Source organism: Notolepis coatsorum (genome assembly GCF_963971535.1).
Source record: "Notolepis coatsorum genome assembly, chromosome: 9".
Classification (NCBI taxonomy): Eukaryota; Metazoa; Chordata; class Actinopteri; order Aulopiformes; family Paralepididae; genus Notolepis; species Notolepis coatsorum.
Window position 1 is genome coordinate 15,733,008 of NC_140173.1, and position 72,089 is coordinate 15,805,096.

Genomic DNA, 72,089 nt, shown 5'->3' on the forward strand with positions numbered 1-72,089 from the left:
CAGAACCATACAACCTGAAGAACCAGAACTACAAACAGAAGAACCCAGACTCCTTCCAGAACCCTACGTCTACAACCTGAAGAACCAGAACAACAACCAGAAGAACCCAGACTCCTTCCAGAACCCTACGTCTACAACCTGAAGAACCAGAACTACAACCAGAACAACCCAGACTCCTTCCAGAACCCTACGTCTACAACCTGAAGAACCAGAACTACAACCAGAAGAACCCAGACTCCTTCCAGAACCCTACGTCTACAACCTGAAGAACCAGAACTACAACCAGACGAACCCAGACTCCTTCCAGAACCCTACGTCTACAACCTGAAGAACCTGAACTACAACCAGAAGAACCCAGACTCCTTCCAGAACCCTACGTCTACAACCTGAAGAACCAGAACTACAACCAGAAGAACCCCGACTCCTTCCAGAACCCTACGTCTACAACTTGAAGAACCTGAACTACAACCAGAAGAACCCAGACTCCTTCCAGAACCCTACGTCTACAACCTGAAGAACCAGAACTACAAGCAGAAGAACCCAGACTCCTTCCAGAACCCTACGTCTACAACCTGAAGAACCCAGACTCCTTCCAGAACCCTACGTCTACAACCTGAAGAACCAGAACTACAACCAGCAGAACCCAGACTCCTTCCAGAACCCTACGTCTACAACCTGAAGAACCAGAACTACAACCAGAAGAACCCAGACTCCTTCCAGAACCCTACGTCTACAACCTGAAGAACCAGAACTACAACCAGAAGAACCCCGACTCCTTCCAAAACCCTACGTCTACAACCTGAAGAACCCAGACTCCTTCCAGAACCCTACGTCTACAACCTGAAGAACCAGAACTACAACCAGAAGAACCCAGACTCCTTCCAGAACCCTACGTCTACAACCTGAAGAACCAGAACTACAACCAGAAGAACCCAGACTCCTTCCAGAACCCTACGTCTACAACCTGAAGAACCCAGACTCCTTCCAGAACCCTACGTCTACAACCTGAAGAACCAGAACTACAACCAGCAGAACCCAGACTCCTTCCAGAATCCTACGTCTACAACCTGAAGAACCAGAACTACAACCAGAAGAACCCAGACTCCTTCCAGAACCCTACGTCTACAACCTGAAGAACCAGAACTACAACCAGAAGAACCCAGACTCCTTCCAGAACCCTACGTCTACAACCTGAAGAACCAGAACTACAACCAGAAGAACCCAGACTCCTTCCAGAACCCTACATCTACAACCTGAAGAACCAGAACTACAACCAGAAGAACCCAGACTCCTTCCAGAACCCTACGTCTACAACCAGAAGAACCAGAACTACAACCAGAAGAACCCAGACTCCTTCCAGAACCCTACGTCTACAACCTGAAGAACCAGAACTACAACCAGAAGAACCCAGACTCCTTCCAGAACCATACAACCTGAAGAACCAGAACTACAAACAGAAGAACCCAGACTCCTTCCAGAACCCTACGTCTACAACCTGAAGAACCAGAACAACAACCAGAAGAACCCAGACTCCTTCCAGAACCCTACGTCTACAACCTGAAGAACCAGAACTACAACCAGAACAACCCAGACTCCTTCCAGAACCCTACGTCTACAACCTGAAGAACCAGAACTACAACCAGAAGAACCCAGACTCCTTCCAGAACCCTACGTCTACAACCTGAAGAACCAGAACTACAACCAGACGAACCCAGACTCCTTCCAGAACCCTACGTCTACAACCTGAAGAACCTGAACTACAACCAGAAGAACCCAGACTCCTTCCAGAACCCTATGTCTACAACCTGAAGAACCAGAACTACAACCAGAAGAACCCCGACTCCTTCCAGAACCCTACGTCTACAACTTGAAGAACCTGAACTACAACCAGAAGAACCCAGACTCCTTCCAGAACCCTACGTCTACAACCTGAAGAACCAGAACTACAACCAGAAGAACCCAGACTCCTTCCAGAACCCTACGTCTACAACCTGAAGAACCCAGAATCCTTCCAGAACCCTACGTCTACAACCTGAAGAACCAGAACTACAACCAGCAGAACCCAGACTCCTTCCAGAACCCTACGTCTACAACCTGAAGAACCAGAACTACAACCAGAAGAACCCAGACTCCTTCCAGAACCCTACGTCTACAACCTGAAGAACCAGAACTACAACCAGAAGAACCCAGACTCCTTCCAGAACCCTACGTCTACAACCTGAAGAACCAGAACTACAACCAGAAGAACACAGACTCCTTCCAGAACCCTAGGTCTACAACCTGAAGAACCAGAACTACAACCAGAAGAACCCAGACTCCTTCCAGAACCCTACGTCTACAACCTGAAGAACCAGAACTACAACCAGAAGAACCCAGACTCCTTCCAGAACCCTACGTCTACAACCTGAAGAACCAGAACTACAACCAGAAGAACCCCGACTCCTTCCAGAACCCTACGTCTACAACCTGAAGAACCAGAACTACAACCAGAAGAACCCAGACTCCTTCCAGAACCCTACGTCTACAACCTGAAGAACCAGAACTACAACCAGAAGAACCCAGACTCCTTCCAGAACCCTACGTCTACAACCTGAAGAACCAGAACTACAACCAGAAGAACCCTGACTCCTTCCAGAACCCTACGTCTACAACCTGAAGAACCAGAACTACAACCAGAAGAACCCAGACTCCTTCCAGAACCCTAGGTCTACAACCTGAAGAACCAGAACTACAACCAGAAGAACCCAGACTCCTTCCAGAACCCTACGTCTACAACCTGAAGAACCAGAACTACAACCAGAAGAACCCAGACTCCTTCCAGAACCCTACGTCTACAACCTGAAGAACCAGAACTACAACCAGAAGAACCCAGACTCCTTCCAGAACCCTACGTCTACAACCTGAAGAACCAGAACTACAACCAGAAGAACCCAGACTCCTTCCAGAACCCTACGTCTACAACCAGAAGAACCAGAACTACAACCAGAAGAACCCAGACTCCTTCCAGAACCCTACGTCTACAACCTGAAGAACCAGAACTACAACCAGAAGAACCCAGACTCCTTCCAGAACCCTACGTCTACAACCTGAAGAACCAAAACTACAACCAGTAGAACCCAGACTCCTTCCAGAACCCTACGTCTACAACCTGAAGAACCAGAACTACAACCAGAAGAACCCAGACTCCTTCCAGAACCATACAACCTGAAGAACCAGAACTACAAACAGAAGAACCCAGACTCCTTCCAGAACCCTACGTCTACAACCTGAAGAACCAGAACTACAACCAGAATAACCCAGACTCCTTCCAGAACCCTACGTCTACAACCTGAAGAACCAGAACTACAACCAGAAGAACCCAGACTCCTTCCAGAACCCTACGTCTACAACCTGAAGAACCAGAACTACAACCAGAAGAACCCAGACTCCTTCCAGAACCCTATGTCTACAACCTGAAGAACCAGAACTACAACCAGAAGAACCCAGACTCCTTCCAGAACCCTACGTCTACAACCTGAAGAACCTGAACTACAACCAGAAGAACCCAGACTCCTTCCAGAACCCTACGTCTACAACCTGAAGAACCAGAACTACAACCAGAAGAACCCTGACTCCTTCCAGAACCCTACGTCTACAACCTGAAGAACCTGAACTACAACCAGCAGAACCCAGACTCCTTCCAGAACCCTACGTCTACAACCTGATGAACCAGAACTACAACCAGAAGAACCCAGACTCCTTCCAGAACCCTACGTCTACAACCTGAAGAACCAGAACTACAACCAGAAGAACCCAGACTCCTTCCAGAACCCTACGTCTACAACCTGAAGAACCAGAACTACAACCAGAAGAACCCAGACTCCTTCCAGAACCCTACATCTACAACCATAAGAACCAGAACTACAACCAGAAGAATCCAGACTCCTTCCAGAACCCTACGTCTACAACCTGAAGAACCTGAACTACAACCAGAAGAACCCAGACTCCTTCCAGAACCCTACGTCTACAACCTGAAGAACCAGAACTACAACCAGAAGAACCCTGACTCCTTCCAGAACCCTACGTCTACAACCTGAAGAACCTGAACTACAACCAGCAGAACCCAGACTCCTTCCAGAACCCTACGTCTACAACCTGAAGAACCAGAACTACAACCAGAAGAACCCAGACTCCTTCCAGAACCCTACGTCTACAACCTGAAGAACCAGAACTACAACCAGAAGAACCCAGACTCCTTCCAGAACCCTACGTCTACAACCTGAAGAACCAGAACTACAACCAGAAGAACCCAGACTCCTTCCAGAACCCTACATCTACAACCATAAGAACCAGAACTACAACCAGAAGAATCCAGACTCCTTCCAGAACCCTACGTCTACAACCTGAAGAACCAGAACTACAACCAGAAGAACCCAGACTCCTTCCAGAACCCTACGTCTACAACCTGAAGAACCAGAACTACAACCAGTAGAACCCAGACTCCTTCCAGAACCCTACGTCTACAACCTGAAGAACCAGAACTACAACCAGAAGAACCCAGACTCCTTCCAGAACCATACAACCTGAAGAACCAGAACTACAACCAGAAGAACCCAGAGTCCTTCCAGAACCCTACGTCTACAACCTGAAGAACCAGAACTACAACCAGAAGAACCCAGACTCCTTCCAGAACCCTACGTCTACAACCTGAAGAACCAGAACTACAACCAGAAGAACCCAGACTCCTTCCAGAACCCTACGTCTACAACCTGAAGAACCAGAACTACAACCAGAAGAACCCAGACTCCTTTCAGAACCCTACGTCTACAACCTGAAGAACCAGAACTACAACCAGAAGAACCCAGACTCCTTCCAGAACCCTATGTCTACAACCTGAAGAACCAGAACTACAACCAGAAGAACCAGAACTACAACCAGAAGAACCAGAACTACAACCAAAAGAACCCAGACTCCTTCCAGAACCCTACGTCTACAACCTGAAGAACCAGAACTACAACCAGAAGAACCCAGACTCCTTCCAGAACCCTACGTCTACAACCTGAAGAACCAGAACTACAACCAGAAGAACCAGAACTACAACCAGAAGAACCCAGACTCCTTCCAGAACCCTACGTCTACAACCTGAAGAACCAGAACTACAACCAGAAGAACCCAGACTCCTTCCAGAACCCTACGTCTACAACCTGAAGAACCAGAACTACAACCAGAAGAACCCAGACTCCTTCCAGAACCCTACGTCTACAACCTGAAGAACCAGAACTACAACCAGAAGAACCCAGACTCCTTCCAGAACCCTACGTCTACAACCTGAAGAACCAGAACTACAACCAGAAGAACCCAGACTCCTTCCAGAACCCTACGTCTACAACCTGAAGAACCAGAACTACAACCAGAAGAACCCAGACTCCTTCCAGAACCCTACGTCTACAACCTGAAGAACCAGAACTACAACCAGAAGAACCCAGACTCCTTCCAGAACCCTACGTCTACAACCTGAAGAACCAGAACTACAACCAGAAGAACCCAGACTCCTACCAGAACCCTACGTCTACAACCTGAAGAACCAGAACTACAACCAGAAGAACCCAGACTCCTTCCAGAACCCTACGTCTACAACCTGAAGAACCAGAACTACAACCAGAAGAACCCAGACTCCTTCCAGAACCCTACGTCTACAACCTGAAGAACCAGAACTACAACCAGAAGAACCCAGACTCCTTCCAGAACCCTACGTCTACAACCTGAAGAACCAGAACTACAACCAGAAGAACCCAGACTCCTTCCAGAACCCTATGTCTACAACCTGAAGAACCAGAACTACAACCAGAAGAACCCAGACTCCTTCCAGAACCCTACGTCTACAACCTGAAGAACCAGAACTACAACCAGAAGAACCCAGACTCCTTCCAGAACCCTACGTCTACAACCTGAAGAACCAGAACTACAACCAGAAGAACCCAGACTCCTTCCAGAACCCTACGTCTACAACCTGAAGAACCAGAACTACAACCAGAAGAACCCAGACTCCTTCCAGAACCCTATGTCTACAACCTGAAGAACCAGAACTACAACCAGAAGAACCCTGACTCCTTCCAGAACCCTACGTCTACAACCTGAAGAACCAGAACTACAACCAGAAGAACCCAGACTCCTTCCAGAACCCTACGTCTACAACCTGAAGAACCAGAACTACAACCAGAAGAACCCAGACTCCTTCCAGAACCCTACGTCTACAACCTGAAGAACCAGAACTACAACCAGAAGAACCCAGACTCCTACCAGAACCCTACGTCTACAACCTGAAGAACCAGAACTACAACCAGAAGAACCCAGACTCCTTCCAGAACCCTACGTCTACAACCTGAAGAACCAGAACTACAACCAGAAGAACCCAGACTCCTTCCAGAACCCTACGTCTACAACCTGAAGAACCAGAACTACAACCAGAAGAACCCAGACTCCTTCCAGAACCCTACGTCTACAACCTGAAGAACCAGAACTACAACCAGAAGAACCCAGACTCCTTCCAGAACCCTATGTCTACAACCTGAAGAACCAGAACTACAACCAGAAGAACCCAGACTCCTTCCAGAACCCTACGTCTACAACCTGAAGAACCAGAACTACAACCAGAAGAACCCAGACTCCTTCCAGAACCCTACGTCTACAACCTGAAGAACCAGAACTACAACCAGAAGAACCCAGACTCCTTCCAGAACCCTACGTCTACAACCTGAAGAACCAGAACTACAACCAGAAGAACCCAGACTCCTTCCAGAACCCTATGTCTACAACCTGAAGAACCAGAACTACAACCAGAAGAACCCTGACTCCTTCCAGAACCCTACGTCTACAACCTGAAGAACCAGAACTACAACCAGAAGAACCCAGACTCCTTCCAGAACCCTACGTCTACAACCTGAAGAACCAGAACTACAACCAGATGAACCCAGACTCCTTCCAGAACCCTACGTCTACAACCTGAAAAACCAGAACTACAACCAGAAGAACCCTGACTCCTTCCAGAACCCTACGTCTACAACCTGAAGAACCAGAACTACAACCAGAAGAACCCAGACTCCTTCCAGAACCCTACGTCTACAACCTGAAGAACCAGAACTACAACCAGAAGAACCAAGACTCCTTCCAGAACCCTACGTCTACAACCTGAAGAACCAGAACTACAACCAGATGAACCCAGACTCCTTCCAGAACCCTAAGTCTACAACCTGAAGAACCAGAACTACAACCAGAAGAACCCTGACTCCTTCCAGAACCCTACGTCTACAACCTGAAGAACCAGAACTACAACCAGAAGAACCCAGACTCCTTCCAGAACCCTACGTCTACAACCTGAAGAACCAGAACTACAACCAGAAGAACCCAGACTCCTTTCAGAACCCTACGTCTACAACCTGAAGAACCAGAATTACAACCAGAAGAACCCAGACTCCTTCCAGAACCCTACGTCTACAACCTGAAGAACCAGAACTACAACCAGAGGAACCCTGACTCCTTCCAGAACCCTACGTCTATAACCCGAAGAACCAGAACTACAACCAGAAGAACCCAGACTTCTTCCAGAACCCTACGTCTACAACCTGAAGAACCAGAACTACAACCAGAAGAACCCAGACTCCTTCCAGAACCCTACGTCTACAACCTGAAGAACCAGAACTACAACCAGAAGAACCCAGACTCCTTCCAGAACCCTACGTCTACAACCTGAAGAACCAGAACTACAACCAGAAGAACCCAGACTCCTTCCAGAACCCTACGTCTACAACCTGAAGAACCAGAACTACAACCAGAAGAACCCTGACTCCTTCCAGAACCCTACGTCTACAACCTGAAGAACCAGAACTACAACCAGAAGAACCCAGACTCCTTCCAGAACCCTACGTCTACAACCTGAAGAACCAGAACTACAACCAGAAGAACCCAGACTCCTTCCAGAACCCTACGTCTACAACCTGAAGAACCAGAACTACAACCAGAAGAACCCAGACTCCTTCCAGAACCCTACGTCTACAACCTGAAAAACCAGAACTACAACCAGAAGAACCCAGACTCCTTCCAGAACCCTACGTCTACAACCTGAAGAACCAGAACTACAACCAGAAGAACCCAGACTCCTTCCAGAACCCTACGTCTACAACCTGAAGAACCAGAACTACAACCAGAAGAACCCCGACTCCTTCCAGAACCCTACGTCTACAACCTGAAGAACCAGAACTACAACCAGAAGAACCCAGACTCCTTCCAGAACCCTACGTCTACAACCTGAAGAACCAGAACTACAACCAGAAGAACCCAGACTCCTTCCAGAACCCTATGTCTACAACCTGAAGAACCAGAACTACAACCAGAAGAACCCAGACTCCTTCCAGAACCCTACGTCTACAACCTGAAGAACCAGAACTACAACCAGAAGAACCCAGACTCCTTCCAGAACCCTACGTCTACAACCTGAAGAACCAGAACTACAACCAGAAGAACCCAGACTCCTTCCAGAACCCTACGTCTACAACCTGAAGAACCAGAACTACAACCAGAAGAACCCAGACTCCTTCCAGAACCCTATGTCTACAACCTGAAGAACCAGAACTACAACCAGAAGAACCCTGACTCCTTCCAGAACCCTACGTCTACAACCTGAAGAACCAGAACTACAACCAGAAGAACCCAGACTCCTTCCAGAACCCTACGTCTACAACCTGAAGAACCAGAACTACAACCAGATGAACCCAGACTCCTTCCAGAACCCTACGTCTACAACCTGAAGAACCAGAACTACAACCAGAAGAACCCTGACTCCTTCCAGAACCCTACGTCTACAACCTGAAGAACCAGAACTACAACCAGAAGAACCCAGACTCCTTCCAGAACCCTACGTCTACAACCTGAAGAACCAGAACTACAACCAGAAGAACCAAGACTCCTTCCAGAACCCTACGTCTACAACCTGAAGAACCAGAACTACAACCAGATGAACCCAGACTCCTTCCAGAACCCTAAGTCTACAACCTGAAGAACCAGAACTACAACCAGAAGAACCCTGACTCCTTCCAGAACCCTACGTCTACAACCTGAAGAACCAGAACTACAACCAGAAGAACCCAGACTCCTTCCAGAACCCTACGTCTACAACCTGAAGAACCAGAACTACAACCAGAAGAACCCAGACTCCTTTCAGAACCCTACGTCTACAACCTGAAGAACCAGAATTACAACCAGAAGAACCCAGACTCCTTCCAGAACCCTACGTCTACAACCTGAAGAACCAGAACTACAACCAGAGGAACCCTGACTCCTTCCAGAACCCTACGTCTATAACCCGAAGAACCAGAACTACAACCAGAAGAACCCAGACTTCTTCCAGAACCCTACGTCTACAACCTGAAGAACCAGAACTACAACCAGAAGAACCCAGACTCCTTCCAGAACCCTACGTCTACAACCTGAAGAACCAGAACTACAACCAGAAGAACCCAGACTCCTTCCAGAACCCTACGTCTACAACCTGAAGAACCAGAACTACAACCAGAAGAACCCAGACTCCTTCCAGAACCCTACGTCTACAACCTGAAGAACCAGAACTACAACCAGAAGAACCCAGACTCCTTCCAGAACCCTACGTCTACAACCTGAAGAACCAGAACTACAACCAGAAGAACCCTGACTCCTTCCAGAACCCTACGTCTACAACCTGAAGAACCAGAACTACAACCAGAAGAACCCAGACTCCTTCCAGAACCCTACGTCTACAACCTGAAGAACCAGAACTACAACCAGAAGAACCCAGACTCCTTCCAGAACCCTACGTCTACAACCTGAAGAACCAGAACTACAACCAGAAGAACCCAGACTCCTTCCAGAACCCTACGTCTACAACCTGAAAAACCAGAACTACAACCAGAAGAACCCAGACTCCTTCCAGAACCCTACGTCTACAACCTGAAGAACCAGAACTACAACCAGAAGAACCCAGACTCCTTCCAGAACCCTACGTCTACAACCTGAAGAACCAGAACTACAACCAGAAGAACCCCGACTCCTTCCAGAACCCTACGTCTACAACCTGAAGAACCAGAACTACAACCAGAAGAACCCAGACTCCTTCCAGAACCCTACGTCTACAACCTGAAGAACCAGAACTACAACCAGAAGAACCCAGACTCCTTCCAGAACCCTACGTCTACAACCTGAAGAACCAGAACTACAACCAGAAGAACCCTGACTCCTTCCAGAACCCTACGTCTACAACCTGAAGAACCAGAACTACAACCAGAAGAACCCAGACTCCTTCCAGAACCCTAGGTCTACAACCTGAAGAACCAGAACTACAACCAGAAGAACCCAGACTCCTTCCAGAACCCTACGTCTACAACCTGAAGAACCAGAACTACAACCAGAAGAACCCAGACTCCTTCCAGAACCCTACGTCTACAACCTGAAGAACCAGAACTACAACCAGAAGAACCCAGACTCCTTCCAGAACCCTACGTCTACAACCTGAAGAACCAGAACTACAACCAGAAGAACCCAGACTCCTTCCAGAACCCTACGTCTACAACCTGAAGAACCAGAACTACAACCAGAAGAACCCAGACTCCTTCCAGAACCCTACGTCTACAACCAGAAGAACCAGAACTACAACCAGAAGAACCCAGACTCCTTCCAGAACCCTACGTCTACAACCTGAAGAACCAGAACTACAACCAGAAGAACCCAGACTCCTTCCAGAACCCTACGTCTACAACCTGAAGAACCAGAACTACAACCAGTAGAACCCAGACTCCTTCCAGAACCCTACGTCTACAACCTGAAGAACCAGAACTACAACCAGAAGAACCCAGACTCCTTCCAGAACCATACAACCTGAAGAACCAGAACTACAAACAGAAGAACCCAGACTCCTTCCAGAACCATACAACCTGAAGAACCAGAACTACAACCAGAAGAACCCAGACTCCTTCCAGAACCCTACGTCTACAACCTGAAGAACCAGAACTACAACCAGAAGAACCCCGACTCCTTCCAGAACCCTACGTCTACAACCTGAAGAACCAGAACTACAACCAGAAGAACCCAGACTCCTTCCAGAACCCTACGTCTACAACCTGAAGAACCAGAACTACAACCAGAAGAACCCAGACTCCTTCCAGAACCCTACGTCTACAACCTGAAGAACCAGAACTACAACCAGAAGAACCCTGACTCCTTCCAGAACCCTACGTCTACAACCTGAAGAACCAGAACTACAACCAGAAGAACCCAGACTCCTTCCAGAACCCTAGGTCTACAACCTGAAGAACCAGAACTACAACCAGAAGAACCCAGACTCCTTCCAGAACCCTACGTCTACAACCTGAAGAACCAGAACTACAACCAGAAGAACCCAGACTCCTTCCAGAACCCTACGTCTACAACCTGAAGAACCAGAACTACAACCAGAAGAACCCAGACTCCTTCCAGAACCCTACGTCTACAACCTGAAGAACCAGAACTACAACCAGAAGAACCCAGACTCCTTCCAGAACCCTACGTCTACAACCTGAAGAACCAGAACTACAACCAGAAGAACCCAGACTCCTTCCAGAACCCTACGTCTACAACCAGAAGAACCAGAACTACAACCAGAAGAACCCAGACTCCTTCCAGAACCCTACGTCTACAACCTGAAGAACCAGAACTACAACCAGAAGAACCCAGACTCCTTCCAGAACCCTACGTCTACAACCTGAAGAACCAGAACTACAACCAGTAGAACCCAGACTCCTTCCAGAACCCTACGTCTACAACCTGAAGAACCAGAACTACAACCAGAAGAACCCAGACTCCTTCCAGAACCATACAACCTGAAGAACCAGAACTACAAACAGAAGAACCCAGACTCCTTCCAGAACCCTACGTCTACAACCTGAAGAACCAGAACAACAACCAGAAGAACCCAGACTCCTTCCAGAACCCTACGTCTACAACCTGAAGAACCAGAACTACAACCAGAACAACCCAGACTCCTTCCAGAACCCTACGTCTACAACCTGAAGAACCAGAACTACAACCAGAAGAACCCAGACTCCTTCCAGAACCCTACGTCTACAACCTGTAGAACCTGAACTACAACCAGAAGAACCCAGACTCCTTCCAGAACCCTACGTCTACAACCTGAAGAACCAGAACTACAACCAGAAGAACCCAGACTCCTTCCAGAACCCTACGTCTACAACCTGAAGAACCAGAACTACAACCAGAAGAACCCCGACTCCTTCCAAAACCCTACGTCTACAACCTGAAGAACCCAGACTCCTTCCAGAACCCTACGTCTACAACCTGAAGAACCAGAACTACAACCAGAAGAACCCAGACTCCTTCCAGAACCCTACGTCTACAACCTGAAGAACCAGAACTACAACCAGAAGAACCCAGACTCCTTCCAGAACCCTACGTCTACAACCTGAAGAACCCAGACTCCTTCCAGAACCCTACGTCTACAACCTGAAGAACCAGAACTACAACCAGCAGAACCCAGACTCCTTCCAGAACCCTACGTCTACAACCTGAAGAACCAGAACTACAACCAGAAGAACCCAGACTCCTTCCAGAACCCTACGTCTACAACCTGAAGAACCAGAACTACAACCAGAAGAACCCAGACTCCTTCCAGAACCCTACGTCTACAACCTGAAGAACCAGAACTACAACCAGAAGAACCCAGACTCCTTCCAGAACCCTACGTCTACAACCTGAAGAACCAGAACTACAACCAGAAGAACCCAGACTCCTTCCAGAACCCTACGTCTACAACCAGAAGAACCAGAACTACAACCAGAAGAACCCAGACTCCTACCAGAACCCTACGTCTACAACCTGAAGAACCAGAACTACAACCAGAAGAACCCAGACTCCTTCCAGAACCATACAACCTGAAGAACCAGAACTACAAACAGAAGAACCCAGACTCCTTCCAGAACCCTACGTCTACAACCTGAAGAACCAGAACAACAACCAGAAGAACCCAGACTCCTTCCAGAACCCTACGTCTACAACCTGAAGAACCAGAACTACAACCAGAACAACCCAGACTCCTTCCAGAACCCTACGTCTACAACCTGAAGAACCAGAACTACAACCAGAAGAACCCAGACTCCTTCCAGAACCCTACGTCTACAACCTGAAGAACCAGAACTACAACCAGACGAACCCAGACTCCTTCCAGAACCCTACGTCTACAACCTGAAGAACCTGAACTACAACCAGAAGAACCCAGACTCCTTCCAGAACCCTACGTCTACAACCTGAAGAACCAGAACTACAACCAGAAGAACCCCGACTCCTTCCAGAACCCTACGTCTACAACTTGAAGAACCTGAACTACAACCAGAAGAACCCAGACTCCTTCCAGAACCCTACGTCTACAACCTGAAGAACCAGAACTACAACCAGAAGAACCCAGACTCCTTCCAGAACCCTACGTCTACAACCTGAAGAACCCAGACTCCTTCCAGAACCCTACGTCTACAACCTGAAGAACCAGAACTACAACCAGCAGAACCCAGACTCCTTCCAGAACCCTACGTCTACAACCTGAAGAACCAGAACTACAACCAGAAGAACCCAGACTCCTTCCAGAACCCTACGTCTACAACCTGAAGAACCAGAACTACAACCAGAAGAACCCCGACTCCTTCCAAAACCCTACGTCTACAACCTGAAGAACCCAGACTCCTTCCAGAACCCTACGTCTACAACCTGAAGAACCAGAACTACAACCAGAAGAACCCAGACTCCTTCCAGAACCCTACGTCTACAACCTGAAGAACCAGAACTACAACCAGAAGAACCCAGACTCCTTCCAGAACCCTACGTCTACAACCTGAAGAACCCAGACTCCTTCCAGAACCCTACGTCTACAACCTGAAGAACCAGAACTACAACCAGCAGAACCCAGACTCCTTCCAGAACCCTACGTCTATAACCTGAAGAACCAGAACTACAACCAGAAGAACCCAGACTCCTTCCAGAACCCTACGTCTACAACCTGAAGAACCAGAACTACAACCAGAAGAACCCAGACTCCTTCCAGAACCCTACGTCTACAACCTGAAGAACCAGAACTACAACCAGAAGAACCCAGACTCCTTCCAGAACCCTACGTCTACAACCTGAAGAACCAGAACTGCAACCAGAAGAACCCAGACTCCTTCCAGAACCCTACGTCTACAACCAGAAGAACCAGAACTACAACCAGAAGAACCCAGACTCCTTCCAGAACCCTACGTCTACAACCTGAAGAACCAGAACTACAACCAGAAGAACCCAGACTCCTTCCAGAACCATACAACCTGAAGAACCAGAACTACAAACAGAAGAACCCAGACTCCTTCCAGAACCCTACGTCTACAACCTGAAGAACCAGAACAACAACCAGAAGAACCCAGACTCCTTCCAGAACCCTACGTCTACAACCTGAAGAACCAGAACTACAACCAGAACAACCCAGACTCCTTCCAGAACCCTACGTCTACAACCTGAAGAACCAGAACTACAACCAGAAGAACCCAGACTCCTTCCAGAACCCTACGTCTACAACCTGAAGAACCAGAACTACAACCAGACGAACCCAGACTCCTTCCAGAACCCTACGTCTACAACCTGAAGAACCTGAACTACAACCAGAAGAACCCAGACTCCTTCCAGAACCCTACGTCTACAACCTGAAGAACCAGAACTACAACCAGAAGAACCCCGACTCCTTCCAGAACCCTACGTCTACAACTTGAAGAACCTGAACTACAACCAGAAGAACCCAGACTCCTTCCAGAACCCTACGTCTACAACCTGAAGAACCAGAACTACAACCAGAAGAACCCAGACTCCTTCCAGAACCCTACGTCTACAACCTGAAGAACCCAGACTCCTTCCAGAACCCTACGTCTACAACCTGAAGAACCAGAACTACAACCAGCAGAACCCAGACTCCTTCCAGAACCCTACGTCTACAACCTGAAGAACCAGAACTACAACCAGAAGAACCCAGACTCCTTCCAGAACCCTACGTCTACAACCTGAAGAACCAGAACTACAACCAGAAGAACCCAGACTCCTTCCAGAACCCTACGTCTACAACCTGAAGAACCAGAACTACAACCAGAAGAACCCAGACTCCTTCCAGAACCCTAGGTCTACAACCTGAAGAACCAGAACTACAACCAGAAGAACCCAGACTCCTTCCAGAACCCTACGTCTACAACCTGAAGAACCAGAACTACAACCAGAAGAACCCAGACTCCTTCCAGAACCCTACGTCTACAACCTGAAGAACCAGAACTACAACCAGAAGAACCCCGACTCCTTCCAGAACCCTACGTCTACAACCTGAAGAACCAGAACTACAACCAGAAGAACCCAGACTCCTTCCAGAACCCTACGTCTACAACCTGAAGAACCAGAACTACAACCAGAAGAACCCAGACTCCTTCCAGAACCCTAGGTCTACAACCTGAAGAACCAGAACTACAACCAGAAGAACCCAGACTCCTTCCAGAACCCTACGTCTACAACCTGAAGAACCAGAACTACAACCAGAAGAACCCAGACTCCTTCCAGAACCCTACGTCTACAACCTGAAGAACCAGAACTACAACCAGAAGAACCCAGACTCCTTCCAGAACCCTACGTCTACAACCTGAAGAACCAGAACTACAACCAGAAGAACCCAGACTCCTTCCAGAACCCTACGTCTACAACCAGAAGAACCAGAACTACAACCAGAAGAACCCAGACTCCTTCCAGAACCCTACGTCTACAACCTGAAGAACCAGAACTACAACCAGAAGAACCCAGACTCCTTCCAGAACCCTACGTCTACAACCTGAAGAACCAAAACTACAACCAGTAGAACCCAGACTCCTTCCAGAACCCTACGTCTACAACCTGAAGAACCAGAACTACAACCAGAAGAACCCAGACTCCTTCCAGAACCATACAACCTGAAGAACCAGAACTACAAACAGAAGAACCCAGACTCCTTCCAGAACCCTACGTCTACAACCTGAAGAACCAGAACTACAACCAGAATAACCCAGACTCCTTCCAGAACCCTACGTCTACAACCTGAAGAACCAGAACTACAACCAGAAGAACCCAGACTCCTTCCAGAACCCTACGTCTACAACCTGAAGAACCAGAACTACAACCAGAAGAACCCAGACTCCTTCCAGAACCCTATGTCTACAACCTGAAGAACCAGAACTACAACCAGAAGAACCCAGACTCCTTCCAGAACCCTACGTCTACAACCTGAAGAACCTGAACTACAACCAGAAGAACCCAGACTCCTTCCAGAACCCTACGTCTACAACCTGAAGAACCAGAACTACAACCAGAAGAACCCTGACTCCTTCCAGAACCCTACGTCTACAACCTGAAGAACCTGAACTACAACCAGCAGAACCCAGACTCCTTCCAGAACCCTACGTCTACAACCTGATGAACCAGAACTACAACCAGAAGAACCCAGACTCCTTCCAGAACCCTACGTCTACAACCTGAAGAACCAGAACTACAACCAGAAGAACCCAGACTCCTTCCAGAACCCTACGTCTACAACCTGAAGAACCAGAACTACAACCAGAAGAACCCAGACTCCTTCCAGAACCCTACGTCTACAACCTGAAGAACCAGAACTACAACCAGAAGAACCCAGACTCCTTCCAGAACCCTACGTCTACACCCTGAAGAACCAGAACTACAACCAGAAGAACCCAGACTCCTTCCAGAACCCTACATCTACAACCATAAGAACCAGAACTACAACCAGAAGAACCCAGACTCCTTCCAGAACCCTACGTCTACAACCTGAAGAACCAGAACTACAACCAGAAGAACCCAGACTCCTTCCAGAACCCTACGTCTACAACCTGAAGAACCAGAACTACAACCAGTAGAACCCAGACTCCTTCCAGAACCCTACGTCTACAACCTGAAGAACCAGAACTACAACCAGAAGAACCCAGACTCCTTCCAGAACCATACAACCTGAAGAACCAGAACTACAACCAGAAGAACCCAGAGTCCTTCCAGAACCCTACGTCTACAACCTGAAGAACCAGAACTACAACCAGAAGAACCCAGACTCCTTCCAGAACCCTACGTCTACAACCTGAAGAACCAGAACTACAACCAGAAGAACCCAGACTCCTTCCAGAACCCTACGTCTACAACCTGAAGAACCAGAACTACAACCAGAAGAACCCAGACTCCTTTCAGAACCCTACGTCTACAACCTGAAGAACCAGAACTACAACCAGAAGAACCCAGACTCCTTCCAGAACCCTACGTCTACAACCTGAAGAACCAGAACTACAACCAGAAGAACCAGAACTACAACCAGAAGAACCAGAACTACAACCAAAAGAACCCAGACTCCTTCCAGAACCCTACGTCTACAACCTGAAGAACCAGAACTACAACCAGAAGAACCCAGACTCCTTCCAGAACCCTACGTCTACAACCTGAAGAACCAGAACTACAACCAGAAGAACCAGAACTACAACCAGAAGAACCCAGACTCCTTCCAGAACCCTACGTCTACAACCTGAAGAACCAGAACTACAACCAGAAGAACCCAGACTCCTTCCAGAACCCTATGTCTACAACCTGACGAACCAGAACTACAACCAGAAGAACCCAGACTCCTTCCAGAACCCTACATCTACAACCTGAAGAACCAGAACTACAACCAGAAGAACCCAGACTCCTTCCAGAACCCTACGTCTACAACCTGAAGAACCTGAACTACAACCAGAAGAACCCAGACTCCTTCCAGAACCCTACGTCTACAACCTGAAGAACCAGAACTACAACCAGAAGAACCAGAACTACAACCAGAAGAACCAGAACTACAACCAGAAGAACCAGAACTACAACCAGAAGAACCCAGACTCCTTCCAGAACCCTACGTCTACAACCTGAAGAACCAGAACTACAACCAGAAGAACCCAGACTCCTTCCAGAACCCTACATCTACAACCTGAAGAACCAGAACTACAACCAGAAGAACCAGAACTACAACCAGAAGAACCCAGACTCCTTCCAGAACCCTACGTCTACAACCTGAAGAACCAGAACTACAACCAGAACAACCCCGACTCCTTCCAGAACCCTACGTCTACAACCTGAAGAACCTGAACTACAACCAGAAGAACCCAGACTCCTTCCAGAACCCTACGTCTACAACCTGAAGAACCAGAACTACAACCAGAAGAACCCAGACTCCTTCCAGAACCCTACGTCTACAACCTGAAGAACCAGAACTACAACCAGAAGAACCCAGACTCCTTCCAGAACCCTATGTCTACAACCTGAAGAACCAGAACTACAACCAGAAGAACCCAGACTCCTTCCAGAACCCTACGTCTACAACCTGAAGAACCAGAACTACAACCAGAAGAACCCAGACTCCTTCCAGAACCCTACGTCTACAACCTGAAGAACCAGAACTACAACCAGAAGAACCCAGACTCCTTCCAGAACCCTACGTCTACAACCTGAAGAACCAGAACTACAACCAGAAGAACCCAGACTCCTTCCAGAACCCTACGTCTACAACCTGAAGAACCAGAACTACAACCAGAAGAACCCAGACTCCTTCCAGAACCCTACATCTACAACCTGAAGAACCAGAACTACAACCAGAAGAACCCAGACTCCTTCCAGAACCCTACGTCTACAACCTGAAGAACCAGAACTACAACCAGAAGAACCCAGACTCCTTCCAGAACCCTACGTCTACAACCTGAAGAACCAGAACTACAACCAGAAGAACCCAGACTCCTTCCAGAACCCTACGTCTACAACCTGAAGAACCAGAACTACAACCAGAAGAACCCAGACTCCTTCCAGAACCCTACGTCTACAACCTGAAGAACCTGAACTACAACCAGAAGAACCCCGACTCCTTCCAGAACCCTACGTCTACAACCTGAAGAACCAGAACTACAACCAGAAGAACCCAGACTCCTTCCAGAACCCTACGTCTACAACCTGAAGAACCAGAACTACAACCAGAAGAACCCAGACTCCTTCCAGAACCCTACGTCTACAACCTGAAGAACCAGAACTACAACCAGAAGAACCCTGACTCCTTCCAGAACCCTACGTCTACAACCTGAAGAACCAGAACTACAACCAGAAGAACCCAGACTCCTTCCAGAACCCTACGTCTACAACCCGGAGCCACAATCTGCTTCAGAATCATCATTGGAACCAGTTCGAGAGCCGGCGCTGGTACCTATATCACCACCGATATCTATATCACCACCGATATCTATATTGTTACAAAGGATCAGATTAAACCGAATATATATATTTATTGATTGATATATATTGCATAATATTTGTATATCGTTTGATATCCCTTGTATACTCCTTGTACATATACACGGAATATCCCTTTAGCCTAGTACAGACCATAATATTTCATTCTCCTATTGGACAGCGGTCCACAGGCGCCAAGGCCATGCCTCCAAAGTCAGGTTCAAAGTCACCGCCGGGGACATGCCTGGACAAGAATGGTATTGCGCAAGGATATGAGACAGGAATAAAGCTGGTACTAGTTTATTCATCTAAGCGTATAAATACGGCGCAGGTGAATACAGAAGCACTTAGAGAAACTTAGTCAGAAGTCTTAGTAACAAAAGTTGAAGCCTCACCCACGATACGACGTGCGGTGAAGTATGGCCTGTTTGGCCCCAAATAGAGCATTGAGACCGCGTGCGAATTAATAACTGAAGTGTCATAGTTTAACGCTGTACCGTCGAGTGCGACCTATTCTATTAAGTCAGTAATAGTCTATTTGTGTATAGTGTATCGTGCGGCTAAAGTTCTACAGTGACCAGCATCACCAACGTTTTCCTCGTATCAGCTAGAGTGCTTATCCAGGCTGGGCTGCTTTCATGGCGCTTTCACCCGAGGGGCCCTAGACGAGGATCGTGTGGACATGTACACTGGATTATCTACCCGACGACTGCATAGCCCTTTTCGGCTGGATTATATTTGCTTTTGGTCCTGTAATTAATGGAGCGGAGAATCGCCGACACCCACACGTGTGTGGGATTTACCCTGTGAGGAGCCACGTCGAGTCTGCCCCTCAGAAGCCTGAGGCAGGCTAGCTTTCTTCCCTGTGGAGCTACAGGCTACGGAGAACAGCTGTATTCGTCTGTGGATCAAGATCTTATTGCACCGTCTCCCGTACTCGGAGTCTCCTTATCATCGTTGACCCAGACTCTACTACCGACAGATCCTCTACCCTTGCTGGCTTACAACCGGGGGGACCCTTCCAGTATCTCTCGCTATATTACTAGTGTACCATAGATATAATTCCCTAAGATTCAGGTTGTATAATTACCTCCTGCGTAATATGAGAATGGACATTCGTTATTGATTTGCCTACGCACATTCCTTTGCCTTATAAGCGCATTCAAAGTGAAGTAAAGAAAGTATATTATGTACCTTTTGCTGCAATAAATACTTAATTACAACTTTGTGTGGAACCGATTCATTGTGGGGAAGTGTTCATCATTATATATATCATGTACTGTATGGCCAGTAATTAAAGTACATAAGACGGTAGTGGTTTAATGATACCATACTTATCAATACAGTCAGGGAATTGTACCCCTCAGTTACAATTGGTCCTTCGAGCCGGAGGGTAACTAGTGTAATATTAATATAGTGGTATTAATATTGACATGGCCAATGATGAACACTCCACAAAACGGTTCTCCTAAAGTAGATCGCCCGCAGCGTAGACGGCAGACACCTCAGTACTTAGAGGATTACGTTGCCAATATACTACCTAGCTTTCTACAGACGGTAAACGCGGAAAAAGTAGATAGTAAAATTATGTCCGACCCTATCGACCAGGCTACCCCGCCAATAGAGGCCCTAGTGGGTTCTAACGTAACTGACCAAGCTCACGGTGGGGACCAGGAGGGACCTGACATGACTTTACCCCCCGCCAAGACCGAAGAAGTAGTCCCCGGAGAGCTCCAGGATAAAGACAGCCCTCCAGGGATGGAACTCGACCCGCTACAAGAAGAGGCGAGCACCCCGGAGATGGATCTCCAGGACTCGCCACAGGAGAACGGATCTCCAACGAGTACTGCCAGGAGCGGATCACCTCAACCAGCGTCTTCCCCCAGCGAGGCGGACAAGATGCTGGCACAGGCCTTCCTCGCCAGCCTAGCAGCCTCAACAGAGCGCGATCGACTCCAAGCACAGACGCTTAGTGAGCGCGAACATTCTTCCATGGAAAGAGAACGCCTTCAAGCGCAGCAACGGAGCGACGAAGATCGTATACGTCTAGAGATTAGACGCCTTCAGACGGAAGAGAATATGGGAAGGGACCGGGCCGAGGCCCAGCGCGCCGCCGCCGAAGCCCAGCGCGCCGCTGCCGGTGCCCAAAGAGAAGCAGAGCGCGAACTCGCTCTCACCAAGCGCGAAGCTGAGCGCGACCGATTACAAGCACAGATAATGGAGCAGCTGATTACCAGGGCAACACCCCCTCCCTCCGCACGGGGCTCCAGGGCCTCGTCAAGACAAGGGTCAAGGGCACCCTCCCCTACCCGATCAAGCGACCCTGAGCCCGACCACCAGAGAGAGCCTATACCCCTCTCCGAACCCCTTCCCCGACCGGTCCAAGTGAGACCCAGCTACAAGGAAGAAACGGTCTACACCGCGGAGAGGCTAAATAGACGACTACAGGATCTAGAGGACCTGCCAGAGGAAGAAGAAGAGGGAGAGGAGGAGAGTCAAGCCCAACAGCAGCACAGTACTCCACAGGACCAGGAGGTCCAGTACAGCCCAGGCTTTACCCCCGCGGCTCTGCGCTACAGACCCCCGACTCAATTCACGGGTGAGCTTGACGCACGACCAGCCCCGAGGAACAGCACCTGGATACGCGGGCCATGGTATCCAGCAGGTACCAGCCCACCAAGAGGCGTAAGAGGAGACTCGCCTAGGAGGCCTCTCCTCCAACGTTCACCGATGTGCCAGCCATCCATGGCATCGTACATTGGCACACCGACGTTTCCGGACTTCACACACGAGAACAGAGCACAGTACACAGAGCTACGAATGTGCTTAGAGACAATGATGTCCGATGTAGCTGATGAACCGTACAAATATGCTATCCTACTAAAGCACCTCAAGGTGCCCCGAGCGCACAATATAGCGCTGGCATATGCCACCTCTACTACCCCATACACCGCGGCTCTAGCAGCACTCGACCAAAGATATGGACGCATATGGGACTACGTAATACAAGAGATAAGGCATATTGACCGCCTACCCCCAGCCACAGACAATCGCTCACTAGATGACCTGTCTATCAAGGTACAATCCCTGGTAGGGATGCTGGGGGCGCAAAGAGAAAAGGGTATGCACGAACTGTACGCAAACTCTAATGTCGAGAGGATTTTAGAGAAGCTTCCGCCCGCCCGACAAGAGCGCTTCAGGCGGCAAAGAGACCACTGTGATCCTAACGGTCCCGAGCCATCCCTCCTAGACCTAGCCGACTTCCTGGCGAGAGAAGTCAACAGCCTACGGTTGGATACGTTCATGCGGAGCACACCAAGCTCCAGAGAGGGACCTAGGAGAGCAAACGATGGCCGCAGATTGGTGACCGTCATGCACCAATCAGAATCAGTACCGAGCAGCAAGAACCACAGTACCCCCTCGATGAAAGAGAAGTGGAAGATGGTGTGCCCGTACTGCGAAAAGGAACACTGGCTGTCACAATGTGACACGTTCAAGAAGATGACCGCCAACGAGGTGAGTCAATGGATAAAGTCCAACCGACGCTGTTACCGATGTGCGCGCAGTCACATGGCAGCCGATTGCCGCTTAAAGAAGAGGTGTAGTCGGTGTGACGGAGCCCACTTAGACGTCCTACACGACAGTAACAGAAGAAAGCCTGCACCCTCAAGCAGCACAAAGGCAAGTGTTATGTACATTGACCCCGCCAGCAGCGGGGGCGCCCGGGTGCTCTTAAAGGTGGTCCGCGTAACACTGAGTTACCAAGACAAGGTCATGGACACTTACGCCGTCCTTGACGACGGGTCAGAGAAGACCCTTCTCCTCGCGTCCGCCGCGGCCCAGCTGGGGCTGCGGGGGAGCGAAGACCAGATGACGATTCGGACAATAAGAAGAGATCTAAAGACGATAAAGGGCGAGAATGTCTCCTTCACTATCGCAGCAAGCGGGCAGCCAGAGAGACGGTATAGGATTACTAACGCTTTCACCAGCCAAGAAATAGGCCTGTCGCAGTACACCTACCCCATCGCCAAGCTGATGGATAAATATGTGCACCTGCGTCAACTACCTATACCGCTCATAGACGGTGCCACCCCGACCCTGCTGATAGGCTCCGACCATGCAGACCTCATCGTCCCGATTGACCGGGTCCACACAGGGCCCAGAGGCTGTCCTGCAGCAGTCGAGACCCGCCTAAGATGGACACTACAAGGCCCCCTCGCTAAGTCTCTTAACCGAACAGCAGCCACTAGCTGCCTCCACTCCAGAGTGACAGAAGAAGACACCACCCTACTACAGCATGTCGAGAGGCTATGGACACTAGAGACAATGCCCTTTAAGAACGAAAAGAAAGACATTCGTTCCAAGGAAGACATTTACGCTATAGCCCTCCTCGAGCAGGGGACAAAGAGAGTCAAAGTCAACGGAGTGATGAGATACGCAACTCCACTCCTGAGGCGAGAGGGTATGCCTACCTTCCACGCCCCAAAAGAAGCAACGGAGCGGTATCTATTGAACACAGAGCGGCGCCTAGCCAGAGACCCCGCTCAAGAGACTGTGTACCGCGCTGAGATTGACAAGCTAATCACAGCGGGACACATAAAGAAAATTGACATTAAAGAGGCCGATCAGACGACCGAATCATGGTACGTGCCGCACCACAAAGTCCACCACAACGGCAAGGATCGTATTGTGTTCAACTGCAGCTACCAGATCGGAGCACAAAATCTGAATAAAGAGCTCTTGCCCGGCCCAACACTCGGCCCCTCTCTACTAGGCGTGTTACTACGTTTCCGCCAAGACAAGGTGGCCATCAGCGGTGACATCAAAGGGATGTTCCTGCAGGTGAGACTAGTGGAGGAGGACAAGCCCCTGCTGCGGTTCCTATGGAGAGAGAGGATCGGGGACGAGCAACCAGCCATCTATCAATGGGAAGTCCTCCCTTTCGGAACCACATGCAGCCCATGCTGTGCTACGTTTGCACTGCAAAAACACGTCGCAGAGGACCCAGCAGCTGATGAAGAGGTCCGACAAAGTCTAGGAAATAGTTTCTACGTGGACAACTGTCTGCAAAGCGTCTCGACGCCAGAAGAAGTCGAGGCCCTTCTACTCAAGCTCCGCGCCTCCCTGATCAAAGGCGGCTTTGATCTCAGGCAGTGGGCCAGCAGCGACCCGCAAGTATTGCGCAGCCTCTCCCCCGATGACAAGGCCGCAAGCAGCGAGACCTGGATGGCGACCATCCCAGGAGAAGCCCAAGAAATGACATTAGGACTAGTCTGGCGCTTCAAAACAGACTCGCTCCATTATAAACACACACCCCTGACCAAGGAGCAGGGAAGGTCGACTGCACTACCGACCACCAGACGGAGTGTATACAGAACACTCGCCAGACAATATGACCCGTTGGGATGTATTCTACCTTACACCACCAGGGCAAAGATGATTGTAAGAGCGTTATGGGACAAGGACCAGGGCTGGGACGACCGCATACCCGAACACCTTGCATCCACATGGAGAGAGTGGGAGACAGAACTCAGCTCACTCCCAGGTGTCAACATACGCCGCAGCTACTTCCCACCCACAGTGAGGCCGGAGACGTGCCAGATGGACCTGCACATCTTCAGCGACGCCTCCGAAGTAGCCTACGGTTCAGTGGCCTACTTGCGTGCCCGAGAGGAGGGAGGAGAAATACATACTGCTTTCATCCTGGCTCGCTCAAGAATAGCCCCACGCAAGCAACAATCTATCCCGCGTCTAGAGCTCTGCGCAGCCCTAGCAGGAGCGCAACTCGCTACGTTAATCCAACGTGAACTCACCATCCCGGTGCAAAGAACAATCTTGTGGTCAGACTCCACGACAGTACTCACATGGATCCGGTCTGATTCGTGTAGATACAAGGTCTTCGTGGGAGTCAGAGTCACAGAGATTCAAGATTTAACAGAAGCAGCAAGCTGGAGGTATGTGGACACAAAACACAACCCAGCTGACGTCATCACCCGGGGAATGTCCCTGGATGACCTCACCCGTCACAATCTATACAGTGACGGGCCAGAGTTCCTCAAGCTCCCGGAAGAAGAGTGGCCTACACCCACCCCACGGGAAGCGAGTAAAGAGGAGGCCGAGAACAAGAAATCTATGTTCTGTGGATTGACCACACTCGTCTCCACAGACCCCGACATAGACGATTGCCTCACCCTTGAGAGTGCGCAGCTAAAGACATTCCTGTGGCACCACCCAGAGGTTCAGCTCACTACTGACATTACTGCAGCTGACTACGAAGAAGCAGAACTTCTTCTCCTACAACGAGCCCAGAGAGACTCGTTTCCCGATGAGCTAGACTGTCTACAGGGAGCCAAGCCCGTCCCGTCAGACAGCAGATTGCTCCACCTAGCCCCCGAGAGCGACGCCCATGGTCTCATCAGAGTGGGTGGTCATCTGCGGAGAGCTCCAGACTTACCGGATGACGTCAAGTACCCGATAGTCTTAAACAGCCGACACAAGGTCACAGAGCTGATCATAAAGAAATACGATGAGGATGTGCATCACGCCGGGGCAGAGAGAGTCTTCGCGGAGATCAGACGTCGTTATTGGATACTGCAAGGGAGAGAAGCAGTGCGGCGCTTCCAGCGAACCTGTCTAGACTGTCGTAAATGGCGAGCGCAGCCCAGTATACCCCGGATGGCTGACCTACCTCCCTGTCGCCTCCGACTCGGCGACAAGCCTTTTCACTCCACCGGTATGGACTGTTTCGGCCCGCTGTATGTAAAGAAAGGAAGAGGAACCGAGAAGCGGTGGGGTATTGTATTCAAATGCATGACCACCCGAGCGATGCATATAGAACTCCTTCCAACCATGAGCACAGACTCATTCCTTATGGCCTTCCGAAGATTCACATCGCGGAAAGGCAAACCGTCTATATTATTGTCTGATCACGGGACAAACTTCAAAGGCGGAGAAAGAGAGCTGAGAGAGAGCTTCCAAGCTATGGGCCCAGAACTTAAGACCCACCTCGCTCCATCCCAGATTGACTTCCAGTTTAATCCCCCGAATGCACCTCACTTCGGTGGAACTTGGGAACGAGAAGTACGTTCAATAAAGACAGCCCTGTACGCCGTGCTTGGGGCCCAGACCGTGGCGGAGGAAGTCCTAATGACAGTCCTCACGGAGATTGAGGGAGTATTGAACTCAAAGCCCCTCGGTTACGTCTCAAGTGATGTAGCAGATGTCGACCCAGTCACCCCCAACACACTCTTGATGGGGCGGCTGGACCCCGCGCTACCACAGACAGTGTACAGGCCTGAAGAAGCGAACGGCCGAAGAATGTGGAGGTACAGTCAAGTATTGGCTGACAAGTTTTGGAACAGCTTCCTACTCCACTATCTACCGTCTCTACAGACCCGCCAGAAATGGGTGAAAGAGAGAGACAATTTGACAGAAGGAACAGTCGTCATGATTATCGACCAGTCACTACCCCGAGCTATGTGGCCGGCTGGCCGCGTAAGCAAAGTGATCACCGGTGCCGACGGAAAGGTCCGAGCAGCCGAAGTGCTCGTCCAAGGGCGGATCTACACCCGACCCGTGGCGAGGCTAATAGAGTTGCCAAGGCTCCCCGATACTATTGATGACGACCATGACCCCATGACTTTGTGAACTGCCCTACCCCTCACAACAGACATTGAGTAGTGGACAGTGCGGTTAATCTGTCTCTGCTTAGCTAATTAGGTGGGACTAATTAGGAGGCGGCTGTTACAAAGGATCAGATTAAACCGAATATATATATTTATTGATTGATATATATTGCATAATATTTGTATATCGTTTGATATCCCTTGTATATTCCTTGTACATATACACGGAATATCCCTTTAGCCTAGTACAGACCATAATATTTCATTCTCCTATTGGACAGCGGTCCACAGGCGCCAAGGCCATGCCTCCAAAGTCAGGTTCAAAGTCACCGCCGGGGACATGCCTGGACAAGAATGGTATTGCGCAAGGATATGAGACAGGAATAAAGCTGGTACTAGTTTATTCATCTAAGCGTATAAATACGGCGCAGGTGAATACAGAAGCACTTAGAGAAACTTAGTCAGAAGTCTTAGTAACAAAAGTTGAAGCCTCACCCACGATACGACGTGCGGTGAAGTATGGCCTGTTTGGCCCCAAATAGAGCATTGAGACCGCGTGCGAATTAATAACTGAAGTGTCATAGTTTAACGCTGTACCGTCGAGTGCAACCTATTCTATTAAGTCAGTAATAGTCTATTTGTGTATAGTGTATCGTGCGGCTAAAGTTCTACAGTGACCAGCATCACCAACGTTTTCCTCGTATCAGCTAGAGTGCTTATCCAGGCTGGGCTGCTTTCATGGCGCTTTCACCCGAGGGGCCCTAGACGAGGATCGTGTGGACATGTACACTGGATTATCTACCCGACGACTGCATAGCCCTTTTCGGCTGGATTATATTTGCTTTTGGTCCTGTAATTAATGGAGCGGAGAATCGCCGACGCCCACACGTGTGTGGGATTTACCCTGTGAGGAGCCACGTCGAGTCTGCCCCTCAGAAGCCTGAGGCAGGCTAGCTTTCTTCCCTGTGGAGCTACAGGCTACGGAGAACAGCTGTATTCGTCTGTGGATCAAGATCTTATTGCACCGTCTCCCGTACTCGGAGTCTCCTTATCATCGTTGACCCAGACTCTACTACCGACAGATCCTCTACCCTTGCTGGCTTACAACCGGGGGGACCCTTCCAGTATCTCTCGCTATATTACTAGTGTACCATAGATATAATTCCCTAAGATTCAGGTTGTATAATTACCTCCTGCGTAATATGAGAATGGACATTCGTTATTGATTTGCCTACGCACATTCCTTTGCCTTATAAGCGCATTCAAAGTGAAGTAAAGAAAGTATATTATGTACCTTTTGCTGCAATAAATACTTAATTACAACTTTGTGTGGAACCGATTCATTGTGGGGAAGTGTTCATCATTATATATATCATGTACTGTATGGCCAGTAATTAAAGTACATAAGACGGTAGTGGTTTAATGATACCATACTTATCAATACAGTCAGGGAATTGTACCCCTCAGTTACATATATCATCACCGATATCTATATCACCACTGATATCTATATCACCACCGGTATCTATATCACCACTGATATCTATATCACCACTGATATCTATATCACCACTGATATCTATATCACCACTGATATCGCCACCGATATCTATATCTCCACTGATATCGCCACAGATATCTATATCACCACAGATATCTATATCACCACTGATATCTATATCACCACAGATATCTATATCACCACAGATATCTATATCACCACTGATATCGCCACCGGTATCTATATCTCCACTGATATCACCACTGATATCTATATCACCACAGATATCTATATCACCACTGATATCTATATCACCACAGATATCTATATCACCACTGATATCTATATCACCACTGATATCTATATCACCACTGATATCGCCACATATATCTATATTACCACTGATATCTATATCACCACAGATATCTATATCACCACTGATATCGCCACCGGTATCTATATCTCCACTGATATCACCACAGATATCTATATCACCACTGATATCTATATCACCACTGATATCTATATCACCACCGATATCTATATCACCACAGATATCTATATCACCACTGATATCTATATCTCCACCGATATCACCACAGATATCTATATCACCACAGATATCTATATCACCACTGATATCGCCACCGGTATCTATATCACCACTGATATCACCACCGATATCTATATCTCCACTGATATTGCCACCGGTATCTATATCACCACTGAAATCACCACAGATATCTATATCTCCACTGATATCGCCACAGATATCTATATCACCACTGATATCTATATCACCAAAGATATCTATATCACCACTGATATCTATATCACCACAGATATCTATATCACCACTGATATCTATATCACCACAGATATCTATATCACCACTGATATCACCACTGATATCTATATCACCACTGATATCTATATCACCACAGATAACGATATCATCACTGATATCTATATCACCACAGATATCTATATCACCACTGATATCACCACCGATATCTATATCACCACTGATATCTATATCACCACTGGTACCGATATCACCACAGATATCTATATCACCACTGATATCTATATCACCACTGATATCTATATCACCACTGGTACCGATATCACCACAGATATCTATATCACCACTGATATCTATATCACCACTGGTATCTATATCTCCACCGATATCTATATCTCCACTGATATCACCACCGATATCACCACTGGTATCTATATCTTCACCGGTACTAACACACGTTTTGTGAGATTGTGGTCTGGAACACAGCCCAATTGCTGAATACACAGGAGAGGAGATAGGAGCGTTTTCAAGGGTTTTAATGAAATGAGCAACACAGGAATTGGGGGGAATAGAACAGGGTTATGTTCTGTCTTGTGGCTGCCGTGGCAGCAGCGAGCAAGCAAGGGGTCCTTGTTCTTGTCTTGGGGGCTGCTGGGCTGCAGCGGGTGAGCAAGTGTTCCTCTTCGGGGACAGGAAACGTCCAGGCAGGGACGGCGGTCCTTGAGGCACAGGAGAGAACAGGTTAGAGCAAGGCAATACAAAGGGTAGATTCCAGCAGAGCTTTAGGTAGAGACGTCGTACCTGGGTAGTGGTATCTAATACCACAACGACTTCTGGTCAGCGTCGAGGAGTAGAAGTAGGCACCTCATCAGGGGAGGATAGGGTGCAGCTGTGAAGAGTGAGGTGCCTGACCGCGTGTGAATTAGGGGGATGGAGTGCAGCCGGGCTAAGTGGCGTGAAGTTAAGTGATGCTGGTCATATGTGACTCCGCCCAGCGTGCGCGCCTACAACTCGGCGACCCAGGTTCCTCACGAGAAGAGAAAGAATTTTTTATTTTATTTTTTTTTTCATTTCCGTTTTTTTTTTTTTTTTATATATATACTTACAGTTCGAGGGTTGAAGAACATATTTAGTATAACAGCGAACATATATAATAACTCTAATTGTGTTTAAATTGTGTTTAAAAATGGCTCCTTGAGACATACTCTGATCGTCTCTCACGAAGCTGTGGGGGCAGTTCCCTCGGGCTGTCCTATTTTTGCATGTGAAAGGCTGCTGTTGATGTGAGGTACGCCCCCACACGGTGTGGTGTTTATATTCACAGCACCTGTAGCCCAGAGAACACTTTTTTGCTGCTTAGATAACATCGACATGGCCGCACAAAAATTATCAGCTGCTCTTAATAGAGGAAGAGATGGAATGAGTATAGACTCCTCGGCGACGATGAGTGACCACATCACGGACTACATGATCATCACGGAAGGTGAGCCGCCACCAGCTCTTTTATCCGACGATGAAGAGACCGAAGACGCAGATGAAGACGCAGATGAAATTGTCCCAGATCCAATCGAACCTGCCGACGATGGTGAAACAGAGGAAGACGGAGACCTTTGCGTTGAAACTGTAGCATTGGGCTTTTCAGCTGAATCGACCATGCGATCAGTTGAAAAGATGTCTGGTTTAACGGTGGAGGGCGAAATAGAAGAGGAACTCGGAAAGATAAACTCTTTCCACTGCAAGTGCCAGGCGCGCCAAAAGGAAAATTCAGAACGATCTGCCCTGTCTTGTTCAAAAAAACTGTCGGTTGAGCTAATTTACCAAAACCGATTGGACACCGCGTCGTTGACACCAAGAGAAAGGGACATGTGTCTGTTGTCCATTATTGGAACATGCCAAAATGTTTCAGAGATGACGCAAAGTACAAAGAAAGTCAACGCTATACGCCTGGCTTCAAGGACAACGTACAGATTCCACGACGTTGTCGTCTGTCGTCCAACGTTCTGTTTCATTTATGGGTAAGTGTTTTTATGCTTGTATATTGTATTGGACGTAGATGTATTGTATTGGACGTATATGTATGTTTAGCAATAGGTTTAAATAGGTTTAAATATGTGTTAAAGTCTAGATATAGTCGTCGAATCCTATTCTACCCTGCGAGGGCGTCCATTTTGGATATTCTGGGTAGTGTAGTTTTTGTGCGGCCATTTTGTAATGCACATCGCTAGGATAGGGATTCTTAAAAACTACACCTGAATGTAAACAAGAGTGATTGATTGATTGATTGAAAAGTTTATTAACAGATTGCAGAATGGGTACAGTACAGTACAGCTCAATACATACAATTGTTAAGGGGATGCAGACCAGAGAAAGACTTCCATCTTGTTTACATCAGGGTCCCCCATTTTCAATTCATCATAACATAATATATGACATACAGATACAGTGTGTACAATGTGTGTATTTCATTCATTAATTCTCTTCCCTATTGTTAACATTTTTGTTTAGGATCAGCGATGCGCTTCTCAAAAGCCTTTTCAAACACTACAAGACAGATGGCCTCACACCGCGGGAGAGGAAGAAACAGCCGAGAAATCACAAGCGTTTTTTGTCTCTTTTTGACGTAAAAAGGGTTGTGAAATTTCTGATCAACTTTGCTGTCCTCCATGCGATTGTGTTGCCTGGCCGTCATGCTGGTCACAAGGATTTCACTGCAAAGTTACTGCCAACCAATCTGACCAAAGCTGCCCTGTGGCGCCTTTACAGCAGTATAGAAGGTATGTCACAAAACCACCCCTTTCTTTCTCTCTCACACACACACATGGTTCCCACTTTTTCTTATTCTACCAATCTAACAAAAACACTTGTCTTTTCAGGATTTCGTGTTGTTGGTCAGAGATCCTTCCTTCGGTTGTGGAAAGCACTCCTTCCGCAGATAATGATCACAAAACCCAGGACAGATCTGTGTTCTCAATGCTACTCCAACAATAACCAATTACAGCAAGCCGCGGGAAGGCCAGAGAAGTTGCAGGTGGAGAAACTCCAGGTGTGTACAGTCTACTTTCACTACTACACTACAGACTGTTTTTTACCACCATCTATTCCCCTGTACCCCCGTCCATAGTGGCTTGTTTACAGTATTTACCTAAACATAGCAACGTCCGATGACGACATAGAATGGGTACAATACAGTACAGCTCAATACAACAACAGTGGACTGGAGGATGAAGACCAGAAAAAGACTTTCGCCTTTTTTACATAAGGGTCCTCCATTTTCAATTCATCAAAACATTTAGAGACATACAAATATACAGTAGTTTCATAAAAATGCTAAAATGCTATTGATTGATTGATTGATTGATTTAAAACTTTATTAACATATTGCAGAATGGGTACAGTACAGCTCAATACATACAATTGTTAAGGGGATGCAGACCAGAGAAAGACTTTCGTCTTGTTTACATCAGGGTCCCCCATTTTCAATTAATCATATTTCATATCTAAATCATATAATATCTCATTGCTAAATATATGCAATATATAATCTAATAATCCAATAATCTAAATCTAATATATAATATAAAAATGCTAAATGCATGGGTATTTTATTTTGTCTTTAATGTTAGCTTGCAAACTCGAATACTGTCTTGGTAAGCCTCATAATGAATTGTTTGGGGAAAAAAAAGAAAAACATTGTGATGTGTATCGTGTATCGCCGAAAGGTCAGAAAATATCGTGATATCATATTTAGGCCATATCGCCCAGCCCTAGCTTCAACACACATGACATTAGGATAACCTGAGGATAACTGAGCACTGCCACCTCATTAGCCGTGTGTGTGTGTGTGTATTGAGCCGTACTGTGTTGTACCCATTCTGCAATCTGTTAAATAACGTTTTCTTTCATTCATGCTTTCATCCAGGTGCAGTTAAAACATCTGGCCCTTGTTGACAGAGAACGCGAGCTGTTGCAGGAGATGACTGCCGCCACAAAGCGCACATGCGCCGAGAACATGGATCTGTCGCTAGGCCCCTCCCCACCTGCAAGCAGAGATATCACGATGCACTACAGCTTTGATTACGCACAGCAGGTGAATATCCAATATAATGTTGCTTTTTGTTGTTAAAGGAAAACTTACAGGAACGTTTGAGTTGTATTTGGAGTGTATTTAGATAAGATGAGAGTGGGAGGAGAGAGGAGAGAGAAAATAGGAGAAGAGAGGAGAGAATAGGAAAAGAGAGGAGAATTTTTAATGTAAAAATAGTTCCTTATAGTTTTAGCAGTATTTTTTCATGAATCACTCGCCAAACATAAAAAATACTTGCATTTGGCTAGTAAAGTGGCCTAATTTCCTCCCCTGTTCCCTTATTTCAATGTCCCTTATTTCAATGTCCTTTTTTCTTTTTCTTCTTTCTCTGTCCTGCAGGTTCATTTTCCATCTCACCCTTTTCAAGTGGGTCCCATCTTTTTTCAAACACCGCGCAAATGTGGCCTGTTCGGTGTCCACTGTGAAGGGCTGACGAAGCAAGTGAATTACCTAATTGATGAAGGGATGTCAACTGGTAAAGGCAGCAATGCCGTTATCAGCTATGTGGATCATTTCTTCACCAACTATGGAGTTGGAGAAAAATCAGTGGACCTGCACTGCGACAATTGCTCCGGGCAAAATAAAAACAATTATGTCTTGTGGTATTTTGCGTGGCGTACTATTCACAAACTTCACCTGCAGCTTGCTCTCCACTTCCTAATTGCAGGCCACACTAAATTTGGCCCCGACTGGTGCTTTGGTTTGATAAAGCAGGTTTACAGGAAGACTGCGGTCGACACCCTGGCAGGCATCGCAGACATCGTCAGGAAAAGCTCTGCAGTGAAAGGAGTCAATATCCCCCAACTTGTCGGTCGCGAAGATGGCACAGTTTATGTTCCAAGCCACGACTGGCAGCAACATCTCGGAGGCTTCTTCAAAAGATTCCCACAAATAAAGAAATACCAGCACTTCAGCTTCGATGCCAACAGTCCTGGCATGGTGACGGCGAAATTACACTGTGACGATACAGAGCCATTCACGTTTCAGCTGTTGAAAGACCCAAAACGCTACCCAACCATCTCTGGTTTTCCTGTCCTCCCCCCACCTGGTCTAGACAATGACCGACAGGAATATCTTTATAAGGAGATAAGACAATACTGTTCTGATGACGCAAAAGACATTACATGCCCACTCCCAACATCTAGAGCACCTCAGAACAAGAAGACTGTACGATGTTAGACACATGGATGTAGAGCACACACACACACACACACACACACACACACACACACTGTACTAGCAGTCACTTTAACATGAACACACACACACACTGCACACGCTCACAATGTAAGGTCACTTTAAAAAAATTAAACAAGAACAGGAGTGGTTCTTGTAGAGTAAAAGCTTTTGTAAAACTCATGTACATATACCTGATATGTCTTATTCTTATTACTTGTTCTTATTACTTGTATTATTGCACAATGTCGCATTCTCATCCTATTGGAATCTTATTATTGCATTTCTTGACTTGACTTGATAGTATAGTAGTACTAGTATAGCATAGGGACATAGAAGAATTGTATTGTTGTACCGGTACATCATACATGTACATTATATTTTTATTACTATTGTTTTATTGCACAATCGTAGCGGGCATGGCCAACCGCATTTCACTGTATGCCCTGGTATGCAATGAATAAAAAAAAATGTCACTTTAAACTAAATGGAAAGGTCACTTTAAAGGAAAGAACCGATGTGGTTCTTGTATAGTTTAGATTATTGTAGTATAGCATAATGACAGCATGTCTATTTTTATCATGCACATCTTATGCCTTCTTATTACCTGTTTATGTATTTTATTATTAGTATTATTGCACAATCGATGCGGGCATGACCACCCGCATTTCACTGTATGCCCTGGTATGATATGCAATTAATAAAAAAAAAATTCACTTTAAACTAAATGGAAAGGTCACTTTAAAGGAAAGAACCGATGTGGTTCTTGTATAGTTTAGATTATTGTAGTATAGCATAATGACAGCATGTCTATTTTTATCATGCACATCTTATGCCTTCTTATTACCTGTTTATGTATTTTATTATTAGTATTATTGCACAATCGATGCGGGCATGACCACCCGCATTTCACTGTATGCCCTGGTATGATATGCAATGAATAAAAAAAAAATTCACTTTAAACTAAATGGAAAGGTCACTTTAAAGGAAAGAACCGATGTGGTTCTTGTATAGTTTAGATTATTGTAGTATAGCATAATGACAGAGTTGAAACTGTATTAGCATGTCTATTTTTATCATGCACATCGTATGCCTTCTTATTACCTGTTTATGTATTTTATTATTAGTATTATTGCACAATCGATGCGGGCATGACCACCCGCATTTCACTGTATGCCCTGGTATGTATGTGACTAATAAACCTCTTGAATTGATTTGATATTGTCTGCTGATTTTCATCCAGTTGTCACATGAAAGGTTGGAACAATGATAATGATAATAATGAGGCTTGTGTCTATCACTCCGCTGGCCAGTTCTACCAACTATGCATTACAATTCCCTGCGGTCAACATAATTTCTTCCTATTTTGGTTGTAATTGTGTAATGATAGATGTATAACCTGAACACTGTACATATCTGTTTTCAGGAAACACTGGGCTATACAAAGAATATGCTGTGATGTCACATGAATGTATAAATATATGGCCATGCATTTAATCTCTCTCTTTTTTATAAAATCATTATAGCCAACATGCAATATATCCCATTGATTGGTACAATGGGACAGACATTTGTTTTATACAGCTATAACCTGCATTCTTTCAAAATATATCATTAATCAATAAAACAGATATTGGAATACATAAATAAAGGTTTTCAATTCAATAACTGAAATATACATTATTCAGACTAGTAGTTATATTACTACTACAATAGAAAATGTTTGATTTTGTATCTGATCTGTCAGCATGACTGTCACAGCACTTAATTATGTTAATACTATTCAGGGGAGAGGTGTGGCTGGGAGGTATTGTTTACGCCCAGCAGAATCCTGGCAAAAGGTGTCAAATCTTTAAGAGCTGTTTTCTCTGCTTAGGTCTCTGGGGAAAAAAGACTGCTACAAGATTTAAAATTAGCACATCACAATAATAACATTCTCAGATTTCAAAGTATGACACATCATTTGAAAGCTTACATTCTGTACTTTCACAATCTGGAAAAATCTGGAAAATGAAAAAATAGACATGTAGGCTATAGCACTGGTCGGGGTCACATATAAGGGTAAATGGAGGGGTGGATGGAGAAGGAGAGGATGAGGAGGAGTGTGTAGTGGATGGAGAGGGGGATGAAGAGGAGCGTGTGGAGAACGTGAGGGGAAAAGGAGGGGGAGTGAAGTATGCCCGTGCTGTGATTATGACAGTTTGCTTATTAAATAGTTTGTTGCATTCTATAATATAATAATTAGTGCTGTCAATAGATTAAAAGAAAATAACTAATTAATCTCACCATTTTCTGTAATTAATCTAGATTAAAAATAGCATTTTTCTACATAACACCGAAGCTTGTAACAGATATTTACTTGAGTAAAATCATGGAATTAATGTAAAATCAACAGAAAGTTTCTCTCCTGTGAAATACAAATATTCAACAAAACCATCATCATTGACTCAGCTAGACCTCTCTTTTATATCCGCGGCACTAAGATTAAAGATTTTTCACTCCATAGATTAATCTAGATTAATTTATTTTAATGCTTTAATACATTTAAATTAATCTCCAGAGTTAAAGCATTCATTTTGACAGCCCTAATAATAATACAAAAGTTTCTAATAATACAAAAGTTTCTCTGTCTGAAGCCTGTCCACAACTCCACAGTCCACACACATTTCCTTTTGTAAAACGTCACCACATTGACAATACTAACGATAAAAACGAATGCTGAACAGATTAACAATACAAACAAATATAATTTTTAAACGTAATAAAAAAAGAAAAGTGACGATAAAGTTGTTTAATTGACGGGAGGAAAGTTGCTAAAGTCTATGTATTGTGATGAATGAGAACTTTATTTAACAGATTGCAGAATGGGTACAATACAGTACGGCTCAATACACACAATTGTTAAGGGGATGCAGATGAGAGAAAGACGTTTGTCTTGTTTACATCAGGGTCCCCCATTTTCAATTCATATCGACATTTATGACATACACAACATGCATGACATTTATGGCATAGGGACATACAGGTATTTAGTACTGATACATTTGTGACATGACGGTATTAAAATATACAGTACTGTTACCCATACATCCTGACAGAGTATATACATATGATGGGGAGGGGACTGTACATTAGGAGGGGGTGGGTGGGTGGGAGAGAAATATACATATGGTGGGGTGGGGACTGTACATTTGGAGGGGGTGGGGGGTTTGGGCATTTACGGTGGCCAGTTTCGAATTGCAGCCTCCCGTAGGTGCTCTTTATGAGCGGTTTTGAATGTGGGTAGTGATTCACATTCCTTTACAGCTTTGGGTAGGGCGTTCCACATTGATGTGGCATAATTGCGAAACGTGTTTAGTCCCTTGTTTGAGCCGAATCTGGGTTTAACATGATTTGTTGAGCTTCCTCTGGTGTAGTGGTTGTGGTATTCACTGACCTTTGGGAAGTATTTTGACATGTACATGGGTACCTTAGTCGTATAGTGTATCTTGTAGACCAGGCCCATTGCAAGTTGCTGTACTCTGTCGTCTACTCTAAGCCATCCTAGGTTGTCAAAGTGGGCAGGGGTGAGGTGGGTTCTGGGGGTAAGGTCAAGTAGTAGTCTGACCAGTTTTGTGATTTTTGTAATCTTGTTTTTAGCGCCTTTGAGGTGCTTTGGTACCATGAGGTGCAAGCATAGTCGTAGTACCCTTGAATGAGTGCTCCTGCCAGAGGGTATTCTTGTTTACCAGAGAGGAGATCCGGTACAAGAATCTAGTTCGTTGGTTGACTTTTTTTATTACATTGGATGCCATTTTGTCACAGGAAAGATTTGCCTCTAGGATGGAACCCAGGTAGGTAATTTCGTCTTTCCTTGTGACAATATTGTCCCCCACTGTAACTGAGAAGCCGTCGGTCTTGCTGAGTTTGTTATTTGAACCGAAGAGAATGGACTCTGTTTTGCCCATGTGTAATGATAGTTTGTTATCAGCGAGCCATATGCAGATTTTGTCTAGTTCCGAGCTGAGGGTTTTTTCAACCTGCAACTTGTTCTTGTCAGAGACCAGCAGGGCTGAGTCGTCCGCAAACAGGAACAAGTTGCAGTCACAGGCTGACGACATGTAATTTGCATAAATTAGGAACAGTAGCGGTCCTAGTATGCTTCCTTGTGGAACACCACAGCTCACTGTGAGGGGGGGGGGGATAGAGTACTGTTAACCTCCACCATCTGTTCTCTCCCCTCCAGGTAGGATTGCATCCAGCTCACTGATAAACTATCAAAACCAATTGCTTTTAGCTTGTCAATCAGAATGGAGTGATTGACAGTGTCGAAGGCCTTTTGTAGGTCCAGCATGACCATGCCGCAGTATTTGCCCGCGTCCACCTCTTGTTTGATGTGGTCGTTCAAATAGAGAAGGCATGTCAGTGGAGTGGGACGTTCTGAAGCCAGATTGGAATTCGTAGATTAGATTTTTTTCCGCCAGGTACTTTTCGACCTGTTCGTAGACTATTTTCTCCATGACTTTCGAGATGGAGGTAAGAATAGAGACAGGGCGGTAGTTGCCTGGGTCTAATTTGCTGCCCTTTTGTGCAGAGGGGTCACTCTCGCAATTTTGAAGTCCTTGGGGACGTGTCCCTGTTTTATAGAGAGGTTTATTATGTGTGTGATGACTGGGGTGATGGCGGCTGCTGAGTCTCTGAGGAATTTGGAGGGGATGTTGTCATGGCCAGTGGCCTTGTTAGGTTGGAGGGCGCTAAATTTTTTTAGTACCTCATCGGTTGTTACCATTTCTAGTTTGAAGTCGTCTTTGTGGACCCCTAGGTTTTTGTAGTATGCTACTATGTGTTCTATCCCATAATGCCCTGAGTGGGAGGGTAGTTTGTTTACCAGTGTTGTGGCTATGTTTGTGAAGAAGATGTTTAAGTAATTCGCTACATCCAGCTTGTCTGTGATGAGCGTGTTGTCCGTCTTTATGTTTATGTTTGAGAATCTGGTTTTAAGTTTTTTACTGCAGCCTAGTTGATTATTGAGTAATTTCCAAAGTTCACATGGTTTGTTTTTGTTTTCCTCAGTTTTGTCATTGATGAAATTTCTTTTTGCGGTTTGTGATCATGGTGTTGACGTCATTTCTTAGTCTGTTTCTTTGAATTTTTTGTTCAACCACGTGGGCTTGGAGTTCACTGTTTGAGCTTTTGGAAAGCTTTGTCTGACTTTTATGAAGTTCAGAGCATTTTTTGTCTCTGGTTTTCATAGCGGCCAGTATTTCAGTGTGCATCCATGGCTCAGCGTGATTTTTAACCCTGGTGGTTCTTAGGGGTGCTGTACAGATGTGTCTAGTTTTGTTTCTGTGAAACCGGAAGAAGTCTACACATGGTAGAAGTAACTGGATATGCCGCCCGCACGTTTGTGCAAGTGGAGAATAGTTTTAAATGGAAACACAAGTCAGTCTACCTAAATATTACATTTCTAATTCACTGGTCAGTGGTCCTATAGTTTTAAATGGAAACACAAGTCAGTCTCCCTAAAGATTACATTTCTAATTCACTGGTCCTACAGTTTTAAACAGAAACAAGTCTGTCTACCTAAAGATTACATTTCTAATTCACTGGTCAGTGGTCCTATAGTTTTAAACAGAAACAAGTCTGTCTACCTAAAGATTACATTTATAATTCACTGGTCCTACAGTTTCAAGCAGAAACACAAGTCGGTCTACCTAAATATTTCATTTATAATTCACTCATTCAAAAAAAGCAGTGTCGAATAGAATGGTTCCCAAACTGTGGTGTGCGCACCCCTTGTGGTGTGCGAGTGCCCTCTAGTGGCGCTTTTCCACTGCATGGTACCTACTCTACTCTACTCTACTCTACTCTACTCTACTCTACTCGCTTTAGGTACCTGGTACTTCGTTCCTTTTCCACTGCAGGTACTAAAATAAAGTACTCAGTTTGTCTCCGTGTGGGGAGGCGGGGCTGCTGGTGTACAGCTGAGAGCTCCATAGCTCTGTGAGAGCTCCAGCATAGCTATGTCCGTGTCATGAGCTAGTAGGCGCAAGCCAGAGTAAAACACAGTTTTCAATCAATCAATCAATAACAACATTAACGAGACTCTCGTTGTGTCTATTCTGATAACGCTAACGTTACCTCTCATTGTGTCTATTCTACAAGCGTTAACGTTAGCTAGGCTGTCTGTGCTAACGTTAGCATTAGGCTAACAAGCTGTAACGTTACCAGTCGCGTCTATTTGCTAACGTTAGCATTAGGTAATAACCGGTTTAAAATGGATGGTGATTACCTCACGTTGTGTCTATTCTATTAGCATTAACGTTACTCATACAAACAATCAATAGCGAGTTATATTGATCGCGCTATGTACGATAGCCATGCTAAAACGCTAGCACAACATCAGCACAACATAAGCTTAAGCCTTAACAAGTCAGCGATCTTTTTGCGAGACTAAACTCTCCGCTCGGTGGCAAATTGTGTTGACGTCGGTTTTGTTTAATCAATAAATGAGGCAGAATACACAGTGACTGTATTGTTTGTTTATTGAACTTGTGCCTGCTGCAACCATAATGAAATCCTATGCGAGACATTCAAGATGGCGGCGTTCTGTTTTCGTTCAGACTCTCCAAACAGTGACGCGTCTATCTTCTGACCAATCAGTGGTCTGCAGTTTTTCACGTGACATTTATGGTACCAGTTCTACCCGCTTGGCTCGCGCTTGGAACCAGAGTCGAGCAGGGACTAAAAAAGTACCCGAAAAAGTACCTGGTACCAGGTAGTACCAGGTACTTTGGTAATGGAAAACCGAAAATACAGAGTAGAGTAGAGTAGAGTAGAGTAGGTACCATGCAGTGGAAAAGCGCCATAGGTGGTGCGTGACATGAAAAGGCTAAGGGTGGTAAATAAAAAAATAAAAAATGTGTGTTTTTTTTTTTTTACAATAACATTTCATAAAAATCATTTCATAGTCAAACCTTTAGTATTATGGATATTAAACATGCTGGCAAAGTACATGCATCCATGTTGTCGTGAACATTTTAATTAAATAAAGAAATTCCCTATCCATAGTCTCTGTGGGAAGAGATAAAATAAAAAATTAAATCTGTGCACGGAGACCAGCAACAATTTTTTCTAACAGAAACCCATTGGGGGGTGCGTCAGCTAGGTCGGGAGGTGACAGGGGGTGCACGGCCAAAAAAGTTTGGGAACCGCTCAATAGATGATGTCCAACACTGAAGCCAGAGCAGAGAGTCTGCAGTTACCACAGCTCGCCACTAGAGGGTAGTGTCGGATAGATATTCAACACTGAAGCCAGAGCAGAGACGCTGCAGTTACCACAGCTCGCCACTAGAGGGTAGTAAGTCGCATATGGCCAAATAACATGGGAGAGTCAGTAAATATGATTTCATACTAATATTTCATAAAATACAGTAACAATAAGGAACGCTTCACGAATTTGCGTGTCATCCTTGCGCCAATTTATCCTTGTGATGCTGAATGACCGACGAGATTTCAGGTTGGAAATCGAGCTTAGACTTTACTTCAGCTGATATATAATATATACTATATACTTTTATATGAATTCCTCTAGTTTCTTTGTTTACATACATTGTTTACAACTTGTTATATTATTATTATTTTTATTTTTATAAATTTTTTTGCCATCTTGGTCTATATACTTATTGTGTATGTGTCTTGTAAGCCCATATGGGCTGGGCATACATCTGTATGTAAGACACAAAAATAAAAAACATCAATCAATCAAATAAGAGGCGGCAGGCAGAGGCAAGGAAGGTTATGAAAAATAAATTAAACCTGCCAAGTGCAGGTAAGATTGTGGCTGACCCCTACCACCCCTCTGACTGGGCCAAAACCTCACGCCACACGTTTCTTCCCCTCTGCAGTGAGCCTCATCAACAAGGCTCGGGACCCTCACTAACACCCCCCACTGTGTACATTAACATGCAATTTGATTGATTGTACCCACATATTCCACAACTTGATCAGTGATCTGTTTCACGTCGGAGGTGGGATTCGAACAGGCGACTCTCTGTGTGAGGTGAGATCCCCGCCCCTCTCTGTTTGAGTGGAGGGGGATGGGGTGCAAGGAGGGGGGGAGGAGGCGGGGATCTCACTTCACACAGAGTCGCCTGTTCGAATCCCACCTCCGAGGTGAAACAAATCACTGATCAAGTTGTGGAATATGTGGGTAGAGAGCATTTAGGTAAGAAACGTCAACACAAGGAGGCCAATAACTTATCCAAGTCCCAGGTGATGCTCTGTTTGAGCTTCCAACAGGACACTCTCACACTCGCAGTCTGTACACTCGCATGTACAGACTCTAGTTCAAAACGGCTAACGTTACCATTAACACCTGTGAGAGGAGCAACACGACCGTAGCATTAAAATAAGTACCGGTCAGTCGTCGTAGTAATCAGGATAAATAGGCAACTAAGGAATTAGGACCACCCAGACCAAATTTAAACATAAAGCAAGTATCTACAAGGTACAACGTATAACCGGGGATTTTCGACGACCTGGTAGTGGCTAGCAGGATGCTACAATGCCATCCAGAACTTCACAAGCACTATGCAGGCCATAAAGTAAGATATAGAACCTTGTCATAACCAAATGTAATGTAATGTAATGTAAGCCTATATAATGCAGTGAACACATTTTGTTTGTATCTTTGGAAATGATAATAACCCTTTTGTGTAACAATGTTAAGTCAGCAATTTGTTTTTTTCCAGGCCATTCCCATATAAAGTAATATTATCTATAAAACTGAATAAGACAGAGAGTTTGTATTTCTTCTGGTTTTTAAGACAGGAATTGTAGGTATAATGGCATGTCTCACTCGTACACTAACACTATTGGCCTGTGTGCCTTCAGGGGCCGCATTTAATCTCCAGAGCAGCAGCATTGAGCCACAGGGTAATGTAATTTAGGTCGTTAATTACATTCACTAGAAATCTAGCATTTTCATGATTCCATCTCAACAATTGCTCCCTATCCTCTCATTAAAACACCTTAGTGAGGATCTGCCTGCTCTAGTCCCTAAATCAAACACACCCACACTTTACTCTGTCAGTCCAATTGTACCTCAGTGTGACAATAAAAGATTACAGAAAAGAGCAATAAGGACAATAAACAAGGTAGGATATAAGATAAGATATTCCTTTATTGATCCCCTTGGGGAAATGCAGGCATCATAGCAGCATGGGAGAGGGGGGGGAGGTACAGGTAGTAAAAACAAGCAGTGTATATATATATATATATAGATAGATGTGTGTGTAAGTAATATAAATAGGCTACCTTATCTGTGTGTGTAAAGCCATTGCTATACTTATCTGTTTAAAGTTATTTTCACATGAAAGTCTATGCAGTATCATAACTACATATTTGATGTTTATAGCAAACCAACCCGTTTGGAAATCGGTAAAGAATTGAGCAATCTATGGTTATTTAAATAGTACATGCACCATAGACATGAATGTTATCAGTAGCTGAGCTGCCTCGAGCAAGATGGCCGCTGCATGCCCTTACGACGACGTCGCTCTACATTGGCCGGCAGCGTGAATATTTTAGGCAACCAACTTGTGTTTAGCGTTTCTCTGATTGGCCATGTGACCGCGGCAGCGCGAGAGAGCTGCAGCGCGGAAATAGGCTGTCTATTGCCTCGCGCTGCAGCGCGGAAATAGGCTGTCTATTGCCATTCTCTAAGACAAACTCTAACCTTAACCAGCTCCTTAACAGCGCCTAAACTTAACCCTTCTAACCTTAACCAACTCCGAAACAATGCCTAACCTTAACCTTAACTCCGAAACAATGCCTAACCTTAACTTTTAGCTTTGGGAATAGACGCTCCGTTAGCATAGCTTAGCTTCATCACTGGAAGTGGGGGAGGACAGTAGCCTTACAGTGCCTTACAGTGTATTGCAAGGTCTGACATTGACCAAACTTGATATGCATGACCTTGGTGGGCTCTAGGTCAACTCCTGAAAAGGGGGTCAATGTCAGACTTTGCAATCAAAGTTAGGGGGCTAATAACCCTTGCCATAATTTCAGTGCGCCGCCTAACTTTTGATTGCAAGGTCTGACATTGACCCCCTTTTCAGGAGTTGACCTAGAGCCCACCAAGGTCATGCATATCAAGTTTGGTCAATGTCAGACCTTGCAATACACTGTAAGGCACTGTAAGGCTACTGTCCTCCCCCACTTCCAGTGATGAAGCTAAGCTATGCTAACGGAGCGTCTATTCCCAAAGCTAAAATGCACGCACAGAGACAAAAAAGGTATGCATCTTCTTGTCTAACTCCAGGGAAGATGTTAAATAAGCTAATTTCCAAAAAAAGTGGAGTCGTCCTTTAAACCTTCTAACCTTAACCAACTCCGAAACAATGCCTAACCTTAACCTTAACCAACTCCGAAACAATGCTTAAAGTTAACATGCCTAAACTTAACCGGCGAAAGAATGCACGTTAAAAAAAAAAAAAAAAAATTGAAGGGAATCAAACTTGTCACCAACGGACCGCAGAATCCACAGCAAGGCAGCGCTACCAATTGAGCTAGTTCTCGATGTTAAAAAAGGGGGGATTACTGCTACATAATGCTGCCGCAACAGAGAGCGCCGCTCTGTTGCTGCCGCGTCACCGCGGGGGCGTGGCTAGACGCAAGTTGGGCGTGGCTAGACACAAGTTGGTTGCCTTTAATATTTAGGCTGGCCGGCAGCGCGGGTAAGCTATCTAGTGTTCTATATAGATATCTATGGTCCAGACTCCGTTGACAATCTGCGCATGTGTATGGGGAGTAGGTGCTGGAAAAGGGACTTGATCTCGGCCGATTTAGTTCTGATCGATTAGGGGTCGCGCCATGTTCTCATCCACATTCATTCATATGCTCCCTCCGCTATCTCCTCCGCGTCTCTACATTTCGTAGCTCCAGTTCTGCAGACCCCTCTCTGATTGGTTGAACTCCATTTCTGCAGACCCCTCTCTGATTGGTTGAGCGAAGCCCCTCTCTGATTGGTTGAGCGAAGCCCCTCTCTGATTGGTTGAGCGAAGCCCCTCTCTAAGGTACGCGAGGGAGGTGCGCAAATGCCGCAAATATAATGATGAGCGTTTTTCCTGTACTCCGCCATGTGAATCTAATCTGGATGCGTACCCTGAACTTGTGGTAGGCCTAAGACTTTCGTCTTGTTTACATCAGGGTCCCCCATTTTCAATTCATCATAATGACATACAGGTAGACAGATAGACAGTACTGCTACATCTAGACATTTATGACATACCAGATTTACAAATACAGTACTGTTTGTCGTTCTATTGACAGGACCTAAATAACTTATGTACATATACCGATATGCCCTACTCTGTTTACTTGTTTTATTGCACAATGTCGTTCTATTGGATTCTATTATATGTTATTACTATTGTATTATGCACATCGTTGTGGGCAAGACCACCCGCATTTCATTGTAAACTTGTATGCAAATAAACAACTTGTGACAAATAAAACTCTTGACTTGACTTGACCACCAGCCTCTCTCTCTTAAGGCATTAACTGGGTTAATTAATCTAAATGTTATATTGTAACTGTCTAGTTAGGCATTAACTGTGTTAATCTAAATGTTATATTGTAACTGTCTAGTTATTGATTGATTGAATTGATTGAAAACTTTATTAACAGATTGCAGAATGGGTACAGTACAGTACAGCTCAATACATACAATTGTTAAGGGGATGCAGACCCCAGATAAAGACTTTCGTCTTGTTTACATCAGGGTCCCCCATTTTCAATTCATCGTAACATATATGACATACAGATAGACAGTACAGTTAGGCATTAACTGTGTTAATCTAAATGTTACATTGTAACTGTCTAAAGCATTAACTGGGTTAATCTAAATGTTACATTGTAACTGTCTAGTTAAGGCATTAACGTTAGGTTATGACTATAACCAAGTTCTGTTAGTATAGCGAAGCTCGGCATCGCTCTCTGCACTATCTCGCATATGTGCACGCGCACTGAATAAAGACCACAATGTACCTTTAATCCCAATATTCGTCTGACCACACCCCTATCAGCTTACCCATATAAGCAGGGGTGGGGCCACCCACTCGCCTCCTTCCCAAGCTTTCGCCACAAGGCGAGGTCAAAGGCTGCAGCGGCGTCGGATGCCGAGCTTCGCTATACTAACAGAACTTGGTTATAGTCATAACCTAACGTTCTGTATCGTATCGCTCTCGCTCGGCATCGCTCTCTGCACAAGGGAGGCCGAGCGAGAGCCAACGGCCGACAAATACACCCCGCTGACAGCCCCCCACAAACCATCAGAACAGGGAGGGCCGAGCCCCCCCGACCCACCCTAATGGCGGGCACCCCCCCTATTAGGGGCTTCACGGGAGGGCGACGGACCCGACCGTGCGAAGAGGCACTCAAGCAACTCAACGCACAGGGTGAGCAGACCGTGGCTTGACCCCACGACTACACACACGCACAACCCGCATGCCACCCGGGAACGAACGGAGGAACAACCTCGTTACTGCCCCCAGAATCACGCGGTCAAGGGCAAACCCAACCCCGTGGCAAGGCCGTAGCAGCGGAGCACGAAGGAAGACCCAGACCCACCAAAAGGACTGGACTCCCCAGAATGGGGGCCCGGAGAAGTCCATGATGCCAGCATCAAGACCCCACCAGGTGGGCACGTAGTGCCCCGCCCCCCACATCGCCAGCGTATTCGGACAAAGGCCCCTCAGTTACTGCACCTGGTATTCCCAGGCGGAATCCCATCCAAGTACCAACCAGGCCAGAACCTGCTTAGCTTCCGAGATCGGACGAGATCGGGCGTGTTCAGGTTGGTATGGCCGTAAGCCGAGCGGGCCCTGTCCCCCCAATAGTACACCGCCTGGCACACTGACCCTGCAGAACAGGCAGTCAGCATGGCCGTAAGCACACAAAAAAGGTTAACCAACGGAAGCAGGCAGCGCACCGGGGAAAAACCAGGCAACAGGCTGTTAACCCTAGCCTGGAGACTGCGGACGAGACAGGCGCCAGAGGGGACAGCTGAACACAGCCGCCCCGGCGGAAGGAGCGTAAGCTGGCGGTGTTGCATGACCAAGCCTCCATTTAAAAAACCCCACCCAGAGGGGTCCCTCGACAGAGAAGGCTGACACGATTGGCAGACGTCATGAACGTGCAGGGGCACCCTCAACCGGTGAACCCGGGAGTTGACACTGCTCCAACACACCAGGGAATCAACCACCTCGGTGTTACCCAATGCGGTGGTTGTTCCTATAACCCCTCAAGAAAAAACTCTAAAACACACCTGCGGGTATACACCGGCTATACCGCAGTACAAGTGTTTCAGTTTTCAAAAAAGGTTAACCCAGGCCTACGGGTCGACGAAACATTACTTCGGACCGGGCCTGGCGGTACGGGAAGCACAGGGTCACCAGAGGAGGTCAAAAAACCACCCCCACAGGCCCCTCATCGCCATGTGTGAGAGAGGAGCGAAAAAGAATGGAGAACCAGCCCCTAAGCACACCGTACTTGGTATTCCCAGGCGGTCTCCCAACCAAGTACTAACCAGGATCAACCTGTGTAGCGGCCGAGATCCGACGAGATCGAGCGTGTACAGAATGGCATGGCTGTAAGCCATTACGACAGTGCTGAGTAAAAACGTACCCAACCAGGGTCTCCATAGCGCTTAACCCTGTGACACCCAGACCGACCTGGCATTTTTCCCCCTGAAAAAAGCCCAAGTCCCTCAGGGTACCAGAACAGCAGATCTGCATCCCCGGCGGACAACGGGTTCAACTGATCTGGACCAGCGTGACCAGAACCAGTCCCGTGCCCTAACCACGCCGACATGCCTACTCCAGGAGAAGGGCAGATATGCGTGTTGATCTTAACATGAAAAGAAGGCGCCACCCAGACGTTCGGGCGAACCGCGCCTGGTGGCCCACCCCAAGGGCGTGAGACCCCTCTACATATGTTAAGATCCATTCCGTCATCATCCCCCAGACATGAACGAGAATCCGTCGAAAAACCAACCCAGGTCATGGGATTTGGTCGTCGGAAGAGGAAAAAACCCCCATCTCAGTTGCTTTATAAAAACGCTGTTTCAACCACAAGCAACCAAGGCGTGCCAGTCAATCGCCTGTTTACAGCGAGCTAGCACTATACGTGCGTCGGGACACACCCCCATCAATGAACAGGCTATTTAGACCTGTCATTGAATCCCCAAGGCGCCCAGGGGAACGACAAGAGGGGTGTGACACTCCCTAACTCCAACACTTCTGGAATAGAAAAGAAGGAAGCATCAACAGTATGTATCCCAGTCTACACAGCCGGGGTAAAAAATGTTCACATTTTTACATCCCACCACCCTCCCATAGGAAGGAGACGGGGATCCCCAGAGAGACTTCCCACGCGAGCTGTACAGATTGAAAAGAATATATTGCACCTTGAGCCATGTAAAAAATTGGTTTTAGGGCTCTCCGGGGAAGAGGCACTGAACCCATACACACTCAATAATCGAATTGAATCGAATACATATACAATAGAATAGGACCCTTCTAGAGGGTCCACTCACTTTGACAATCTGAGGAGGAAGGCTCTGTACTCTGATGGAGGCTCCCTCACATGGAAGAAGGAGTCCGAACTCACAGAAGGCCCGAATAGGCGCTTGGTGAGGAGGAGCCCTGACCACCCCCCCGAAACAGATCCATCACAAGGACCTGAACAGCACACGGAAGTCCTACCAACAGAGACGCGCACGGTGACGTACTCTATGACGGGGGAATTCCTGCGGTGCACACGCCCAATATACCAGGCCGTGGGACCAGGAAACTCCCTCCCCCCCCCCCCTACACATGCGCAGATAGTGGCGGTTCGGCACGTTACGGGAACCTTGAAGGACAGGGGGTGTACCCCTGACCGACAGAAACAAGGGGGAGAGGAAAGGTTACCATCTCACTCCTTTACGACCCCACACCCATGATACGATGTAATGACAAAAAGAGAATATGACACAGTCATAGTCAGCTCTATGAAGCGTTTGACAGCTCCACACAGCGCATGAGCTAACCTGCTATCTGATTTTTACTAAGGAAAAACACAGAATAGAGAGGGCTCTAAGAGCCCCGGTCCAACATACACATGTGCTTCTGTGGCCAGTCCAACCCAGTTGTAGGTCACATGACACACACAACCCATCATCACCTACAAAAAATGGCAAAAAACACTCAACAGAGGAACGCCGTTTTTCACAATGAGAGAATACATCATTCTCGATTAGTATCGGCCACAGGCCTTGCTAAGCACACATGACAGCGACCAAACCATTTTTTCTTTTAGGAAAATAAAGTTTCTCCAGCAGATTTAGCACAACCTCAGCAATCAAGCTAAGAGTTACATCGCATCCCTACCACACAAAAGACACAATTAGTGCACAAACATGTCTGATAGGAGGATGAAAAAGTCCCCAGGGAACCGGGGGGAAACACAATCCTCTTATTTTACCCTCAATACGGCCAGTTAAAACAGAAAAACCTGTTAATATGTGAACACACTGTTCATTGTCATCACAGGCTGAGAAAAGAACATTCTTTTACTCACTTGTCACCAAGCATAGCTTCATAGGTTAGTTACCTTAGTTGTGAGTACACGGTACATATAAACACCATGATGTTTCTCACACAACAACCAGATCATTACATCCCGATTTGCACGGAGAAGCTAACTGCCAGTGACAAAAACAGCTCACACATAACCCGCGCCGTATCCCAAATGCATTGCAGCAACACACGTTTTGGGAAAAACATTGTTATTCACAATACATTTAGAAAAGTAAAACCAGAAAACGTGTTATAAGGTCTGGTCAAACCTGTTCCTACCCGGAACGTAGATCAGCGAAGTGCAGTCACAGACACCGTAGGAACACAGCCGCTCCTGTGTTGTTCGAACTGGGCAGCGTCGCCGCTCCAACCCGCACTACAGTCCTTTGTTGATGCAACCTTGCCGTCCTGGCTCAGGGCAGGGTTGACGAAACATCCCCTGTCAAGGATGACGTCGTAGTCAAGAGTGTAAAACATGTTAAAATCAAAGCACGTTCAACAGAATAGCATCAAGCTAACGGCCGCTCCAACCGTTCGGGTGCTACTGCTTCTGCTCGCGAGACGCCGAGCTAACGACGCACGCGATCAGAAGCGAGCCCACGGCGGCGCGCGAGAAGCTAAGCTACCCCGCGCCAGGCCATGGCCTATAGCAGCAAGCTAACTTTACCTAGCGATCACGACATGCTAGCACCGCAGCTAACAGCTGACTGGCTAACAGTAGGCCCAACCTGAGCAGGCCATGCAGCGATCCCAGCAGGCTAACGCAGCAGTTAACAGCTGACTGGCTAACCGTAAGCTAAGCAGCTACAGTATCAATTGAACCTGTAAACAATGACATAACACTCACCCAGACAGGCCGCCGTTCTGAACCTCTCCTCACTTTTTAAGAGAAAAGAGAAAACAAGATGTCAACACCGCTTCACAACGGTGATTTTACCAACACCCGACGGAATCAGCACAATACCAACTGGCCTGTAGCTGACTTTGAACATGGATCTGCCGCTATCGCACATCCTATGCACATATCCCCTTGTGAAGGAATACTCTCATTTGGATATGAAAGATGGGGCCTTAACACGGTGACAGAGAGAATCCACTCGTCCAAAACACACAGGGATCACCAGTGTTAATGGTCGCGGCCCACTAGTTAAAACTATAATGGTCTTCAGACCAAGGCCTTCTGTCGCCTAGGTGGCTGAACAAAGGACCCTAGCCTGGGGCCGGTTTCCATAAACATTGTCAAGTAGCCCCCATAGCACTAACAGACAAGTGGAGCCTGCCAGCAAAACACTACTCACCCAACCTGGAACGCACCGCTTCTCACAACAGCGGCATGTCCGACAGTTCAGCTGTGGCCTGACAGGTTTCACCCCAACAAACACAGCAAGGAACTGCAGTTGAGAAGCATGCAGCGGCGTGCTCCCAATACGAAAACCGGTGGAGGATTTTTAGAATGATCAACATCTTCCAGACACTCCAGTACGAAGACAATATCGCCGTATTTTCTCGAAAATAGTGAGAGAGAAAATAAAGATATGATGTCAACGTATCCTTGTTTCCCAAAGCTGTTCCTAATCCAATTTCTTCCATCATGGTGTCAAGTGTGGGGATCTACCGAGGCACTTCTTCCTTGTGGTGAAAGCGAGAAGGAGGCGAGTGGGTGGCCCCACCCCTGCTTATATGGGTAAGCTGATAGGGGTGTGGTCAGACGAATATTGGGATTAAAGGTACATTGTGGTCTTTATTCAGTGCGCGTGCACATATGCGAGATAGTGCAGAGAGCGATGCCGAGCGAGAGCGATACGATACAGAACTGGGTTAAGTGGGGAGTGCGTCATGGTACAGTTACAGTAAGTGGGGAGTGTAAACTCACGTGAAATAACGTTATGTGAATAAACCTATAACGTTACAATGTACAGTACAAATAACGTTATGTGAATAAACCAGGGTTAGAAATTTTTTTTTAAATTCAAGGGCTTTTTTTGCCCCCCTTAATTGATTTTCGGGGGCTTTTTTTGTATTTCGGGGGCACAACATTTTTATAATGAAAATTAACAAAGATTATAAAACATTGTTGACACTTTTTTTTACAGTCTTCGTCCCTATGTTTGATAACGTAATGTTAATGTCTCCATATATAGGGCTCTACGCTAACCTTTTTCCCAAGAGCACATGTGCTCCTAAATAAAATGTTAATAAATTAAATCTAAATACAAATGTAGGAGCACACAGAAATTTAGGAGCACAGTGACAATTGTTCAAGTAACACACACACACACACACACACACACACACACACACACGATGTTTGACATCATGGCTTGGTTTCATGTTATCTGTAAATAATACATACATACTCTATCTAAATAGATTAAATATTATTGTCCCTGAGGGCAAGTTGTGTTGTTGTCTTGATATATCTACGAATAACCGGTTGCCTCTGGATCAATGAATGTCTAATATTGAATAATATTATTAGCCATTTTATTTTTAACATCCCTAATTCCAACAGTCAAGAGGCTTGTTTCAAATTGATACATGAAAAACCCCACACACGCAACGTTTGTGAGTATAGGCTCTGGCCAGATCGATCAATGAAATACGTTGCGCGCTCAGCGCTGTGGAATGAAGGAAATGCGCATCGGGATCGGATTTGGATGTTATTCTTTGGAGTTGTGTTACAAATGGAACAGTCTTTCCCCGCCGAACACAAGTTACTTAACGTTACACAGGTCGCGCTATGCAGATGCTTAGCTTGCTAACGTTAAGATAGCAGTGTAATGCTTGATGAAAGCAGAGCGCTCTGTCTGTGTTCGCATCCTCTAAAGTGCCTGTAACACGCAGCGGGCCCCGCCTCCCTCCGTCCTTGGAACAAACATTCCACCCAAAAACTGAATTTCAGTCCAGTTTCAATCTGAACTATTAACAGCGGAGCTGTTTTGTAATCTTCACTCGTCTGTCTCGCACACTGCAAGTAAATGATTTTTCCGGTTCGCACACACACATTATTAGGGGCAAATACGAGGGAAATGCTCGCACTGTAGAGCATATATATAATTATATATATAATTAGTAAACTGTCTGGGGCTTTTCTTGCCCCCCTTAACTGATTTTCGAGGGCATTTGGTCAATTTTCGAGGGCATTTTGCCCCAAGCCCCCGTTAATTTCGAACCCTGGAATAAACCTATAACGTTACAATGTACAGTACAGCTGGCTGTGTTGTGAATAACGTTATGTGAATAAACCTATAACGTTACGATGTACAGTTTCTGACAGCTGGCTGTGTTGTGAAATGTGCATAACGTTATGAATAAACCGCGAAGTCACGCGAAATAACGTTATACGCGAATCTGGTAGTACATTATGATAACATTACATCCGCCTTTTACCGCGTGACGAGCTAAACCAATCAGAGAGGGGCTTCGCTCAACCAATCAGAGAGGGCCTGCAGAAATGGAGTTCAACCAATCAGAGAGGGGTCTGCCGAACCGGAGCTACGAAATGTAGAGACGCATCTCCTCCCCGATTTCAGAATCCCGGAAGTGTTGCGGTGGTCTCATGATCGGCATTAACGCGATTGGCGCTGAGAGAAACGTCAGTGGCCAATCAGATCGCGGAACCCGAACGCGGAACTGCAACTCTGTTGGTAAAAGATACACGCAGCCGGCGGACTAGGCCATTAACCCATTGAAGAAGAAGACTACACGCGGTTTTGATTGATTGATTGAAAACTTTATTAACAGATTGCAGAATGGGTACAATACAGTACAGCTCAATACACACAATTGTTAAGGGGATGCAGACCAGAGAAAGACATTCGTCTTGTTTACATCAGGGTCCCCCATTTTCAATTCATCAGGACATATATGACATACATGACATACAGATAGTCAGTACTGCTACATCTATACATTTATGACATACCAGATTTGCAAATACAGTACTGTTTGTGATACAGAAGGAGTCAAGAAAAGGGAGTATATACATTTGACGTAGAAACTGTACATTGGAGGAGGTTGGGTGGGGGGGGTTGGGTACATTGGGATATTGACAACCATACTGGGTAATTTGCATTGGAGGTGGTTGGGGGGGGGGGGGCACACTGTATAAACAAGTAAAACTGTACATTGAGGGGGGGGGGGGAGGAGACACTGTACAAACAAACAAAATTGTACATTGAACTATTGACAAAACCATACTAGGTAAATGACTGTACATTGGAGGGGGTTGGGTTAGGATATTTACAGGGGCCAGTGTTGAATTGCAGTCTCCCGTAGGTGTCCCTTGAGAGAGGTTTTGAAAGTGGGTAGTGATCTACATTCCTTTACAGCTTTGGGTAGGGCGTTCCACATTGATGTGGCATAATTGCGAAACGTGTTTAGTCCCTTATTTGAGCCGAATTGAGCCGAGTCCTGCTGCTGCTGCTGCTGCTCCTCGGTCCTGGTCGTGTCTCTAGTGGGACTGACATCTGAGCCCCGTCCTCCTGCTGATGGAGGCTCGTCAGGTAGTGACTGAAATGTGTTTTCTAGCTGTATGTCTTCAGTGTTTGAGGGGAGTTCTCCTCTTACTGTGTTGTTAGCAGCGTCCACAGCTGCTTCTTATCGCTCGTGGTTAGCATAGCCAGCCATTAGCTCCCTCTCGTTTAAACTGCTCCTGTTTCTCAGGGGATGCTATTTGTTTTCGGTCTTGCTCCACGTTCATTCCAATAGTTACTATTATGTGGTATATCTCGGTAGTTTCCCCCTCTGTATCTGGGGCTAGTGTTCCCTTAGCTGCTGATAGCTTAGCTTGTTGGAGTCGACTAGATAGCCTCTATTGTTGTCTCACCTTTGGTGTCCATGGTATTGTCGGCTCATTCTCTTCCAAATTAAATGTCTTCGTCTCGAGTACGACTATTATCTGTAGATGTCCACAGCAGTCTTTACAGGGGGACATATCCGCGGGGTGATGCAATAGGGTAAATCTGCAGTGCCGCAGATTTTGTATTTGCAGAATGGGTACAGTACAGCTCAATACACACAATTGTTAAGGGGATGCAGACCAGAGAAAGACTTTCGTCTTGTTTACATCAGGGTCCCCCATTTTCAATTCATCATAACATATATGACACACATGACATACAGATAGACAGTACTGCTACATCTATACATTTATGACATACCAGATTTGCAAAGTATTGTTTGTGATACAAATAGAGTCCAGAAAAGAGAGTATATACATTTGACGTAAAAACTGTACATTGGGGGAGGTTGGGTAGGTGGGGTGGGGTTGAGTGGCTGGGGGGGGGGGGGGGGGGGGGGGACGCACTGTACATTTGAGGTGGGGGGGGGGTTGGGTAGGAGGGGAGGGTGGGTGGGGGACACTGTACAACTGTACAAGCAAAACTGTACATTGGTATATTGACAAAGCCATACTTGGTCATTTACTGTACATTGGAGGGGGTTGGGTTAGGACATTTACAGGGTCCAGTTTCGAATTGCAGTCTCCCGTAGGTGTTCTTTGAGAGTGGTTTTGAAAAGTGGGTAGTGATTCACATTCCTTTACAGCTTTGGGTAGGGCGTTCCACATTGATGTGGCATAATTGCGAAACGGGTTTAGTCCCTTGTTTGAGCCGAATCTGGGTTTAACATGATTTGTGGAGCTCACTCTGGTGTTGTGATCGTGGTATTCACTGACCTTTGGGAAGTATTTTGACATGTATAGGTACCTTGTAGGGATGGGTACCGAATTCGGTACTTTTGAGGTACCGAACCGAAACACAACACGTCGGTACTACCGAGTATCGATTCAAGTGAGATTTTAGCTTTTTTCTTTTCATGTCAACGTTCACACACACAATAGCTTACCTAGGATTTGACTTGATTCAACAACAAAGCAGTCGGAGCAATGGCAAGCCGAAAACGGTTGAAATTGTAGTTATTTGAAGTTTGGATTCTTTTTTTTCACGACTGAGGTAGGTAAATAAAAAATGTAGACTAAAGTACCGAAAAAAGGTACTGTTGGGTACCGGTATCGATTCACAGGTACCGGTACCGTATCGGTTCAAATGTGAAAGGTACCCATCCCTAGTACCTTGGTCGTGTAGTGTATCTTGTAGACCAGGCCCATTGCAAGTTGCTGTACTCTGTCATCTACTCTAAGCCATCCTAGGTTGTCAAAGTGGGCAGGGGTGAGGTGGGTTCTAGGAGTAAGGTCAAGCAGTAGTCTGACCAGTTTGTTTTGTGATGTTTGTAATTTAGTTTTTAGTGCCTTTGAGGTGCTTTGGTACCATGAGGTGCAAGCATAGTCGTAGTACCCTTGAATGAGTGCTCCTGCCAGAGTTTTCAGGGTATTCTTGTTTACCAGAGAGGAGATCCGGTACAAGAATCGAGTTCGTTGGTTGACTTTTTTTATTACATTGGATGCCATTTTGTCACAGGAAAGATTTTCCTCTAGCATGGAACCTAGGTATGTAATTTCATCTTTCCTTGTGACAATATTGTCACCCACTGTAACTGAGAAGCCGTCGGCCTTGCTGAGTTTGTTATTTGTACCGAAGAGAATGGACTCTGTTTTGGCCAGGTGTAATGATAGTTTGTTGTCAGTGAGCCAGGTGCAGATTTTGCCTAGTTCCGAGCTGAGTGCACTACTGCGCATGCGAGAAACAAAGTAACATATAATATAGGACACTAGAAACATAAAGTAACATACGGAAAATAGGACCTAATGTCCAAAATAGCTAAATAGGTACATTTTCACTGAAAGATATCTTTGGTTCTTTTTCAACAAAGAATAATGAATGCTTAAAGGAAAACGCCAACATTTTGGGAAATTAGCTTATTTGCCATCTTCCCTGGAGTTAGACAAGAAGATGCATACCTTTTAGGCTTGGGCGGTATAATTTTTTTCATACCGTTATACCATGATGACCTAATACCCCGGTATACGGTATATGACGGTATGACTTTCATTTTCATCAGCGGGGGGGGGGGGGGGGGGGCAACCTGTGTTACCAAGTAAACAAATCGCGGAGATGGCCAGTTAGCCCGCAGCATCCGAGTGCTACTATCATTAGCTCTCAGAATGGTAGCCAGAAGCCTGCAGCATCCTAGTACTACTAACGTTAGCTCTCAGAATGGTAGCCAGGAGCCCCGCAGCACCCTAGTACTAGTAACGTTAGTATTGTGTATTCAAAAACGCACCGGACTGCGACGTAACGTTTTACCGTTTATTTGCTTGCTCCACCAGTGCACAACAGCACTAACTTCGAAGAGTGCCTAAGCCTAACCAGTGTAGAAACTGGTGTCGGCCAATCAGAGAGCGTCCACCAGAAATGCGGCTACGGAAAGTATAGACGCAGCACGCGTCCTAACCAGTGTAGAAACTGTCGTCGGCCAATCAGAGAGCGTCCGCCAGAAATGCGGCTACGGAAAGTATAGACGCAGCACGCGTCCTAACCAGTGTAGAAACTGTCGTCGGCCAATCAGAGAGCGTCCGCCAGAAATGCGGCTACGGAAAGTTTGGACGCAGCACAACAACACACACTCTCGTTACAACAACGCTTTACGGTATTTTCACAGCACTGTCGCAACATTACCGTAAAGCGTGACCACCGTTGTGATACACATACACAACAGTTAGCTCTCAGAACAGCCAGTTAGCCCGCAGCACCAGGCAGCAACAGTAAGCGTGTCTCATTTAATTTCCAGTGAAGCGGGGTTTCCCCTCCTCCTCCTGTGTGTAGACAACCAGCTCTGCGGCTCGCTCCACTAGTGAGGACTGGTCTCGCCATCTGCTGGCGCGTGTGTGCAGTGCACTACAACCAACCACTGTCAAAACTCCTGTAATACTGTAATATAAACTGCAACGGATCTGTGATTTTGACGGTATTGATTTTCAATACCGTCGGTTAGGGCTGAACGATTTTGGGAAATAATCTAATTGCTATTATTCTGACAGATATCGATTGCGATTTGCGATGCGATTATAACATATTTAAAAAAAAATTACAAGAATGTTGCTGCTTTCTGTAGTCGGGTCCCAACTGCAAAATTACTGTATTATACACTTTTACTATCATGTAGACTATTCTGCTTTGTGTTTACATGTGATGTATTGTATACATGCACATTTATTATGTTCTTGTGTGATGTATCGCACATTTTATTGCTGTGTGATGTATTGCAAATGTTATTGCTGTCATCTTGGCCAGGTCTACCTTGCAAAGGAGATCTTGTATCTCAATGGGACTTCCTGGTTAAATATATATATATATATATATATATATATATATATATATATATATATATATATATATATTTTTTTTTTTTAATTGCAGGCTTGGCGATTTGATAATTGCATCATTCCAAATCGCGATTTAGATAAAAAAAAACGATTAATCGTGCAGCCCTACCGTTGGTATTTCTAAATACCCTGGTATACCGTCATACCGCCCAAGCCTAATACCTTTGTTGTCTCTGTGCGTGCGCTTGGGGAACGCCTGCTCCGTTAGCTTAGCTTAGCTTCATCACTGGAAGTGGGTCAGACTTGTACCCTCAAGTTCCCTACAGTTCCCTACAGTCGCGAAAGGATCCGAACCGATAGAAGTTTATGGATACCATGACTTAAAATCCTCTTACCTTGACAATTAAAAGCCTCCCCAATTTAGAAAACAGTATTCCCATGGCTGGTGTTGATATGCTGCTACTGTAGCTAACGAAAACCAACAACCGGACACTCAAGCAGATAACGAGGGTAATAACTTCCGGTCGGGGGGGTTCCAAAATAAAAGAGCGACGTCTGTAGCAGCAGAAATATGTTTATTTTGTACATTATCTAACGTTAACATGAACCTAAACTAACTTTAGTATACATATGAGATTGGTGAATTCCGATAATGGTTTATTTTCGCTGATCGATGATACGTGTGAAAAACATGATCCAATTATCAGCGCCGTTCTAGCTCGCTGTCTTCTCTGAGGCACACACAGCTGCTGCTGCAGTGCACGCCTTGCCCCTCCCCCTCACAGACCCATGTCAACAAATGCTCCGGCAAGAGTCGAGTCGAGTGCAGCTCCTCTTTCAACATAACAAGCATTAAACAAAATGGCCCAGTCAACTATCACTTTAGTTTAATGCATGAGGCGTTGTCTAATGTTATCTAGCTACTGATAGCTCCTGATATCAACGTCTGATATCATCAGTTTGGCGTTTTTTGCAGTTGTTGGCTATCGTTGGCTAACTAGCTATTGTTCTGTGAGCTAACGTTAGCTACCTAGCTAATGTTACTGTTTAAAATAACCCAGTAAACTATTCACTTTAGTTTAATACATGAGGCATTGTCTAACGTTATCTAGCTGGCTAGCTACTGATAGTTAGCAAGTAGGGATGGGAATTGATAGGATTTTATCGATACGATTCCCTTATCGATACCTGCTCAATTTATAATTTAAATAACTAAATTGGAATTGCAACAGAACTAAGCTGGTTAGAATAACAACATGCAACTTGACATTTCTGATTGTCATTTATTGTTGAGCCCCCATGTCAGAAAAATACAAAAACTGTAAAAAATAAAACATTAACTATAGCCTACACTCAGGGGGCGAAATTAGAGCCCGCCACCCGCCATTGGTGCTCAGTTTTTACGTTTGGCGCCTCCCACTGAGAGGTCTGCCCGCCGTGTGGCGGGCAATGGTCATGTGAAAACCGAAAATATGATCCAATTCTTAGCGCAGTTCTCACTCGCTGTCTCAGCACAGACATGCAGCGCACCGCTGCTCCTACCCCTCCCGTACCTGTTTCTGTATGCTGCATGTAAACAGAGGCTATTGCCTCAGACAGTCACCGTGACATTAGTCTAGTCAGAGGGACAGGGGAGGAAACTAACTTTTTGGCTTACCAGCCAACTGACGAGTAGATGATTTTTTTTACCAGCCAAACTGATTTCTTTACCAGCCAAAAATAAAATCGCTAATTGTGATAATTACTTCTTTGTCTTCGTCTAAATTGATTTTCAATCATAGTAATAATCACACCGTGTCTCTACTCGTTAAAATATTTATTAGCATAAAACATGAATAAGTGTCTCTACTCTCCACAATATTAGCATACAACATGTATTAATCACACTGTCTCTACTCTTCAAAATATTACATCATTAAATCACATATTAACATGAAAGAGGGAACTATTCCGGACTGGGTTGGGCTGAACTGGGCAGTGAAAGATGCTTGGTTGGGCTGGTCTAGGTTATACTGGGTTGGGCTGGTTTAGGTTGGACTGAGTTGGGCAGTGAAAGAACCAAGCATTTCACTGTAATGTAATAGCTAAATAAAACAACTTGAACTTGACTTGTTACATTTGCACTCTGGTTGTATGCCAAATGTATTCTGGTTGTACTGTACTTGTGCTGTAAGATGACAATACATTGGAATCGAATCTCATGTCAACGCTAGGGGTTCAGCAGGTGTATTCTGAATGCCAAGTATGACAACATCACCGTTGTGAAGGGCATATGGGCGAGTGGTGATATGGGGGGAAACCCGGTAATAATAAAATGTCACTCGGCTGCATTTAAGCAAAGCCGCTCAGTATAGTCCACTATGTTGAACGCGCGTTATGGTAGCTTGTTACATGCTAGGTAGCTAGCCGGCTAATGCTGGTTGACTTGAGTGAGCCTCACGCCCACTTGTCATTCTCATCCGACTCGAAGGAGACACGTCGCATGCTGTTGTTCGCCCCCATGTCAGACAGACCGCACTTATATATCCGAAAGCGACGACTCTACATGCAATTATTTTCATCCACTGATGTGTTTTTGTCTAAGTTTGTCTACGTTGTCAAGCCGGTGGCAGGAGTCTGTAGGTCCGCGCGCAGTGATCTGTCCACTTCCCCTAGATGGGCGGCATCTTCTAGAAAACGAGTGTTCATTGGAGGAGCTTAGAGCGCATCTGTACAACGATGATGTTCATTGGTTATGGTTGGATTATTATGAGGCGCAAATGGGAGGAATCAAGGGGGGAGTCAGAGTTCGGCTTGTGCCAGTGAGCGAATCAGCAGATTGCAGAATGATTTTTTTGTTTTGTTTTGTAATTACTAGTACTCGCCAGACTGGCGAGTGCTCTTCATGAATCACTCGCCAAACGTAAAAAATACTCGCATTTGGCGAGTAAAGTGGCCTAATTTCCTCCCCTGCAGAGGGACCTCCGTGAGCTAATGTTAGCTACTGTTACAAAATGACCCAGTCAACTATTCACTTTTAGTTTAATACATGAGGCATTGTGTAACGTTATCCAGCCGGCTAGCTACTAATAGCTCCCGACATCAACAACTGCTCCAGCAAGTGTCTAGTGCATAATACCTCCGTTGGCTAGGTAGCTCATGTTAGCCCACGTTAGCTCACTAGTCACTACGAAATGTCCCAGTAAACTAAATAGTTCAGAGGCGTTGTCCCAACGCCATCCAGCAGTAGCTACAGATAGCTCCTGACATCAATGTCCTACAACATGCGTATTCGAGCCCCTGGCTTACATCGCATGAGGGCTGCTGAATAAGGTCCAGGTGCAGCGCAGGAGAATCCTTTCATGCTGAATGTAGAGTTTAGGGTCCAGGTGCAGCGCAGACTAATCCTTTCATGCTGAATGTAGAGTTTAGGGTCCAGGTGCAGCGCAGGAGAATCCTTTCATGCTGAATGTAGAGTTTAGGGTCCAGGTGCAGCGCAGGAGAATCCTTTCATGCTGAATGTAGCGTTTAGAGTCCAGCTGCAGCGCCGGATAATCCTTGCTGGAGCTGGAGGCCACTCGAGTATACACACAGACAGTGGAGCTGTTTGCAGACAGTGAGGTGGCGATGTCTCGCAGATAATACAACTACAAGTATGATTATATAATATATATATTTTATTAAAAAAAAAATTATATAATTTCTTTTTAATTAAAAAAAAGTTGGCAGGTAAGAAATATGCTTGGCGGGTAGATTCTTCCCATCTACCCGCCACTAGCCGATGAGCCAAAAAGTTTATTTCGTGCCCTGCCTACACTTAAATAAAATAATGTATTTGAGATTGTGGGGGAAAACTGTACATTGGAGGTGGTTGGGGTGGGGGGGGGGAGAAAAACTACATTGGAGGCAGGTGAGGGTATAAAAGTCTGTTTTTTTTTCTAGCTCTGGTTTAATTAACCTATATAGTATTACTTTAAGCATTCATTATTCTTCATTGAAAATTAACCAAAGATGTCTTTTAGTGAAAATGTAAGTACCTATTTCGCTATTTTGGACATTAGGTCCTATTTTCCGTATGTTACTTTATGTTTCTAGTGTCCTATATTATATGTTACTTTGTTTCTCGCATGCGCAGTAGTGCACAGTACAGGCCCCGACGCACGGTACAGGCCCCGGGCTGCGGCACTGCAGATTTATCCTACTCGGGTAATGTCCAATTATGGGGCTAGGCGGCTAAGCTAGTGATGGCTATGCCAAGTTAAACTAGGCTGATTGATTGAAAACTTTAATTAACAGATTGCAGAATGGGTGCAGTACAGCTCAATACACACAATTGTTAAGGGGTTGCAGACCAGAGAAAGACTTTCGTCTTGTTTACATCAGGGTCCCCCATTTTCAATTCATAATAACATTTATGACATACACAACAAACAGATATACAGATATAAAAATCGAATCGAATCATGACATTTATGACATACATAGGGATGGGAATTGATAAGATTTTATCTATACGGTTCCATTATCGATTCTGCTTATCGATACGATTCTTTATCGATTCCCTTAGGGCTGGGCGATATGACCAAAAACGTTATCGCGATAAAATTATAAAATTATTTTCATATAATTCGATATCGATAATTATCGTCGATATAATGTCTGTCAAGTTTAATTAACTTCTTATGCTGCTGCGAATGTCTCGAGTCGAGTTGATGTCGTCATCAGTCCGCGCACGTTAGCAGTTAGCCGACAAGCGGAGTATCTCATGACAATGTAATAAATATGACACTAAAATACTCTCTTCCGCCACAATATATTGAAACGACGTCCACTGTATACCACACACATACTCGGCACGTAAATATATAAAACAGCGCCGTGCAAGCTAATTAGCCTAGCAAGCCTTGTTGTTGAGTGAGTCCTACCTCTGGGTCTCCTTCCGGGTCTCCTTCGCTCTCGGCCATCTCCTTCACTGATTGGTTGTTAGTGCGTGTGCTCGTATCCAAGCTTGGAAAATCGATATATCGAAACTTTGCGACCACGTTTCATGTTTATTTCGAGGAAATAATTTATCGCGATAGTTATCGTTATCGTTTTATCGCCCAGCCCTAGATTCCCTTATTGATTCCTGATCAATTGTGTTGGGTGGAAAAAAATAGTACATACAGGTGTATTAGTGTTAATAACTTACTTTTATTTCTTAAATAATCTAAATAAATAATTAACAGAACATACAGCATATACAGTAAACCACACAACATTTTAAATAACCTAAGAACAAAACAAAAAAAATAGGTAATAACATTTGAACATGTTAAATCACACAGTGCTCCTTTTTTTTTTAAAGGGTATAAGATGGAACCAAAAAAAAAAACTGGCAAATAAAATGAACAATTCTTCTGCAAAAAAAATAAGCATGTCCGCTTTCTCTGGGAGGATTCTTGATCTTTCTGGGCTAATGGTGTCTCCAGCCATGGAGAACACCCTCTCAGGCGGGGTGGAAGAAGCCTGAACACAGATTTGACAGCAGGGGCAGAGTGTCTCTCTTTTGCCACCACCAGAGAGCAGCGTCACCTGATATGGGGATGGAAGGCAGGCATTTGTACAGCTGGACTTCTTGATCCACTCTCTCTGTGGTGGACAGGGTGTGCTGTTGTACTGTTGTCTGCAGCTCTCTGTCCTCCTCTGCAAACAGTTCCGCCAAGGCTGTCTTGTATTGCTTTACAGGTGGAGTCTGAAATTAAATGGACCATAACCAAATTATTTAGTTTGAAGTTTAATATTTTAATCCATGATCTATGATCATCTATGATCATCACAATGAGCTAAGCTTACATAGTTGTCTTCTTCTTCTTCCTTCTCCTCCTCTTCTTCCTCATCACTGTGTGTCTGTCTCTTGCTCTGATAGCTTGATAAGAAATTCACCATTTAAGTACCACAGAGCCAGAGCCCAGAGAGGAAATGTACCACAATAGAAATGTGCTACAATCAAAGGGATTGTCAAATTCAAATACCTCTTCTATGACTGCGGCTGCCTCTGTAGTATTTGCTGCCACTGCTGCTTCCCTCACCCTGTCCCAGATGGCATCCCTATCCATTTTGGATTTAAACCTGGGGTCCATCACTGTGGACTCCTCCAGGAAGGTCTGGACATTGTCATCCTTAAGTTTAAAATGGAGGACATGTATAACACAAAATTAGGGGGGGAAATGTGACTGAATGTGAATATCCTTTAGTATCTGTGATTATTCGTCATATTCGTGATGAATGAATAAATGTCAGTCACTGTACCTTGTAGCGTTTAGAGTAGGGATATCCCGATCAATTTCTTTTGCTCCAGATCCCGATCATGTTTTTTTTTTTTTTTTTTTTTTTTTTTATATATATATCTACTTTTTCTCCCATTTTCTATTTGTCTCCCATCCCAATTTTCGTATCATCCAATTCAACCCTCCCCTGTCTTTGAACGCTGTTTCATGCCTCCCACATGCCGGCTGCAATGTGGACTAAGTCATACATAGCATAGCACGAGAGTCCCCTCTGATACTCGAGGTCCGTGTTCAGTCCTTTAGATTAGCCCCACCGTTCATTGTAAACAATGATGCATGTAGTCACTGTGTGTTGTTGTAGCCACCGGGTAAATCGCGATTTTTTTATTGGTTTGTCATGACAAACCAATTACATAATCCAACATATGTGTAAAGGCACAACATATTCCAGTTAACAGTATATTTTTTTAATGATTCGTTACGGCGCAATCAATACTTCCATTTGTATAAATTGCGTTCGGGACCTCCATGTTTTGGGGGTATTCATCAGAAAAATCGGATCCGGGATTCGGCTCCCATCAGTCGGGCAAGAACTGCGGGTTTTCAGCCTCTCTCCTCTCTCTTGGAGTTTAAGGGGGAGCTTAGTATTCCTGCCTCTGAGGAGCTTGTCGCGGCTCATGCGCATGCGCACGCTCGGCCAATCAGAGAAACGTGGAAGGGCATGTTGTTTGCCGAAAGTGTTCACGCGCCCCGATCATGTGATTTTGAGTATCTACCGATACCGATCTTTCCCGGTTTTATTTTTTTCCCATCCCAATTTCTCACATTACATTTACCATGAAAGTTGACGTTATCCAGGTGAAAAGTTAACTTCATTCAAGCGAGGCATTGCAACCGGAGTAATCTAAAAACTCTGCCTCCAACCTGCTGCTTCATAAGAGCAATGGCGCCATCGTCTGTAAAAATCAGGTGACTGCAAGTTCTGCAACTAGTGGATGTCCCTCATCCTTGACATAAATCATTTGATGTATAATTAAATCAAAGGAAATGCGTTTGTTTTGGCAAAATTCTTCTGCTCTGTGTGACAATAAATAAATGAATGATGATATGCAATTTAAAACCAAAACTAAGGCCTCAGTATGAGTTTAAGACGTGAACATGGTCATGTTTGTTGAATAAAAAATAAAAATAATAATAAATCACGCGATCGGATCAGGACATCCCTAGTTTGGAGAGATCGTTCCAAATCAACTCCTTGATGCTCCTCACGAATGTGGAGTCCTCCACCTGGACTGTAAAATGTTCCTGCAACTTCTGGAGGATGGGAAGAATCTGGCCACAGGTTGGACTTTTGTCACTGCACAAACTCTTCTGCCTTTTTTTCATACCGTCATACCTTGCTGACATAATACCCCGGTATACGGTATATATGACGGTATGACTTTCATTTTCATCAGCGGGGGGGGGGGGGGGAGGAGCTAACAATATACTCGCTATCACCATACATAACGCTTATATTGAAACACGTTGACATTAGGGCCGTTCTTTCAACCTAAAAGTGCACTTTCTTCAACCTCGCGCCTAAGTTCCTTTGCAACCGTGTTACCAAGTAAACAAATCACAGAACGATAGCCAGTTAGCCAGCCAGGTACCGACGTTAGCTCTCAGAACGATTAGCCACGTTAGTTAGTCAGCAACCAGCCAGGCAGAGACGTTAGCTCTCAGAACGATTAGCCACGTTAGTTAGTCAGCATCCAGCCAGGCAGAGAAGTTAGCTCTCGGAACGATTAGCCACGTTAGTTAGCCAGCAACCAGCCAGGTGCCGACATTAGCTCTCAGAACGATTAGCCACGTTAGTTAGCTAGCATCCAGCCAGGCAGAGACGTTAGCTCTCAGAACGATTAGCCACGTTAGTTAGCCAGCATCCAGCTAGGCAGAGACGTTAGCTGTCAGAACGATTAGCCACGTTAGTTAGCCAGCATCCAGCCAGGCAGAGATGTTAGCTCTCAGAACGATTAGCCACGTTAGTTAGCCAGCATCCAGCCAGGCAGAGATGTTAGCTCTCAGAACGATTAGCCACGTTAGTTAGCCAGCATCCAGCCAGGCAGAGACGTTAGCTCTCAGAACGATTAGCCACGGTAGTTAGCCAGCATCCAGCCAGGCAGAGACGTTAGCTCTCAGAACGATTAGCCACGTTAGTTAGCCAGCATCCAGCCAGGCAGAGACGTTAGCTCTCAGAACGATTAGCCACGTTAGTTAGCCAGCATCCAGCCAGGCAGAGACGTTAGCTCTCAGAACGATTAGCCACGTTAGTTAGCCAGCATCCAGCAAGGCAGAGACGTTGGCTCTCAGAACGATTAGCCACGTTAGTTAGTCAGCATCCAGCCAGGCAGAGAAGTTAGCTCTCGGAACGATTAGCCACGTTAGTTAGCCAGCAACCAGCCAGGTGCCGACATTAGCTCTCAGAACGATTAGCCACGTTAGTTAGCTAGCATCCAGGCAGGCAGAGACGTTAGCTCTCAGAGCGATTAGCCACGTAACCCTCTGCTGGCGCGTGCTGTGCACTACAATCAACTGTCTGTAATAGCAGTCTGTGACGTCACAGTATTGAGAATCATACCGGCGGGATCTCGAAATGTCCTGGTATACCGTAATACCGTCATACCGCCCAAGCCTAGTTAACGTATCAATGCATGTTGGCTATAATCTAAAGAAAGTACTGAAATGTATTCTTACTGAGGAGTTGCTGCTTCTCCTTGAGGACTATTTTGGCCATGTGGGATCTCTTCATCCATACGACCACGGCACGGATCCTTGCCGCCTATTTGGAAACTGAATTGCAATTATAGAGCTTCTGTGCTCCTAGTGTGTGGTCGAAACATCCCAACTTGATGATGTGTAGCCTTCTCACTGCTACAACATCCATGTTGGCTGCGTTATCGACGGTGGCTGCCACAACCTTCTCTCTAACTCCAAACTAACCTTTAGGGGCAGCGGTGGCCTAAAGGTTAGAGAAGTGGGTTCGATCCCCGGGACCGGCAGGAACACCAACTGCTGAAGTGCCCTTGAGCAAGGCACTTAACCCCCAACTGCTCCAGTGGAGTTGCTCAGTGGCCAATGGTGTCAACTGTGGTTGTACTGGGCAGCTCCCAGGTGTGAATGGAACTGTGTGAAATGTGAAGCAGGGCATTACTGAAAAAGAGCATCTGTGCTCAGCGAACCTACCCTGGGTAAATAAAGGGTATTAAAAAAAAAAGAGAAAAAAGAGAAAAAATCCTCCAGGATCCCGTCAATCTCCTCAGCAGGGAGCGAAATTAACCTTTTGACTCACCGGCCAGTGGCTGGTAGATGAGAGAAATCTACCCGCCAAGCATATTTCTTACCAGCCAATTTAAAAAAAAAAAGAAAAAAATATATATATAATCATATTATATTATATAATCATACTAGTAGTTGTATTATCTGCGAGACATCGCCACCGCCCAACAAGTCAAAATGCTCGCTATCTGCAAACGGCTCCACTGTCTGTGTGTATACTCGAGTAGCCTCCAGCTCCAGCAAGGATTATCCGGCGCTGCAGCTGGACCCTATACTGTAGCCTCCAGCTCCAGCAAGGATTCTCCGGCGCTGCAGCTGGACCCTACTGGAGCTAACATGTACTAGGTAGCTACCTATCCAACGGAGGTATTATGCACTACTAGACTTGCTGGAGCATTTGTTGATATCGGGAGCTATCAGTAGCTAGCCGGCTAGATAACGGACAATGCCTCAGTATTAAACTAAAAGTGAATAGTTGACTGGGTCATTTTGTAACGGTAGCTAACGTTAGAGCAGTCAGCAGACTGCCCGGCCCGACTCTAGCCTCTCTGTTTACATGGGGTTGGGAGGGGCTGGAGGAGGGAGGAGCAGCGCGTTGCATGTCTGTGTGCTTGAGACAGCGAGTGAGAACTCCGCTAAGAATTGGATCATGTTATTCGATCGGTTTTCACGTGACTATTTCGTTGCCCGCCACATGGCGGACCGACCTCTCAGTCCCACCCGCCAAACGTAAAATCTGCCCGCAAATGGCGCTTGGCGGGCTTTAATTTAGCTCCCTGCTCCTCAGCCACAAATGTCCCTGTCTGTGCTTGGTACACCGCTTTCGTTTTGAGGACCTTCTCTTTTATCTTGCCTTCCTTGATGTAATGCACTGTTACTGTGAGGTAGTGGTCCTGACTAAAACTTCTCCATCCAGCGGTCCTGCTTCCTCATTTTACTTCTCAGACAAGTCACCCGAGACGATCGGATTCATTCTGGACCATCAGAACAGCGTGGAATCTGTGTTTCGACCACCCAGCATTGGATCAATAAACGCGATCGATATTTGGAATGGTGATCAGGAATTGGAATAATCTATTTGGGGAACATCTGATCTGAGGTAAGGAATCTATTTTACCAGTCTTAGGATAATCAGAGCTTTTTTCACAGAGATATCAACGTGGGCCCTATGTGTGCGATCAGGAAATAAGAGATTCGATTTTTCAGCCCGCTTCTCTAGCGTGCATATACTATCGATAATATAGCGTTTATTTGAAAACGATTCATAAATAGGCGAAAAATGACAACATGTTTTGTGTATTACAGTAAAGGGCGTTTATCACAGAATCTTCTGGAAGTTTCAAGAAACAAGCGTTTTTCGAAATGGTATAAAACGGAAATTATACATTTTATTTTATTTAAAAAAATAAGTCTGTTTCGCCAATGTTGACTGCAAACAAGTCATTGATAAGCGACGGCCAGATTAGACACATAATTTAAGATATAGTAAATGCGTGCACAAATGCGAGTGCTCTGTCATTGAAGTGGGTGGTCACGGTGGCATATGCTTGCTTTTAAACCACGGGACCCGTGGCATCCAAAGTGTTAAACTCTCTCTGGATGGGGGGTTATATTTGGGGTTGAGAGCCTTTGTCATCTCCCTACAGAACATTGTGGGAATGCAACAGAACTAAGCTGGTAGAATAACAACATGCAACTTGACATTTCTGATTGTCATTTTATTGTTGAGCCCCATGTCAGAAAAATACAAAAACTGTACTTTTTTTTAACTACACACTTAAATAAAATAATTTATTTGAGATTCTCTTAAACTAAATGAATCTATTGAACTGTAGTTGCATTCAACGGGTTGTTGTTGCAAAAGAGAATTTGTTATCAATAACCTACCTGTATAAATAAACGTTAAAAGTAAAAACATAACTGACACATGAGTTGACATGACATAAGTAACATCTAAGAAAAAGCAATTCACCTACCAAAATTCCGAGGCTTCTACCGTGGAGTAAGGGTGCAAACCTTTCACCACAAATGTTGTGACAGCTCGGTGTAACTCGTTCACTTTTTCTTGCGTCAGTTTACCCTGCTGTGTTAAAGTGAATGGGGTTTCCTGAGATTCGCGAGAACCACTAGCAGCACTAGATGCACTCTGATTGTCATCTGAAATGGGAGAATATTTATACAGTGATGTAGGGGTGGACGGTATGGTCTAAAATGTATATCACGGTATAATTTGAAGCATAGACGGTAACGGTATATATCACGGTATCAGTGTTTCCGTTAGAATAATTTTTTTTGCCTGATAGGCAGGCTATATAAAGAATGACATCCTCAAGGCATGTAGATTTATAATATTTTAACTTAAAACTAGGCTACTTTTGCGTATAAAGTCATTATATTCCAAATAAAATAAGTCCAGAGTCCGTGCTGCTCCCATTGCAAACAGCCGGGCTGGATGCTGGATTTTGCTAGAAGCATATGTAGCTGCAGAGCCGCAGAGCCAGCGGCGCTTTCAGGTCTGGTCACAGCTTTCAGCCGTTGGGTGGGGGGGCGCTGTTGATCGGACCTGACCTGAAAGCGCCGTTGGCTCTGCGGCTCTGCAGCTGCATGCTATTCGCAAATCCACTGCTGCCGCCGTCCTCCCGGCTCCCGCTGCAGCCGTCGTTATCATAACACTACACGCATATCATAATGTTTACAGCAAACTGTAGTTGATCACCAGGTATGTTTTATTAACGTAGAATAATTCATATAAGAAAAACGATAGGGACATCTCTTACCTTTCTCAACTGGTTAAAAATGCCAGGAACTGAAATTGAAACTTGCTGTGCGCTGCGGTGATATGTGTTTATTATGAAATGACAATTGCGTGTTGACACGCCCACTGCGCGAAGCCTCCTAAATAACTTTTTCCAGTTTGCACATATCTATTATCTATGACTAATTCTATCTATTTTTAGGGGCAAATGCGATTGAAATAGTCACGCTGTGGTTACATGACGTCATTGCTATTTTAGAGCTACTCTACCGGTTACACGGTATAGTCAAAATCCATACCGTAGAGCAAATTAATACCGTTTATACCGTATACCGTCCAACCCTACAGTGATGAAAGCATACATTTTTCATTTAGGTTTTGTTTGCATGTATGGCACTAACGTTATTAATTTGTAATGGATTCTACCTTTGGTAATGGAGGTAGATGCAGCAGCAGCACTCTTCCGTAAAAAAACACGACATTCTTCCAGCACGTTAAGGGCATGCCGTGTTGATAAATGCTTTAGCATGTTGCTCGTATTTCCCCCCTTCGATGAAATAGACATTTAGCAAATGCTGCAACTTGCGCTGTTTTCATCAACTTTGGTAAAGTGCAGGCACGCTTTCGAACGTCTTTTTCTGCCAGCCATGGTGGCTCCGGTCCCAAACAAACTGGCGTTACGTCATGCGTCGGAAACGCATGGTATCGATACAGGAATCTAAAGTCACGGAGGCATGCGATTCCAGGAATCTGACAATTAGGAACCGGCTCCCAACGGGAACCGGTTCGCGATTCCCATCCCTATACATGACATACAGATATACAGTACTGTTACATTTGTGACATACAAGATATGCAAATATACAGTACTGTTAAACAGATCTTAACAGTAAATATATACATATGAGGGGGAGGGAACTGTACATTAGGAGGGGGTGCGTGGTAGGGGTGGAACGGTTCACAAAATCTTTGGTTCGTATCACGGTTTTGGGCTAACTGTTTTCGGTTTGGTTCGATATACGTTGTTTTTTATTAAAAAAAATATTTAACACTCCAAAAACATGCGTCTCATTTATATATATAAAGAAAAAAGGTTTACAGTGGTTTGCCTTAAATAATGTTTGGCACACAAAGATCGAACTGACTGAAAAATATAGGGTACATTTGTCAAAGTATTAACTTAGTGCAAACAAACTATGCTCAGCCAGCACTAGACTTTCCTTTCTTTAAAATAAACACAAAAACAATGTCAACAATGTTTAAATTCCCTGATTGTCAGTTCTTAATGGAAAGATTAGTTTTCTGCTTGAAATAAAAGTGCAGTATTTAAAATACAATGAAAGTAATATGGCTGGATTTCTTATCGAAAGGAAAAGTGTCAGTTATTTAAAATAAATAAAGTAACACACACTGTACTGTTTCAAAACA